Source organism: Fistularia commersonii, chromosome 13 (genome assembly GCF_037954325.1).
Source record: "Fistularia commersonii isolate RoL2024-O1a breed Wild chromosome 13, RoL_Fcom_v1.0, whole genome shotgun sequence".
NCBI lineage: Eukaryota > Metazoa > Chordata > Actinopteri > Syngnathiformes > Fistulariidae > Fistularia > Fistularia commersonii.
The window spans coordinates 6901943-6963655 of record NC_141296.1 but is presented as its reverse complement, the minus strand read 5'-3'; the positions used below and the strand labels follow the sequence as shown (position 1 = coordinate 6963655).

The 61713-nt window shown below is 39.1% G+C and overlaps 5 protein-coding genes and 1 non-coding gene across 11 annotated transcripts in view; 3 read left to right on the top strand and 3 right to left on the bottom strand.

Moving 5' to 3' along the window:
• Positions 1-2842: 2842 nt before the first annotated feature.
• Positions 2843-4835, bottom strand: sox3 (SRY-box transcription factor 3). The gene has a single exon (XM_086158677.1). The coding sequence runs from the start codon at positions 4581-4583 to the stop codon at positions 3681-3683; it is 903 nt and encodes a 300-aa protein (XP_086014803.1). The 5' UTR covers positions 4584-4835; the 3' UTR covers positions 2843-3680.
• Positions 4836-20796: 15961 nt separating this feature from the next.
• LOC147227789 (P2Y purinoceptor 4) lies at positions 20797-25890 on the bottom strand. 2 transcript variants are annotated; one of them, XM_086158667.1, is made up of 3 exons: positions 25486-25840; positions 24113-24247; positions 20797-23584 (listed from the first exon to the last, which is right to left on the bottom strand). In XM_086158667.1, exon 3 carries the CDS (start codon positions 23535-23537, stop codon positions 22503-22505), a length of 1035 nt encoding a protein of 344 aa, XP_086014793.1. In that variant the 5' UTR covers positions 23538-23584; positions 24113-24247; positions 25486-25840; the 3' UTR covers positions 20797-22502. The 2 variants fall into 2 exon arrangements, with proteins under 2 accessions (XP_086014793.1, XP_086014792.1); XM_086158666.1 differs by lacking the exon at positions 24113-24247 and having other exon boundaries at positions 25486-25890.
• A 2122-nt stretch (positions 25891-28012) lies between these two features.
• Positions 28013-28141, top strand: LOC147227788 (U11 spliceosomal RNA). The gene has a single exon (XR_015107064.1). It is a non-coding gene; the product is annotated as a U11 spliceosomal RNA (small nuclear RNA).
• A 470-nt stretch (positions 28142-28611) lies between these two features.
• Positions 28612-45510, bottom strand: inppl1b (inositol polyphosphate phosphatase-like 1b). Its single transcript, XM_086158238.1, has 28 exons — positions 45376-45510; positions 45121-45272; positions 43474-43537; positions 40964-41102; positions 40386-40506; positions 39905-40045; positions 39683-39770; positions 39067-39144; positions 38606-38743; positions 38357-38471; positions 38175-38275; positions 37986-38088; positions 37693-37889; positions 36659-36776; positions 36405-36501; positions 36190-36328; positions 35941-36040; positions 35562-35650; positions 34871-34952; positions 34342-34431; positions 34131-34244; positions 33959-34047; positions 33783-33870; positions 33112-33264; positions 32654-32735; positions 30943-31714; positions 30741-30856; positions 28612-30267 (listed from the first exon to the last, which is right to left on the bottom strand). The coding sequence occupies exons 2-28, from the start codon at positions 45255-45257 to the stop codon at positions 30174-30176; spliced, it is 3645 nt and encodes a 1214-aa protein (XP_086014364.1). The 5' UTR covers positions 45258-45272; positions 45376-45510; the 3' UTR covers positions 28612-30173.
• A 5457-nt stretch (positions 45511-50967) lies between these two features.
• Positions 50968-54943, top strand: arr3b (arrestin 3b, retinal (X-arrestin)). Its single transcript, XM_086158669.1, has 15 exons — positions 50968-51041; positions 51451-51469; positions 52413-52443; positions 52585-52645; positions 52755-52799; positions 52892-53085; positions 53206-53265; positions 53365-53441; positions 53546-53681; positions 53785-53869; positions 53974-54046; positions 54153-54290; positions 54456-54533; positions 54631-54654; positions 54743-54943. The coding sequence occupies exons 2-15, from the start codon at positions 51462-51464 to the stop codon at positions 54831-54833; spliced, it is 1101 nt and encodes a 366-aa protein (XP_086014795.1). The 5' UTR covers positions 50968-51041; positions 51451-51461; the 3' UTR covers positions 54834-54943.
• A 1265-nt stretch (positions 54944-56208) lies between these two features.
• rab41 (RAB41, member RAS oncogene family) overlaps positions 56209-61713 on the top strand; it is an 8375-nt gene continuing 2870 nt past the window's right edge. Inside the window, exons 1-7 of one of the 5 annotated variants that reach the window (XR_015107043.1) lie at positions 56209-56406; positions 57498-57556; positions 58815-58868; positions 59737-59842; positions 60168-60279; positions 61035-61128; positions 61510-61603. Coding sequence is in view for 4 of the 5 variants with exons in the window: in XM_086158675.1 (XP_086014801.1) it covers positions 56328-56406; positions 57498-57556; positions 58815-58868; positions 59147-59252; positions 60168-60279; positions 61035-61128 (504 nt within the window). In the remaining variant the exon portion in view is untranslated. Of the gene's footprint in view, positions 56407-57497; positions 57557-58814; positions 58869-59146; positions 59253-59736; positions 59843-60167; positions 60280-61034; positions 61129-61509; positions 61604-61713 lie in introns of all 5 variants that reach the window. The other 4 variants (XM_086158675.1, XM_086158674.1, XM_086158673.1 and 1 more) reach the window with 4 other exon arrangements.

The following is a 61713-nucleotide window of genomic DNA, read 5'->3' as shown; positions in this document are numbered from 1 at the left end:
TCAAGAGTGAAAAGTCTGAAGCTGCACTTAGAAATGAAGGATTGTGTAAAAATGGTCAAGTGTGATTTTCCTAGCGTCTTTCACGGGTTCTGCACTTTTCAGTGAGTGAGCGAGAGAGCGAGCGAGCGAGATGGAGAGTAAAAGAAGAGGGATTGAGAAGACGGTGCGATGGAAAGGGATGGCTCTCAGTGGGTCAGCCTAAAAGTCCTGACCCCAGGAGGATTTGATGCCTTTTTCCCACGCAGGGAGTCGACCTGAGAGGAGCTCGTTAACAACATCTGCCCCAGTTCAGGGAGATTAACCCCCCACCCCAGCACCTCCACACACACACACACACACACACACACACACACACTCTCTCCCTTCTCTGCTGTCAATCTCAGTACCTCAATCAGTCCACTCTGGACAGGCCAGCCCAAGCTGGACAGGCCACTCCAGGCCCCTCCAGGCTCAGCTCCAAGGGCCTCCCACCGCCCGGAGATCTCAGCCACAGCAAATCAATACAGTTCAACTACATTAAAAGAGAAGACTTTAACCGCACGCAGTCATCCATCCCTCACACTTCAATTACTTTGTTAGGCAATGTCTAGTCTTTTCAGCAGAGAATATTGTAGACTTAGAGGCAAGATACGCAGGTGTATGCCGAGAAGGTGTGTTCCAGTCAGCAGTCGCCGAGCCAGTTGAGCAAGGGAGTCCGTGATGTCAGAAAACTCAGCCTGTCACTCAGATTTGTTAATTGACTTTCCACTCCTCACACTGACGTAAAGCATCATAAACACCCACCTATTGCTTGTTCACATGCACTCCAAGAAGACGTGCAACTCGGAGGGCATGTTCTGACATAGTAAGAGGTGATATGGATGAAACCCCTCCACCTCCCTGACTGAAACATAGCCTGTGGCGCTGCAGTTGTTAGACTGGAGCCTTGGATGTAGTCCACACATACATAGGTGCAGATAGACACAGTGGCAAAATCCACTGGGAATCTGCTGAATCCATGTTCTACAGGGCTATAATTAGGTTAGTTTTTGGAGAGGAGGTTAAACAAACAGGGGCTGTGAGGTCATAGGCAGATGGAAGTGGGATATGCCTGCACTTGCTGAGTGGGCACGGAGCTCCACATGACAGGGGAGAGAGGCCCTTCGGGTACTCAGTGGGGGAAGAGCGAGGGGGATGGGTGCAGGGGCTGGGGTTGAGCCTAACTTGGATGGCCTCACTACCAGAACATTCAATCAATGGCTACAAACTGTAAAAGCCGCACGCCTTTCCCTAAGTACAGAATCTCACTTCTAAATCACTGCCGGCGTGAAAAGCATTGTCCAATTTCTGTCAATGATTAGGTCTCCGGGTGTAAAACGGAACAGAGAGAGGAAGAAAACCGTAGGAATGTTTTCACTTCAATTTCAAAGTTTGAGCAAAAAGTGTCTAATTAGGTCGAGGGCAACTTGGAACTTTTTCCACAAGAGTTGTTCAAATGAAAGACCTTACACTTTCTGCATGTGTGTGTTTTTCTAAACGCAATCACTTTAAGCCATTTCTCTGTCAAGGAACCCCCCCAACACCAATGACCAGGTTGAGAAAAGCTGCTTAATTACAAAAAATAATTAGTAGGATAGTATGATTAAGTAACGGGCGGCTGCTGGCGCACCGGAGTGACTTAAGACCCTGTCAGTGAATGCAGGGAGGTCTGGATAATCTTTCCCTTCACAAAGGTGGATGGGGATAATCCAGGCCGCTGTGCTGAGCCTCGGATGAAGTCCTATAGGGAGTGTGGGAAGGCCAGCAGGGACGCAACTGCTTCAGCACTCTTGGTGGTGAGAAATTGTTGATTTGGAAATGCGTTTCTTTTACTTTTAACAGCAGGTCGTTTCAGTTTTTCAAACACCAGCACTTTAATAGTGTCAGCTATGCTCCATCTGTTAAGTGCCCCATGAACATCATACAATTTCAGTAAATGTATTGGGCCGAGACAGAGGCATTTTCACTCAGTGATACATTTCTGTGTCAACTCAAACGAAAGACGGATCTCGAAATATCTTGAAATTTTAGAGGATGACAAGATTGAAACAGGAGCTCAGAATTTCTACACCTTATGATCAAATAGGAAAATGTCCTTTTTTCATGTGAAAGGTCATTATCAATCACCAATATTCCAGATTTAGTCCAGTCCCCCCCTCATTATATCATTATCAATCATTTAAATAACATTATTTTTAATTATAAATAACTTTGCCCGAATAATGGCCCTTCCACACTGACATTATAATACATTTTGAGACAAAAAAATCAAAATCTATTTTTTTTTCCTTTTTACGGGCACAAATATACTACAAATGAATCTAGATGAGTGCTTGTCCTGTATATTTATCTTTATTTTAAATCAGGGGGTGGTGACTCCTGTCTTGTAATCAAAAAGTTTCAAAGGTATCAGAAAATGCTCTTCAAGTTCAGATATCTATATCTTCAATAACTGAAATTACCTGATTGGGAAGTTGCGCGTAAAACGGACGGGTTTATGTTCTTATTTAGATCTAACACAAATATCTAGTGACGGGGCCTGTAAAACATTGATTAATTTCAAGATAGAACATAGATGCCCTGCACAGCGCAAATTGTAACAACGGATGCTGAAAGAAACATATCTTTGAAAATCTACATTTTAGGATAGACCAATGTCACATATATATTAATGGTAATAGTTTAGATGAAACAAAATAAGAAGAAATTTTGGAATGGTCATTCTGAATTTTATAGATTGTATTTATCACGACCAATATTTCGACTCATTGCGTTTTCAATTTGAGGTCACATTCTGAGCAAAACATTAAGACAGAGTCACAAATCAGATTTTGTACAAATTTATTCAGCACTTAAGAATAGAGGATGGTCTTAAAATATGTAGAAACGTCAGTTTAAATAAACTTTTTCACTCAAAAGTAATGAGTAAAACATGACAATGTCAAAAAACCATCACAGAACAGAACATTTTTACAAAACGAAAATGTGAACATTTCCACTTGACAAAACATCGGGGTCGCAAGCTAAAAAAACAAAATTAAAAAGAAAGGAAAAAAATAACTATAAATAAACATTGCGTTTGCGACCCGCACAGTCTTAACATTTCATTTGAAACTAGGTGATGGGGATGGGAGAACAAGGGGTGGGGTGGGGGAGGCTACAAATTTGGACACAGTCGAGACAACTGACATTCTACAAATTAAAATGTAAACATTTGTGAAGCAACTTTCCATCCAGCTTTCCTCAAACACACCGGCCTCCTCATGAGGCCACATGCCTTTTCATAGAGAGAAAATGTGGCACTAGTTTAAAATATAGAAGTCCAATTCTTCTCCATAGGTTGATTGCTTATTCTCGTGATAAAAAGCCTCTTTTGCAACGCACACTCACTCTGAAGGACTGAGACGCTCGTTCTCGGCCCATTTAAAACCTATTTTTTTTTTTTTGTTGTTTGTTTAGTTTTTTTTTTCTTGTTTGAAAATGGGACACACGGAACATATTGCGTTAAATTTCTTTTTTCTTTTTTTTTTCCTCGAACAAAACTGTTGGTTTTCTTTAAACCATTAAGTTCAAGTATCCAAGTACTTTGAAAAAAAAAAAAGTTGAGTCTCTTTTCTTGTAATATATATATATATATATATATATATATATATATATGGATCTCAGATGTGGGTGAGAGGTAGCGTCCCGTTGACGCCGGTCCCTGCGGTCTGATAGTGGGGGTGCACGCTGTGTAACCGGCTGCTCTGCAGGGAGGAATGCTCCGCGCTGTCCCCGCCGGGTGGCAGGTACATGCTTATCATATCCCTCAGGTCCCCCAAACATGCCCTCTGAGAGTGGGACGTGATGGCCGGCGGCGGCGAGCTGGGCTCCGTCTTGCACACAGACGCCATGGAGCTCAGGCCCATGGCGCTGGTGGTCTGCTGCGTGTAGGCGGGAGACATGCTGTACGTGGACGCCGCGTTCATGTAGGTCTGCGCGGAGGACATCATGGGGTACTGGAGCCCCGCCATCTCGTACCGGTGCATCTGCTGGATTTGGGGGCTGTTCATGCTGTGGTGCTGCGGGTAGGCCAGCTGGTCCTGCATGAGGGAGTACGCGCTGTTCGTCCAGCCGTTCATGTGCGCGTACCCATCCATCCTCTGGCCCACCGACACGGAGTTGTTGACGGCGTTGGCTCCTGGCGCCAGCAGACCCCCGGGCAAGGAATACTTGTCTTTCTTGAGTAAGGTCTTGGTCTTCCTGCGGGGACGGTATTTATAATCCGGGTGCTCCTTCATGTGCATGGCGCGCAGGCGCTTGGCCTCGTCGATGAAGGGTCTCTTCTCGGCGTCTGTCAGAAGTTTCCAGTCGGCGCCGAGCCGCTTGCTGATTTCGGAGTTGTGCATTTTGGGGTTCTCTTGAGCCATCTTCCTCCGCTGGCCCCGGGACCACACCATGAAGGCGTTCATCGGCCGCTTGACCCGCTCCTGGTCGCTGACACTGTTGTTTTTGGCGCCCGGCGCCGAGCCCGAGTTGGGCTGCGGGAGCGGGGTCTTGATTTCGGTTTCCATCATGTTATACATTCAGGCGATTTGGAGGAAAAGTTCACTCGGGTACGGAAAAAAAAAAAAAAATTTGAAAAATAAAAACTTAAAAAAAAAAAAAAAAAACGAAAGTCAGAGAGGTAGAAATTACTGACCAGTCACATAAGAAGGTTGATGGGAAAGTTGTACCCAGAGTGGCAAGTCTGTCTGCTGGTGCGTGTGTTTCCCGTCCGCTCCCCGGCAACTCTGTCAGCCGCAACTCCGAAACACAAGTCTGAGTGCAAACTTGTTCACCAGGGCTCACCGGTTAATAGGCCTGGACCATGTGATTTGAATTGACAACGTCACAATGAGGCGCCATCGACCAATCAGCGCGCCGCTTTCTGTGCCCACCTTTTGACCAATCGGATCGCGCGTCATCTTGTTTTGATTACAGGAGGAAGGAGGTAAAGTTTGTACTAGCGGCGCAGCACAACAACCTGTACGCTATACATTTACATATGACGGATTTAAAAAAATAAATAAAATCAGCTGATTAGTTTAGAGAAAATCCGTGATCTAATAATACAGATAGATTTTTGTGTACTCGGCTGTGTTATATCAAAAGTTATTTGACGCAATTAAACGTGCGGGGTATTTTCAGACGTAAGTGCTGTAACACGACGTAAAACAATGGATGCATAAATAAATCGCGGTAAACAAAATAAATGCTTCATGAGTTCCAAGACGGATTCGACAAGTGTAAAAGCGTAAATTAAAATAATCAATGTTTTTTTTAAGAAAAAGAAACTGTATTACACGTACGTCATATTTTCGCGCTCCCTAACAAACAAATCTTACTAGCCCGATAAGAAATCCCAAACATTATTTCTCTGCCTTATTATTTGCCTTTGATTTTTTTTCCCCACACGTAAACTCAAGAGGAAACTATTGATCCCACAGAAACGATTACCCGATTTTACAGGCAAATAGACAAATACAGTTGATAACTGTGTGTGTGCATGTGTGTGTATGTGCATGTGTGTGTGTGTATGCATAGGTCCAAGTATGTCTTAGTAGGTACTGCAAACTTTTAATACATCGACGACCTCTTGTGGAGGTGACGGGTTTATCTCTGGTCCCTGGGGAGGCGTACAGTTTGAATCGACGCGGGGCAAGCAAGGGGGGACCCCCATCAGCACGACCACTAAAAATAAAAATAAAAATTAAACACCATCATAATGTTTGCTGCCTTGTTCTCTTTCTCCCTGGTGTTAATGGGTATTGAAATTGACGACCACGGTGTCGCGGCACCCGTGATTTGCATGTGTGCTCTTACAAACGGGCTTAGGGGCCACTCCTTGGGTGAAACTTGCTGGGAGGACGAGGGCAAATCTCACACCTGCTAATGATCAAGAATGAATCGCCCATCGAAAACGACCATTAACACCTCAGAGTTTTACGGGAAGATCCGCGGAGGGGGGTCGTTGTCGTTTGCGCATTTTGGAGCGGTTCACCTCCCGGAGCTGCTGGCCTCCTCAGGTATTCATGTGCGAGGGAGCCGCCAGTGTGGAGCATGAACATTTTTATTTTATCATAAACACGCATTTAGGTTTAATTAATTTAATTCACGCCACGCACTTACAGTATCATTTCAGTGACACAAAATAGATAAATACATGGCAATTGAATGATTCTTGGATTTAAATGAGGAGTACAGTAATTGAACTTTTGAGTGAAACGTTCACGGACAAACTAATAAAAAAAGGGTATATACATCCGAACACGTGTTTAAACACAAACAATTTCACACAGCGTTGAGTTGAACACGATCGAGGGCTGTTCTGAGAGTTATACTCGAAGTAAATCAAACAGGAAAGAAAGAAAAAAAAAAAAGAGTCATCACTTCAAGTGTAATTTTCACGTTCAATGGGGCGTGACGCGCACGGCCGGAGCAATAAAACTACCGTCCAATTAGCAGCCGTCTAATTCCCGGGGACCCGGTTATTTGTTTATCCGCTCCGATCTCAATACAGATCCGCTTGTAATCTTCTTATGGAAATTGACCGGTGGCGTGGAGAAAACACCAGGAGTAACCCGGGGTTGGGTAATGAGGGCCTCCGTGCAGCTAATTTCCTAATTAAGGGGACGAAGGACCACCAGCGCAGCCCCTCCACCAAACACACACACACACACACACACACACACACACACACACACACTCCAAAAATAGCCCGTAGGCTTCTTGTCACGGGGGCAGAAATCCGTTCCTGAACGTTGGGAGAAATTACACGACTGTCATCGGATCGTGGTGTGATTTCACGCGTTAAAGTAAACCGCGCATTTATTAATTTACGATAATGGTGCTTTTACACGGAACGTCCCACTTTCCTTATAATTTTTCGTCGACACCTCCGCACTTTCGTTCCAGACAACAAACATCAAATTATTCCCTAAATTGAGATGTTGCTCCGGCTGTTTAATCCGGCGCATAGATTGATAAAAACGCATCCATGTCTTACTTTTCCTCTTACCTTTTTTAGTCTAAAGAATTGGGGTGCTTTCTATTCAACTAAAACAACATACGTATCTTGTTTGTCAAGAGATTTAGCTGGATTTAAAATCTATTCAGTTGGAATAAGTGACATGTACGTCTATTAATCACTTTTGTATGTTTGTGTGTGTGTGAGAGAGAGGGGGGGGGAAGAGAGAGAGAGAGAGAGTGTGTGTGTGTGTTTGTGTGAGTGTGTGTGTGTGAGTGTGTGTATGTGTGAGTGCTCAGAGATTCAAGGCTCCGCATGTCAATGGAGGTTAATGGGGGGACAATTCCAACAGACGTCGGAAATAAAAATGTATATAAAACGGGACCGAACGCACCTCATGTTCGCCTTTAGGCTGCAAACACTCCGCTGATAAAAAGCCCTGATTTATGGTCGTTTACCGCTTTTATTGCCTTCTTGGCCCTGCGTTTACCATGGCTTTCTTTTATATTTTCTTTAAATAATTTTTCCATAAAATTGCCGATTTTTAATATCTTTTATGTATCTATATATTTATGTATAATCGAAAATTGCATCCGAAATATACAATAAACTATATACTCGTTGAAAATTCCACAATCCCTGGAATCAATAACCTTTTTTTTTGTTTCAGCTCAGTGACTATACGGGCGAGGCCTTTGAGGAAAGTAATTAACAACCAATGGCTTTTCAATAAAAAACGCCACAATGGAATCTGTCTCATTAAGATTTGCATGATTTTTTTTCTTTCTTTTTTTGGACCAGGAATGCAAATGAAGATGCAATTTACGCACGGTCTGCTGTTCCCATTGTGCCGGCCTGAATAGTTGCGTCCTCCCAGTTCAACACAGGTAAAATAATATTCACGGGTCATTAAGTGGAATTAAAGTACTGCTATTATAATCGCTTTTTAATACAGGTCTTTAGTATTCCTGCTGGTATTTGGGCTTTCTATGCTTCAGAGCTGATGACTGGTAAAAGCTAATATGCCAATCATTTATGTATACATTCCTGGAGTATCTTATAAAATATGACAACATTTTTATTAGGGGAGTTTGCAAACTTGTTTGTTTATTCTTAAATAAGTTCAAGTGACAGTTTAGTATAAGTGGAGAAATGTCATATATAATAGGTATTTTGGTAACAGAAAAATACCATGTATACTCTATACTGATGATACACTTGATACACTGCACAAATGTTACTCCCTTTTTGTAGCACAAAGTAATAGAGTCATTTCTTGACATCCATAGTTCCTTAAATGATTACTAAAAACGGTTTGGTTCATAATGCACAAAATTGCATTGCTATTATTATCAACATTTTTTTGCACAGAGACCTGGATATTTAAATATCCAACTGTTTCTGGTTTCAATGTTAATTTCTGGTTTCAATGTTAATTTTCATATATGACATGTTCAGACACCCTCACACAGATATGTATAAAATACTTGTTGCTGGTATACATTTGTCCTCTGAAATATTTCCCCTCACAGTGATAAAACAGAGGAATAGCTCCATATCTGCGATTCCAACATTGTTGACTATGTCGTCTGAAATAATCTAAAGGGAAGAATCTGGCAGATTTGTAAACTCATCATATGTTTGCGTCCTCTTGTAACTGTGGGACCACGTACAAGTGAAACCCCTCACATGAACCCTTTCCGCAGAGATTGGATACAGTGATTATCCGGAAGGCTGAAATGGAGTGTTTTTAAGTCTGACAGGATGACTTGGTGCTAATGGAGAGGATGTGGCTTCAAAGCGGCACGGTAATTTCATTGGTGAGTGTCGGGGATCATGATGTTCAGCTTTATGGAGTGTAACTATCATATTGACTTCTTGTACAAAAACACGCAAAAACAATTTGTTTCCCCACTGTTGCTTTTCAAACTTTAGCCTCTATTTCTTCCCATCGTGCTAAGAATGCCTTTTCTCATTATGCTGGTGTGTGCAAGGCCAAGGCTGCTGACACAGACCCAATGTAATCTCTTTAACCCGCCACTGTCGTGAGCAGACAAGGCGTGACCACCCAACACTTCATCTCACTCTGCCGAGAGAACCGTTTTTCACTTCATCACCACACCTTCCTTTCATCGTAACTACCTATCAATTAGGGATGCACATTTTAAACACATTTGATCGAGCGCAAACACACAGTCACACACGTATTCCCACACGCGCGCACACACAGAGTAAATGATTGTTACAAGACCACTTAATATAATCGCATGCAGCAGAGTGCAGTTAAAAATGTATATACTGGCTGGGCCCGATTTCCAATAATTAATCCCAGCATTTTGGGGGTGGTTATTGACTAATGAAGCTAAAATCAAATGAAATTATATCATAGGGGAGGACATCAGTGGAAGTGATTTTAATGAAATGTACTATTAATATTATATTCTCAGGGTCATTTCATAGACAAAGACTCTACGTTTACTTAGTAGATGAGAAGAAATAATCACATTCAAACATTTGGTATATGATGCGTTAAATGGAAAAAAAAAACTAAACTACTGAATAATGAGCTGTTATTATCCACTGAAAGCAAATTTAATTTTGATTTTAATTAAGCAGAAAATTTTATAAATATGGCTTTGCTTCTGAGCCACTGGATATTGCTGGATTTAGTCATTATAAATGTGCAACATGATCACCTCTGTGTTTGCTCAGGAGCAAAGTCGGCCGGCTGCACTTCCTCGGTTTCAGCTCGGCTCAAATTTCAAAGGTTCAAACATAATCTGTCATGCATTACAGCGTAGTTTATATGCCAGTTTAAGGGTTGGAAACACACAACTTTTAAAGCAGAGAATTATGAGATTAAATCTTAAAAAAACACCAAAATGTATCTGTATTTTATTTCAGGAGGAAATCGCACATCAAATTAAGCCACCTGATGTGTTTCTTTCAATCAAGAAAGTTATGACGGTCCATCAGGAGGCAGATGTGCACTGCCTGGAATCTGCTCTGGCAATTAAATTGTCAAATGCCTCTATATGATTATCAGTTTATATGCTGTTATTGCCTGACTGGCTAATTACAGCACTCATTATTTTCCATGTATCTTCTGAATCATTGCCATGTTCAGTTTTTGAAAAAAACAAAGGAAACTTTCCTAGCTTTTTGTTTGGAAGAAAGTGCTGAATCGGTACTTTTTGCTTTGCGCCGTGCCCAAGCAACCGGCCTTCTTTTGTTTTAGCCATAATTGAGATCCCACTAATCTAGCCTCTTTAAATAAATGAAACAGCTCCTTTGTCAAACCTCCATTAGCTTAAGATAATATTGTGAAAATACACAATTAATGTGTGGCGTAACTTTAATTAATTAAATACACCCAATTTTGTAGTATGATTAATGCTACAAAGTTGTTATCTGTATTCTCCCCCCAAATGAATATGTAGCAGCAATACAACACTGGGCATTAATTGCAGAGAAATTGGAGCATTTAAAACCCTAAAACTAGGTTAGGTAATTATGAGAGGTGATTTATCAAATTTTAAAAAAGAAACAAACAAGCATAAATTGGCATATAAATCACGAGTACCATTATGTGCAATCTAGCTGTGATTTGGGATAAAATGACAAGTTTCTGTGGCACGCCTGGCACTTGATAAAGCAGATAGTGGTCATAAATTTGGCCCCAGTCAAGGTCTCATTAAAAGAGGCCTAATTTAATTAAGAGTTAGCCATCGCCCTCTAAATATATTAATTACCTTGAGCGTGTGACGAGATTAGTGTGGTGATTATTGCGTATTTCATTACAGCGAGTCTACTGGGGGAAGAGCAAACCGAGGAGGGAAGCTGGCTGTGTTGACAAGATAATTTATGGGTTGGCCTGACATGACATTGGTCACCTTGCTTTGGATTGAGCTCAGAGAGGTGAGATAGAGGACAACGCAGGTCCTCGAGAAGGTGCACCGCCGCCACGGTGTCTTTCTTTATTTTTCAATAGCTTTTTAGTATTTACATAGGGAAGGACCATATACTATTATTTAAGATAAATAAAAACCAGGCATAAATAAAACATTTGACAAATTCTCTGTTCAATGTAAAATATATTAATTCATTGTTACTCAGTTTTAAAATGTTATTTTCAAAGTGCCTCTTTTTGTCTCCTGTACTTGTTGGTGACTATTTGTCATAATAATTAGATGATTGATCGAAAGTGTGTGGTGTGTGAAAATTAAAATCGGTGTTTCACACACCGTTTTTTTCTGCAATATGTTGATCATTTTATATCTCTAAACTTTTTCTGAAAAAAAAAAAAAAAAAAAAAAAAAAAGGAATTTGTATTCCATCTAGGGACAAAGTGGTCCCCATAGGCGCTCGCAGTCACACACACATACAAACGCACTAGACATATACAGAGGTGACAGCATGCTGCCCTTTAGACTAATACATCATGAAACATAGAGGATGTTTTCAAAGCACCAAAACAGTTTCCAGCCTCACTGCTCTCGTGGCTGACAGCAGGACAAAGAAACTATGCTTGTATTATCAGGAAGCAAGCTCTCATCCCCTACTTGCACAAACATGGATGTATGTTTTGTGCAAACACACACCTCAGCATTAAACCAAAGATGAATTAATATCAGACAAGACGAACAGTCATGATGATGATGATGATGATTATGCTTTTATTTTCTTCTGTATATTATCATCCCCTATCATTATTATGATTATCGTTATTACTTATACACACATTCAGGGATATGTGCAACAAAAAACCCTGCATAATTGGTTCCAAAGTACTATCAATTCATCTATCATCTGAAACTGACACACGGATCAACAAGTGCCATGCATTGTCTGCCTGATTAAACCAGACTTGAGTAAAAATGAGCCAGAACAGAGACAGTTGGGTTCCCTTGACTGTTCTCCTCATTCTCTATTTCCTCAAGCTACAAATCTCCTCCCACCCTGGCCAGAAAATTGAAGACACTCACTGAGGTCTCACTGGTCCCTTGGCTGCTGCTTCCCATTCCCTCTGTAGGACACACCTTCAGCAGCTGGCTGTCAGCAGGCTTGGGAGATGCACCATGAGGAAGTGTGACATCCACAGTCCAGAGCCTCAGGCACGGCTGTTCAGACCACAGAACCACAACCATGGCAGCTTCCAGAACAGCAGAGATATGAAAAGCTTGAGAGTTGGGCAGTCAGTAGTGTGGCAGTGCACTCTGCAGCTGAGCTCTCCCTGCTCTGGGACCTATCTCATTCAGTCAAGATTGCTTCATACAAAAGTTGACAATGCACCAGTGAAAGCCATTGTTGATATTCAACATTTTTTAAATAGCTGAGCAGAATAGACAACATGGCAGGCTGCAAAACTTGGCAAGGGAACCTGACCTGGAGCTTCCCGATTGAAAGATTTGCCCCGCTGGGTGAGAGGAGAGCAGGCTATTATGTTAAAAAAAAAAAAAAAACAGTGTGAAAGAACTGTGAAAAAACAAAACATCTCCCCATTCTGGAAAAGCAGAGTACAATGGCTTTTCTACAGCAGGAAGAGGGCAATCGCCTTGTATGGTCTCAAGCCTGTCGATATTGACCATAAAAAACAAAAAAAAAAAAAAAAGGAAACTCAAGGCTATTTCTTAAAAGATAATACTGCGTTTTGAAACAAAAGGCGGAAGCTCCAACTATCAGTTCAATCACCCTAATTTTGCTAAAGGCAAGTGAAAAGTCAAACAGTTGAGCCATCTTTTTTTCTTCCATTGCGTGAATGTGAATGATACAGTGTGACTCTTCACCGTGTTAGTGTTGACAACTGTGCACGCTGGTGTGGGTATATAAGAGGGCTTTATCTGTCCATATGTCAAAACACTGCCATAGAAGCTATGATAAAACCTGTATGTGTGTGTGTGTGCACGCGTATGTGCACGTGCGCATGCTTATTTGCTCAGGACAGGTCTTCGTGCCTCATTCACTTCCCGGTTTCTCACATTTGGACCATGACAGGAGGGGAGATCCAGGGCCAAAGTTGTTTATGTGTATTTTACAATCATATCAAGTAAGCTGTGACGAAAAGACCCAAAGCCCATCCACCCGAAACACATGTTTCCCAACTGGAACAGTCTTGGAAGCAAGTACTTTCCTTGAATGGCCACACAATACCCTTATATTCTGATGAAAGCAAGCACTTCCTTTTGCTTTTGCTCACCTGTCTACTGCTTTATGGGGAAAATAGTTGAAAATAAGTTACAACAGATTAAACAAAGACAAGAATCAGTCATCTTATTTTTCTTAAAGTCATATAAGAGGAAGAAATAGAGAGTGTAAGATGGGAGATCATGAAGGGATATAGGATTGGTCAGGTCCTTCAACACTGGCAGGCTTGAAGTTGAAGATGAATAATTACATTGACCAAGGACAAATTACAGCTCTGAAAAAGACGGCTGGGCATACATAATCATCCAGCTTTGCCACTGCTCAGAGGGAAGACAGAGAAGTAAAAGGACAAGGACCCAGAGAAGCATGGAACCTGTGGCGTCTGTACTGGAAACTCACATCAGTACCACCCATCACACGCTATTAGTTGCCATCAAAGCTCTAATTTTACTCTAGCATTACATCCCTCTTCCTGAATCCCCCACCTTCCCCCTGCTGCTCTGGATGGTGCAGCTATCCACTGTCCGACCTATTCAAGCCAAATTGGCAAATGACAGCTCTCCAACTCTCAGATTTCAGGAAGTACAACTCACCACCACCACAACTGCCGCCATCTGCACAGGCTTCCAAATGCGCTAAGCGAGAAGAAGGACCAGGGAGTTGAAGGATTGAGGCAGAGACGCAGACTGAGGCAGGTTAACAACCTCCCTTCTCCTCTTCAACAGTGACCATGCTGGACACGGAACACAGAGGAAAGAGAGGAGAATGCCTATCAGAAGATGAAAAGAACTTCGCTCAGACCAAAGGTAAAAGTTGACCTCAATCACTTAAAACGCACTTTCCACTCTAGGTTGAACTCTATGGGCAGATGACAGTATATCTTTTGTCCTCATGGAGGTCAAAAACCATGACAAGGACACTCAAACAATTCGAACTAAAGAGAGATCCGGTATTTTTCCTTCAAACCACGAGGGGATATATCACCAGATGCATTCAGCTTTTTTTTTTTTCTCAGTGCCAAACTGAATCATAATAACAGCAAATCATCAAGGGTAAGCTTTTCAGCTGCACGTGAAGAGAGCAATGGCATAAAAAATGTGAAAATGTATATGGATAGAGGAAAGCATAAACATGGTCTCCGCTCTGCAGGGAAAAGACACAAAACATATTGTATAGTACATGAATTAGCCGCCCCGCTGAATAGTACTCTCACTGCTAATAAAGGACTAATGGCAGTTCTCCCTGCAGAGAATACTAATTAATGTTCCACTCCTCTGTGAACTGAGCGCATACTCCACTGTGGCCTAATGAGGGGAGGCAGGTATGTCTTCTCTCAGAATGGGCTAATAAGCACAACACAGTGGGGTTTGAGTGAGTGGGCCATAGTGCGGGGCGAGGGGGCTCTGGGAGGGGCTTCCTGTTCCCTTATCTTACCAGACTCCCTTTAGCACATTTACAATGGGCTGGAAAGCAATGGAAAGATTTTTCCCATACACCTGGAAAATAGGCGAGCTAATGTCGATACCACCTTGGAGGTAGAAGACAAATATAAACAGTTGAATATTTCAAAGGGAAGTATTCTCTTCTATACCACGCGCATTGTAATTGTGGACAGAGATGCTGAGGTATAAAAATGCCTGGGAAAATAGTTAAAACATTATTGAAAGTGTTTCATATCGTTAATGTTTACTTTTCTGTGTGTCTTTCTACGGAGTTGCAACCCGAAAAGTGCTGATGTTGCTGGGAAAAATGAAAAAAAAAAAAAAAAGGCTATTTTTTTATATTTTCCCGCTCCCTGAGAATATGCTCAGCTCAAAAGTAAATAAATACATTACAGGATTCAGAAAGCCCGGGAATCAGATTCCGAGTGCTGAAGAATGAATGGATGTGCGAGTATGCGGTTGTGTGCATGAGCGTAAACATAGATTGAGGATTGTATTGGATTTACCTGGGTGAGATAATGGTGGTGCATTAGATTAACTTTCAGTCCTTAAATGCAACACATTTAGGCAATCTTGTCCCCCCAAAACATGTCAATGTCTGAAAGGCCTCCCTCTCGCTATCAGGAGCCTCTGGTCCCCCACACTGATGCAGCTGGCAAGGCGCTACTGTTGACTGTCAAAACGCAGCGCCAGATCTAGTTATAAAATAATTGAATTTTCATATCAGAGAGGACCAGAGTCCCAGCAGACAATGGGACTGCTGAGTCCTCTCTGATATTGGCTCAGGCCCTTTGCCATGCGCATGGAATCAGTATGTTAATGTTCCAGGGTTTTCTTTTTTTAAGGGCACTTGTGCTCCCGCAATGTACCACCGATGCAGTTTCAAAAAAATTGCAACTGTTGATAAGTAGGCGGCCCACAACCCCCTCGACCCCCTCCTCCCACCCAGCATGCCCACCCACGCCTCCCCCAACCCACCAAGGCTCTGGATGTTCTCGCACCCCCATCCTCCCCCATTATTAAAATTGTAATTTATTTTTCTAAATCAGAATGACAGCTTGCTTTCTTTTCTCTGCAGCAGGCAGTGAATCACCAAGCTTTAATTACTTTCGTAACTTCGCTGACCCTGTAAGCGTGCTGCTCTGTAAGAAAAAATGGGACCTCCAACAAAGGCCCTCCACAACCACATCCGCCTCTGGTTCATTCAAAATGTGAAAATTTATCAAACTGTGGATTTTTATAAGATTTTGTTAACATTTCACCGCCTATCTTTTTCACAGTCCCCCTCCCTCCACTTGCAACAGTTCAGCACTTCCAATCTCCAAGGTTAACACCCTTATTTCAACTTTTTCACCTTCCATCTTTGTATTTGTTCATGCATGCATGCGTGTGTGTGTGTGTGTGTGTGTGTGTGTGTGTGTGTGTGTGTGACTTCAGGTCAAAAAACCCAGAGGTCATTCTATTATCAATAACCTCCTCGTATCCAGGCCGTGGCCTTTGCAGCAGGAAAAGAGTCACCAAGGGCTGTGAGGTTAAAAGCACAACTAAGCGGGGATAAATGCTGCGTTTGATCACATCATTCACTGATCAATGGTCTGCAACATGGGGTCAGTCTTCTGCCACCGGTGCAGTCAGAGCCTGCAGATTACTATTTGTAGCCCTTTTTTATATCACTGATCCATTAGCAAAAACTAGCAACTCCCGTGTAAAAATATAGAAAACTCACAGACAGCATGTGACGGACCACAGCCATGTGTGATTGTTAAGACGAAGGGAAAGGTTTAAGATGCTGCCCCCCGCTGATTTGTCGCTACAAAGTTCAGGCATGTTTCTTATTTCCCAACAAATCCCTATTTACTTCATAATATTCCTAGTGCCTGATTTATTAAAGGAGCTAATATGTTGTAATCCCTGCTATCACTCTCACCTTCTCACTTGCAGACCAGTTTTGGGCCGTGCCACTGAGTGAACCAGGGGTGTGCAGGCAGGGTTGGTCTTTTGCTGACTACCTGATAATTGAATGAGCGATTATCCCTCCCATTAATAGACAATGATACAGAAACCACTGCCATATGTACGGAATATTAATGAGTGGCTGCAGCAGCCTAGATAAGAAAAGCTCCATGCATTTGCTGTAATAGGGGTTAAAACAATTTGCCCCCCACCACCCTATCCCTCCTTGCGTGCACACATGCACACACAACAGGACCCATGCTTTCCACAATGCTAATCCTTAGTCTTCTCAGATACTAAGCAGGCTGCCACCAACCAACCCAAGGCCCAGACTCGTGCACTGGGCCTGACCTTGGTAACACCAAGGCTTACCCGCCATTGTTTAAGAGTGCAAGTGAGGTCACTTGACATGCAAATGATGGAAAAATAATTCCGGATACCCCTCTTTTTTGTTCTTCTCTAGTATAATCTCACTGCTATCCCTTATTTACTGCCACAACTGAAGTCTTTCCATGGACTGAACGGAAGTTATAGCAGTTGCAGCTGCCAACAGTGTCGCACAGGCCTATCCAACATTACTTCTACCAAATTTCATTAAAGGTTGTACAGAGTCAGGTGGGTGAAACCGTTAGGGCCCACTTCTATATGAATTACCATCCTAATCAATATTTAACATCTGTTATCAATGGAAAGCAATATTTTTCCCTTTTACCTTGCAATAATTGTGCTTAATGCTGTGAAGTATCTTATCATAGGTCTGAAAGCAAAAGAAAGGACAGTTACCATGGTGACTGTGAAAGCCATTGGTTTCCTTTTCAACGGAATAATGAACTTCTCTCCTCTGTGTGTCACTCTTCCACTCCACTCTCAGCCTCTTCGATTAAAATGAAGTCCCCTCGTCCTTGAAATCCCTCATTTCTTCCTTATAATTTGCCATGAAAGAGAAAAAAACAGAAAACTGTTCAAGGTTCAACAAATGCATCGCTTTAGGTCAGGGTGGAGGTATCTTACAAGTGTTGTACACTGTATTTTTTTCGCTTATTGGATAGAAGATATTAGAAACAGATAAAACATATAACCTTAGTGTTGATAATTCTCAAAAAAAAAAAAAAATTACAGAGAAAGAACTGCACATTGAGGCTTTGATAACGATGTTTACTGACTGTAGAAGTCAAAGATAAATTCAATAAGTCATGCCTAAAAAAAAAATTCATATATTCCCAAGATCACATTTTTTAATAGAATTTTCGAGAGCGTTAAAACGCACAATTATATCTTGTCAGCTCAGTCCAAATATAGTTAGATGAGTATAATTCATGGGATAATTAATTTATGGGAATTGGAATTTTCTTTATTTAAGTAAAAAAGGTTATGATGATTCGTAACATGCACGGTCACTAATGAATGCTTCATTTTTCCCAACTGCCCGCGTTGCCATGCATATGTAGGTCAAATCACGTTGAACAACAGCTGAGTTTACCGAAGGTCTTGGAAATGGAAATGTTACAATTGTATTGATTTCAGAGGAAACACATATGATGAGAGTTTTGAGAAAGGACCGTACCAATTAATTAAGCCTCTGAAACCAAAGGCAGACGTTGAATATGGTGAGAACTGGTGGGAAGCTTGTAAAGAGTTGGATTTTAATCAGTTTTTAAGATGGAGTAGCTTGTCTTCAGTTTTTCTGTCTCTGTTTATATAGCTCCTTGTGGATGTATTTCAAAGTGCCCTATGAGAAGAAATGGATTGAATGGTGTGTAAAATAAGAAAAGTATAATTTCTTATTTTATAAAACTAAGAATGTAAATTAATGGGATAGAAAGGGGGCAGCAAATATCACAAGGAGGGATAAACTCCCAGAGAGCAGGATATAAAATAACAAATTATATTAGTAAGTAAATGAAATAGAAGAGGGGCTCTCTACATTTAAAATTTAGGCCTGTTCCAAATGTTGAGAACCAAGCAAACTAATGAAAATCTAATGTAAAATCAATTATGAAAGTCAAGTGCAGTAAATACAATTGTACATGGAATTCAACTTTTGTATTTACATATCTATATATGGGAGTGTATTTATATTTCTATATCTATATAGTGTACATGATATGTGTATGTATATTTATGTGTAAATATCATAACACATAAACATGTACGTATAAAGCAACAGACGATCGTGACTTGCGAGCGGTCTTGATGCATATCAGATTGAGTGAGAATTGTTTTATTTGTTTGTTTGTTTGTTTGTCTCACCCGCAATTTTTCACCTGGTTTCGGACCCAAGAGAGATTTCAAATTGCTTGATATCAGCACAGTTTTTATTTTGGTATTATTGCATGTACTGACGTCTGCAGACATGTAACCTCAAACACCCTTCAAATCGGTCAACTTGAAGCAGTTTTTACTGAGAACAAGTAATTCAACCAAAAGGAAAAAAATATTTTGGAGTGAATACCATAGGATGCTGCAAGGCTACTTTTTTAGATTTACTGATGAATATGTTGAGCTGAATAGACATCTTTAAGCACTTTAACATGTGACCCTAAGCCAATTTATTTCTATAAGAATCAAAAATATCCTTCTCTCCTCTAAATGTTGTGAATCCAATGACTGATTGCACTCAGAATCCCGCGTGTCCTTGAGCGCAGATGTCCTCACTGCCCAAGAACATCGAGTGCCTCATTCTGTCATCTTGTATGCTGAATAAAATAAAATGTAAGTAAAAACCTATGATGAGATGTACGAGGATTCAATAAAATATGCATGGCAAAGATAAATAAATGTGATAAAGGAATGCATCTTTAAAATATATCTCTTTTTATTAATGACTGTAGCCTCTTATTAGTTTCACTACAAATACCCTCTCGATATTAACGTCGTTTAGCATTTGGACTTATTTACAAAATTACCAATGAAGTAGAGTTTGAAAATATGTGATATTATCAATTTTGTTTTGAATATCAAATTCAAAAATGCAAGACTGCAATATTTATAGTGTCTGAACATTCTCCTTTGGTCGATTGATTGCAGTTTTTGTGAGTACATGGATATACTTTGCATATAATATTATGTATAGTACAACTATTTGTATTTAGAAAATGTGATTGAGAAATCAAGTAATATTTCAAAATGTTGTGATATTCTTCTCTCTTAGAGGGGGAATAGCTTTGCCTCATTAAAATCATATTTATACAATTATATACTAATATGATGAGGATATTTTCCTCTGATTTCATGTTGTTTTTACTCATTGTTTTTACTCATTCACATCACTATTTCCTGGCACTTTGGCATTATTTTATGGATTATTCAGCTTTACTGAGTGACGCGGGAAATGTCTGAGTCATTTCCTGACATTTTAGGAGCCTGTGTTATATTCTACAAAGTTATTCAAATATCACTGCTTCGGGATACATGGGTGGTTAGGTTTGGTAAAAAATATAAAATTTGAAAGAAAGAAAAAAGAACCCCAACAAACAAGTTATTAATTTTCTGAGATGTATGCTCATTCTATAAAAGTAATACTAATTGTTGCAGTTTTTGAATAGAATCAATTATTCATGTAACATTCATGAAACATAATTCATGTAATAATTTGCCAGACAGGTTTTTTTTTTCCTCATATATATAAATGTTTATTCCTGCAGAAAATCTCACGTTGGACACCCACACTGCAAACAGAGGCACAAAACCCGATGTTAATTTGTACTAGAGAGGCCCTTTGTGTTTATGTCAGGGTGTTCGCCATCAGCTCAGCTAAAGCTTCAAACTAGACATTTGTCAGTGTTGCATTAATATTCGTGCAGGCTTGATGAAAAAAAATTACGTGGCTCCGACGCCTCTCCCAGATGCTCACGCAAGGATGTCCATATTTGTCAGTTCATTCAGAGGGTGTTTTGTTTGTTGAACGGTAAACAGCTCACAGCCCATCCACCTTTCTATTTAATACTGCGATCTGGATATTCTTCTTCCAGACAAAACATAAGTAATCAAAGGCTGTCCTCTCAGCTTTCCGGCTGCTCAGTGACACATGGGGTGCTGGGTTATTAAAACTTAAATAGCACTTTTCATTAAAAAATGTAATAGAAATTAAGAATTGAAACAGATACTTTCATTTAAACAGAAATGAAGGATTTTTTTTTGAAGTCTGTAAAGATATAACAGCTGCTGGGTGAAGTTTAGTCTCAAGCCAAGTTTTGTTCAAGTTTTAATTATCATCATAAATGTATTTAAACACCAAAATAATCAACTCAATATTATAAAATGGAGGTGTTTTTTTTTTAAATGTAAACAAAATACATTATTGTAGTTGAGATTATTTTCATAATACATATGAACAATCAGCAAAGAATCTGTTCGGTAGATGAACAATATATCAGATAAATGGGATTCTCACTTGTTATCTCTTTTTATGTACAAAATCGATTTGCATCCCGTTCATTCACTCCTTGAGATTGCATGGTGACAAAACGGGTGCCACGAAGCAGACTAACATCAGGCAGTAACAGGGACACTCAGAATATAATTATAAATAATTCACTGAGGCCATATTAGCAGTGCAGTATCTTTGCACACAGGTTCTTTTGTGTGATCCTTGAGGACATGATTATGCCAGAAAACAGTTTTTAAAATGAACATGAATGTATCTATCAAATAAAAATCCACAGGAATGAGGTGAAGTGCAAATCAACAACCGACAAGCTTCCTGACAAAATCAAACCACAAGGAGGTGCTAGACATTCAAAGAAGAGCTCCATCACAACCATGATGACCTTACTGTTCATTGACACAAAGTTGCTCTGTCCCCTTAAGGAAATTGTTTTAATCTTCATTAGATACATTTTAAGAAAGAAAATTTTGAATATTCATTATTATTTATGATTGTACTTTATTTGGCTGGTCTGAGTTTTAGATATTCATGCTTATCATTGTCAATTTTCTCATGACAATTTGTCGCGGCTGCATGGAAACAATATCGCAACAACACAAAAATTCACAAAACTGATGGAGCTATTTTCAACTTGTTCAAAAAGATATGTCAGTTCCAGGTCAATTCCTAAGTGTGTTCACGCATAAGGCAAAAACAGATGTGAAAACTGAAGGACAAAAACAGCTGGACAAGGGAGCAGTACTGGCAACAACTGCAAGTTCCTGTGAAACATGAATACACTGTTGATAAAACAGGAGGTTTTGTCCGACGACTGCCCTAAAGTTGCCAAAAAAATGGTAACTCCTCGTCTTTTATGAAGTTCGATGTTTAGAGCTGGTATGGCTCAGTCTGTTTACTTGTGATTCTTTCTCACAAAACGATAATTCCAAGTGCTAATTTTTGTCAGTGCTGTTTGTGGAGTTATGTAGGTGTATCCCTAAAGTATTGCATGTGCCTATTCCACCAGAATGAGCACTTGAATTACAGCTGATTCAGTAAACAGGAAATTAATTCAAGAAAACACTGGTTAATTTTACATATGGTGTTAGAATATTGTCTTCTAACCCATTACTAAACAAAACACATTGTGAGTAAAGTAACAAAATTAATAAAACTGAAACTATGTATGAATCCACGTTCACAAGACATGTCATTAGCTGCTTCTAGATAAGTCTGACAAAGGCTTATACAGCCCCACAAAAAGAGCTCCCATCAGAACCACAAAAACAGATACCCTGACAATTTGAGATGTTACCACATTACCGATAAATTTAGTTTCAAATGAATTTCTAGGCTCCAGCACTGCATCGGAGCAACATCCTATCTTTACAAATATCAATGTTTGGCAGAAGTTTGAATACCATGTGTACCATTAAGTATTTGGAAGTGCAAAAAAATGGTGCCTGGGAATCTGTGAATGCTGATAGATGCTAGAAGATCTCAATCAGAAGCTGGTACCTGTGATTTCTGTAAAGATTATGAAAGGTCATCCCTCTTTCTTCCTTTTGTCTCTCCTCCTGACTTTAAATAGTTACTTGTAGATAAGAGCAATGTTATTTTCAGGCTTTTTATGATCTGGTGTCTGACTGGTTGTCAATCTTTTCCCCCTTATTGTAGAGATGAGTTTCGAGCGGTAGTGGTCTCCCGCTAAAAAATACAAAATTGGATCGATGCAACTGTTGACGCTTGCCAGCGGCCTGGTTATTTTATACATAAAGTTGACCACGTTGAGACTCTCACAGTTAAGATTCAACACACGAGCAGTATAGTATAGGGTCCGTGTGATGTGAAATGGGACGAAGCTCACCGCGAACACCACTATCACCACTATGATGAGCTTTATGGACTTTTTCCGAGCAGACAATCCGGCAGACAATCCATGCATAGGCCGGAACAAGGTTCGCGCCATTAGGCAGTAACAAACCATGATGATCAAGAAAGGTATGCCGAAAAGCAGTATCATGACAATAGAACTGTATGTCACGTACTCCTTAAATGAATCCTGGCTGGTTGTGTCATGGCACAGGGTGTCATTGCCCCTCTTGGAGATCGTGACAAAGAGGAGGTTCGGTACCAGACACGCGGTCACCGTAGCCCACACCAGGCCGCACACCAGGTGGGCATGATGTGACTTCACCAGGGTCAGCAACTTGATCGGGTGGCAGATGCCAAGGTATCGATGCACGCTGATGCACGTAAGGAAGAGTATACTGCAGTAGAGGTTAGCGTAAAAAAGGAAGCGCACTATTTTGCAAGCGGTCACGCCGAACGGCCAGTCGCTACGATTGGCATAGTAATAAATGAGCGTGGGTAGGGAGAGGACATACAGGAGGTCAGACAGGGAAAGGTGAAACATGTACACCGTGCTGGCTTTCCACGGCCGCATCCTGAGGAACATCAACACAGCAGTGGAATTCAATACAAAGCCGACCACAAACACGAGACTGTAGGACGCGGGCAGGAGGATGTATTTAAACTCCTCATCGAAGCGACAGCTGGAGTTAAAGATGGACATGAAGGCTGTTGACTTGTTGAGTGTGTCTGGAGAGTTGACATCCCCTTCCATGATCGCTCCCTTCGCTGGAGCGCTTCTACGCCAGGAGATGACACAACCTTGATAGCAAGTGAAAGAAAAAAAGAGAATCGCAGATTACCAGTAGCACGCCAATTCATTTGTAAGGCTTTACAACTGGATTAGCAGTCCTCTGCTTGTCTTTTTTTGAATTATATTGGTTATCATCACTCATCAATGAAAAAGTAGAGTGACTTCCAGAGGAGCAAGTTCATCAAATTGGATTTGAATAATTCCAAATTGATCCAATCATTTTTTTTTTCCACAGGTTGTATTTACATACAGAGGGTGATCAGAGGGTCATTGATGCAAATCCTATTTTCTAGCAGAGTGCATCACAACAAAACTATGCAAGGAGATTCATGTTTAAGTATCTGATAGGAGGTTACCATATTGATATGATGCTCGTGAAGTGCTTGTTAAAATGTGCCTGCTGGATGTGCACATGACTGTCATGGCATGGCAACTGTTCATAAAAGGTTTTAAAACCAGCATTAATCTTCTTGATGTGTCAAATCCAATGTTCATTCGCCCTGCCTACTTATTATAATGATTGTATCCCATTTTACCTCATAATAATGAACAGGTCTTATTTTCTTTTTACACCATCTTGGCCAGTCTAGGATGGTTCAGAAGACATTTCTCTACATATGGTGCTGTCATTTTGTATGTGGCCAAGACAGAATCTTGAATCTTGAAAAAAGCTGAAAAAAAACACGCAATACACATCAGACCGAGGTCATGCTTTTAGCACAATTTATGTTTTTGAAGTCATACTTCTAAAATGTAATATTCCAGTCTGGTTCCATGACAAACTTGAAGCCTTCAGTTATATCACAATGAATTTTACAATGAAGCAAGAGACATATTGCGTCATTAAACTAGCAGAATAAAATTTTAACACGGGATAATTGTGATAATATTGTACCTTGGACAATTTCAATGGCTAACTATTTGCATGCGTGTGTTATAAAATAACACTGTGGATGAATTAGGTGAATTTTGAACCTGAAATCCCAGGCCCTCGGCGGTTATTAAATTTACACACGTGCACAATGGCACGCATGCACGCTTTTCAATGCGCATTTAAAAATAACAGGTTAATTTCATCCATCATTTTAAGTATGACGCACGTGGACTAAGATAATTATTTTATTTTCAGTTTATAGTTTTGTGATGACTCTATTACCTGTCAGTCACGTGTCTACCTTTTTTCAAGGTGGGCGTCATATCACTGCCAGTAACATTTGCTATCAGATAGGTAACTCTTACAGACATATAAATGTAATTTTCTGAATTGTAATAAAAGGAATGCAACCGCAGTCTTCTGATGTTTGCTGAGGACACTGACAAATATCAAGTGATTGTTTTTTTATTTCTTTTTTCTGGATCTTTTTTCAGCCACACCTCACATACATATGGACGATATCTGACCATGTGATAAAAGTTGTATGTATTTTTTATTGTTAGTCAATTTTAATTCCAAGAATATTCTACTACTCCTTTCGGTCATACTGACGTGAGTGACAGTGGGTCACTAACACAGTCGTATTTGGATATCGACAATTAAAAGTAATTCAAGTGCTATTGTACATTCAAGAACGCAAGAAAAGTTTCTTAGAATGAAATTATTTCCTGTTTGGAGACTTAAAGGTTTTAATCGTACCCGATCAAACGTCCAAAACGGTCCGTTACCATTTGGTAAAAGAAATCCCCGCGAAGTGAGGGACCCTTCAGGTGGCACATCTAACAGTGCTCTGAGGAGGCATGGTGTATTTTTGAGATAAACACAAGACCTTTCCACGACTTTTACTTTTCCCAACATATTAATCCTCCATGTGTTTTCAGTTATTTACAAAAAATGAACCGTTTTCCGGGGCGCTCTGGCACCGTTCCCCCACGGAAGCCCACATGGAGCACAACTTCAGTCACGTTTACTCACCCAGTTGGGATCCTTTACAAAAGAGAAAAAAAAAGAAAAAGAAAAAGAAAAGTCAGGCTGATCCAAATCCCGCTGCAATAAGAAAAAAAAACAATAAAAACAGCGGAGGGAAGTGGGGATTAAACTGCCATTTCGATCCTGCAACTGTCGCCCGTCCTAGTCCGTCCCTGTACTTCTCCGTGGCGCACCGGCGTGTTTTGTTTGTTGTTCTTTTTTTTTTTGGCTGAAAGCGGTATGGGACTCCTCGGTAATCTTTTTTTTTTTCTGGATACTCATGTGAAGGGCCGCCCGTCGGACTCGGGCTTCAACCGGGACGTGAAAGAACAGAGAAAAGAAACAACATTCAGCCTCAAACCGCTTTCAAGCCAACCGCCGGCAACCACGTGAAAGCGCTGGAGAAAATCCAAGCCAACTTTGGCGTGAGTGCGGTAGAAACGCAGAGACTGCCAAAGGTGCCAAAGAGTACACCAGATATCTTTAGTAACTCATCAAATATTGATACCAATGCACTTAAACCCCGTTATTACTACGTCCTTATACATATCTATCTATCTATCTATCTATCTATCTATCTATCTATCTATCTATCTTTACATACACACACATATACACATGTGTGTGTATATATATATATATATATATATATATATATGTGTGTGTGTGTGTGTTTGTGTGTGTTTATACACATATATGTGTGTGTGTGTGTGTGTGTGTTTATACATATATATATATATATATGTGTGTGTGTGTGTGTATATATATATATACATATATATGTGCGTGTGTGTATATATATATGTGTGTGTGTGTATTTGTGTGTGTATCAATAGATAGATAGATAGATAGATAGATAGATAGATAGATAGATAGATAGATAGATAGATAGATAGATAGATAGATAGAAGAGACAGGAGGCAGAGCTGGAGGTCACAGAGATGAAGATGTTGAGGTTCTCTTTTGGAGTGACCAGGATGGATAGGATCAGGAATGAGTCCATCAGAGGGATAACACATGTTAGATGTTTTGGAGAGAAGGTCAGAGAAGCCAGACTGAGATGGTTGGGTCATGTACAGAGGAGGGATAGTGAATATATTGGTAGATGGACAGAAGCTGCCAAGCAGGAAGTCTAGTGGAAGAACAAAGAGAAGGTTTATGGATATAGTGAAAGAGGATATGAAGTTAGTTGGTGTGGAAGAGGATTTAGAGAATAGGTTTAAATGGAGGAGGTTGAGTCGCTGTGGTGACACCTGAAGGGAAACCCTGAAAGGAAAAGATGATATATATATACACATACACACACACACACACACACTCACATGCATATATATATCAGTGTTGCCCACAAATGAGACCCCAGAATACTTGGTTTCAGGTCTTCACTGCCTACCCAGACTTGGGCTTGATGCTTATATACAGTTGTTCTCCACAAAATACACATCTAATTATTATCTAGACAGTGCATTTCCCCGAGGTCAAATAGTCTGAGCCAAAATCAACAGAACCGGTCACACATGTGGTCACAGACATGTCCAAAGTACCAAAACTTCAGACATGAATTTAATGTCCATGTCTATAACTGCTGTTTTTTAAGCCTTTATCTATTTTACTGTCATCGGCACAAGCTCAACTTTCCTCAGAAAGTAGAAAGTACTCATCTTACTTCATAATCATCGAATATCCCGCAAACTAGACAGAATAATTGATAGATTCATTTCTCCCATTGGTTCTTTGTAAAGTCTCAATCAATGTATTATAGTTTGAAAATTTTAAAACAGGGTTCTGGTAACTATCAAACATTAGTTTGAGTTTGGGCTTGAAAAGCCGATAAGAGCACACTTACTGTACAGTACATTGAAATGTCATGTCCTTTGCTTCAGTAAATATGTATTTGGTCAATATTTCATCTTGTGTCATGGAAATGATCATTCCCATAGAAACGCCTTAATGGTGTTCAATGGTCACATGTAATAGAAGTTAATATTTGCACAGCTCTATAGTGGCTATTGGCCTGCACCTGTTATAACATAGTGTACATCATTTTCCATCTGAAGCTACTTAACAGACTGTACATTTTTGTACAATTCCCATCATGTGGTCAGAACGAAAATTTGCATTCCCACAGAAATAAGAGTTGAAAAAAATGAGTAACACTGACAAATGAAAGTGAAATAGGCAGTAAGAATCGTTTTCCAAACAAGCTATTAAAAACACGCATAAAATCAGGATCACATGACACAATGCAAGATAAATGCTTAGGACTAAAAGAGAGTTTTAACTTTGTGATGGAAGGTAAGTAGGCCCACACAAAAACAAATGAATATCTAAATAAACAGGTACCATTTGAATGCCTTCATTTTATTGTACTTCATACTTTCACTGCATTTATCTTACAACAATGACCATTTTCAATGATGATCTTACAGAAATGAAACAGGACGCTACTTTTTCACAACACAATATTGACATACTATTGCACCCTTAAAGACAGTCAACAAATACCAGAATATTTTCAGTGACATGATTTATTAAAAAGGGCTTCTGCCACGATGGCATCGAAGGGGACGAGCTCTCCTCCAGCGGAATCAACATCAAGAGATTTCGGAAGCAAAATTTTTACACCCGGGACCTGAGGACAGCTGCCCATTCCGGCGTCCCCGGAGAAATAAAATGTAGTTTTTAAAATTTTTTTTTTATATTGTGTTTTTTTTCTCTTCAATAAATTATCTGAGCGTTAACCCCCTGCCCTCCCCCACCCCCCGTCTAAAAAAAAGCAACTAAAATAATATCCCTATATTTACTCTCCTTTTCACATATGAAAAATGCCTGACCTTGTAGCCACTTTTTGAAGGTTGTACGCAAGCAGGTCAGCTCTGTGATAGAAGTTAATATTGAAGTTGTGTGTGTGTTTGCCTGTGGTTTAAATGCCTGGAGTGCGAGTGGCCACTGACATGGCATGCTCTTCACCAGAAAGCCAGTCAGAGTAAATGATGGTATTTAGTATTTATAGTATTTATAGTATTTATGCTTCCTGGCAGATGTCGAGTTACATAAAAGATGCATTCACCAGATTATTCCTCCATTTGCTGACTGTTAATTAAGCTTCCATGTTCCATCCCTGAAATCATCTTTTCTTTCTTTAGAGAAATCATTTGATCTGAACTTTGAAAAGGTTTTTAAAAAATGTATATCATATTTCACATATGAAACCACAGTGATTTAACAATTGAAATTCCACAGAAGCAGGTTTTTTAATGCTTTCTTTTTAAAACTCAAAGTCTCAACAGGTGATGACATCATCGGTTGATTCGAGGTCACTTAAACATATGTATTAACAGGAGGAGAGGAATTTGTTTGGTCTTCCTTTAATAAGTAACTACAGCGGCTGAATACTTTGGGAAAATGTAGACACTGACTCATAGTGAACATTTTTAATTTAAGGAACTGATTTAGGGAACCCAGTTGCCTCATCTTTTTGTCTGTCAGGTAGACGATCATGAATACTTTTTGCATTTTTCATAGTGTCCCCTCAAAGGTAAGTGAACAATGATAGTCAAACCATCTAGATTAAAGAAAAATGCTGCAGGTTTTTTCAAAGAACTTCATGTGGGAAGCAATAGAATGGCTGTTCAATTTATATTTATAAAACATTAAGATGAATTTGCAGTTGTGGAAGACTTTTTGTAAGTTTGACATGGCCGATTATTTTATATTAACAGTAGAAAACAAGTTAGATGGAGAAAGTTGATTCGCTGTGGCGACCCCTGAAGGGAAAAGCCGAAAGAAGAAGAAGTTAAGATAAATATTGTGGTATTCCTTATCATCTAGTGCAGACATCATTATGTGAGTGGAATATTTATTTAAAAAAGAAAGGGCACGGACTTCTATTTAGTCTGTTTTATACATTTTCAGCTAATATAGCAACTTCTGTTGTCTAGTCAATAAAATTAAGCCGAGCGCATCCAACACACATTTGAAAGGGCTCGGTGTAACACAATAAATGCACATGTTGTGATGGGTTCATGAAACTGGAGCAGATATAAAGAGCTGTTTCGTCCGCTTCAAGATTAACAGAATAAAATTACACTTGTGATTTCTCAATGGCCTTCAAGAGCTTTTGCGAGCTCTTTGCTTTCCAAATGTCTTGTAGACATGCTCAGCAGACATAGGCGATCATTATATGGCTTGATAGCAACATGGACACTAATGGAAGTGAGATATGGCGTGCACGTCCATGCTATCATTTCAGAAGATGTTCCAGCAAATGTGAACACCGATCGATTTGTGCTCAATAAGTTTAATTGCTTGTTTAATTGGCTGAAAAGCACACAGTAGAAGAGATGAAGGTGAATGGTAAACACTGACCTTGAGGAAACATTACAAAAGAATGTTTTAAATGTAATTAAAACATAATGAAAAAGACCTTGCAATTAAAATCAATATTTGTAAAAAAAAAAAAAAAAGGAGACAAAAGTCCTTGCTTTCTATTGACATATCTTACATTCTATCCCTATTTTTTCAGAGAGGTAAAGAAAATAATTTGTGCAAGTGCTTCGTGGCTTGTGTTCGCTTTACTGAATTGACGTGCACTGTTGTTGCAGTACTGATGAAGGGAAAATTTGTCAGACTATTATAGTCCAGTTAAAAGGGTCTAATAGCAGTATTTAGATGCAAAGGACATTCTCCAACTGTCAATTCCAGTTCCTTGGCAGGTTTTCCAAGATCCTGCGCCTATGTGAGGGGTTTGTGACTCCAGCAGAGCATAGATCCTCCTCTGTGATGCCACTGTGAATTAAAACGAAGGCGCTTAAGGTTTTACAAAAACACTCTTTCACTATATATGTAATTATATAGTTTTTTCATCTGGTCTGTAATGCACGGCTTGATTTCAAAGTCTTAGACCAATCAATGACATGTACATGATATACCTTTAAAATTAGAAATTTTATTTGCAGAATTCCCAGGTTTTTAACTTGTCGTCTCAGCATGGCCTCACAAGTTTTCATTCTGGGTTCATAATGTGAGTTCCCAACAGATTAATACCAAAACTAGACTATGGAGGCAGACAAATAAAATTTGCTTTTAATTGTGGTCATTTAAACCTTTTTTTTTTTACAACCAAAAAATTCCCCCAAGGTATGATTTGAATTTCCCATGCTACTGAAGCCTTAAGCAAGGTGTTATCTGTTATCAATTTGAAATCTTCCACAGTAATATGTAGCCATGCAGTTATGTTTTGCTTGTAGTCTGTAACTTACCTAAAGTAATCCAGATCATCCCAGCCATTGAGACTGAGGCCGAGAGTATATTTCTGCAGACCCAGATGACTAAGAAGCTCACGGACAGTCTCCGGTGCACCTTGAAGGACCGAATGCTGCACGGAGACAAAGCATAAAGATGTTTTTAGTCACATTTTTAAAAGATAGTGCCTTTTTAAAACTCTGAGAAGCGGTGCCTTACGTCTTTCTCCCAGCTGTAGATCCTCTCTCCTGACACAGCAGGACCATTCCTAAAGCTTAGCCTCTGTTTTGGTATAAATGGACTGCTCTGCTTTGTAGGGAAAAAGTCAACTTCACTAAGGGACTTGGCAATTTGTAGTGCAGTGAGGGAGTTGTCACCTATTGGCCCATGGGGTTGCTGCTCCACCGTCCAGGGAACAGAGATCTGAGTTTGGGTGTAGGGAAAAACTTTGGCTTTTCCAATCGGACTGTTGGTCTCTGGCAGAAGATGGTGTGGTTCCCGTCGGCTTTTTTCCTTGATGATTGCGGAGTGATTCATGTACAAGTTCCTCAGGTTCTTATCGGGTAGTATAGAGTCTTGTATAAAGCTCTTGCCGTGGGCTTTCTCTCTGGGCTGTGACGTCCGTTCGTGGTATTGTGACAGGGCTCTGTTCGAAGGTGGAATTATGGGAGATGGGGTTTTGGCAGGGAAAAGCTGGTAGGAGGAATTTACTTGAGATGAATGAGATTCATTGGTCGTTGTGTACTGGGTAAGGATGGCCGGAATTTCAATTTCTGTAAAATCGGATCTTCGGCAAGGTTTCCTGTTTAATCCAAGCCGACCTGAGATTTTTGGGAGCTGCAACACCTCATTTCCAGCCCAGATCACCTGAGGGTCTCTTCGCTTGGGAAGAGCCTCCTCCACTTTGGGTACCACTGAGACGCCTTCAAAGATGAAGTAGGCAGGATTGGTGTAGCTACTGGGAGTCGGTTTCGGTGAAGCTGCCAAAGACCTGTAACAAGCACATCACACAGTTTGCAGTTATAAAAAGGTTTACATGAAGGGGGTGGTCACGCTGTCTGGCACCAAAGGTTTATTTATATGTATTTCAAACCACCTGTCTTCTAATGTACTTCTAATGTACTAATGTACTCCTGTCACTTTGAACTAGGGATGATGGCTTTTGTCAGAACACATACTGATCTTTGGATAATTTCTTTTTTGGATTTCAGGGATTTAACCCAGTATTTGACAATAAATTAGTCCTGAGGAATTTCTTAAATATGTTATGATGTTTTGAGCAGATTCTCACTGGTCTGGGTTTACAGAAGGGGGACCTTTGCACCGTGCACGAGCCTCCTGACATTTTCCTGGATCTGTATGGAACTAATTCAAATTGTTGGAGCAAGAAGCCAAAGTTCAAGATGTGTCTCAATGCTCTATCAATTCGTCATGCAATATAAATCTAGTAGTTAGCATCACCACGGCAACCTATAAGTGTTGTTAAGGCTCCCAGCAGATTACTTACATCATGCATGATTTTGATAAGGTTCCTGAATCCCACCCATTATGTTAATCTCAAAATGGGTATTATTGATAAAGCCATTGTTTGTCTCACTTAGTACACTTGCAAAAGGGCTTAATAATCAAGCAGTGTGTCAGTATTTGTTTTCAAACAGATATTATACAACACAATATCTGACACATTAATTATGTTAAAAGTATATATATATATATATAGACTTACAGTTGGTAGAAAACAATTTTTAAAGCAGATTGATTGATATATGTGTGTGTTTCTAAAATGAAAAGAAACATATCAAATGAACTGCTCATGTCTATTCATCTGGGACATATCAATCAAAATAATAGTGTACAAAAGAAAGTAAGTTTAACTGATAAAGAATCTATCATTTGTCAGACTAAATGACTAGACTAAAAAGGTCCTCACCTGTTTATTTGGACCTTTGTAGATGAAGGAGACATGCGTTCCCTTCCAGGACCTTTATCGTCTTTTTCGATACAGAACCACTCTGAAAAAAATGCAAATGCAGTGAAATGGGTATCTCATTCATCATCTTCGTCAATGTGTGTCTGCATATGTCAGACAATGTCTATCCCAGTTGCACAGTGGGTCCTGATTTGGTGGCATCATACTCATCTGTCCTGTTTCAGTGTGTCAAGATGCATCTGGTCAGGGACAGTCAGTCAGGATCCAAAAGAGGAAGCAGTCGATAGCAAGTGTAAAGCCAAGCCAGGAATCATTGAGAAACCAAATAGAGGAACCAATGTGAAACTCATATGAGAGTCAAGAAATGCAGTGACAATGAAGAAGAAAGCTGAGTGGGAAGTGTCTGTTAAAGTGGAGCAGAGGGGAAAGTATTATGCAACCATTTTCAGCTGACCCACCATGGATCTTCTCACGTGTTCCTCGCCTGTCCTTGGGAGTTGGAATCCGGATCCATCCTCGAATGGAGCCCATTTCCTCGCCACGGTGACTGAGAAATGTCTCAAACTGTTCTGACCCACCAGTGATTGAGTGCAGAGCCACACAGCATTCACCTAAAAAAGACATTTAGAAAATTGAGGGATTTTATCCTGGAAGAAAAATTCAAATAGACAGTTTGGATGAAATCACACTGATACTAAATTAACATAGTTTTCTTTGATATGGTTTTGAAAAGTTGGTAATAATTAATTTGGAGCACATGAATCCAGTGAGAACAATTAAAAGATTTGAAGATTGTGTTTGAAATCCGAAACATATCAATTTGCGTAAATAAGGATATTTATCTTCCTTTCGTGCAGTGGAAAAAGTTACAAACCAATGTAAAGAAGTAAACTGATTTTCCAAATGGTTTGGGTTTAGTATTTAAATGTGAATTTTTCATACTTTACATCAACACTCGTGTACTGTGCTACAATTTAAAGTGACTTTGTTGAGCTCCAAATACAATCCACATGGTGCATTGTTAACCAAAGCACTTCAAAGATGGCTTGGTAAGTGTTACCTACTTACAGGGAATTTATTCATTATATCATCATAATATATTAGGAAAGACTATTTTGATTTGACCCACCATATGATTCAAATCCATCACATGACTTGACAGACAGCAGCAAATGCTGGTCCTGTAGATAGTCCAATTCCGACTTGATAGGAAGAAGCTGAGAAAGACATATACACGCAATATAACACACAGACTAAGTTAAAGGTCTATTTCTTTAACAACATCATAGTGAATGAGCCACCAACCTTTGGCAGTTGTTTAAATGACCAAGCTAGTTTTAGAAATCCAGGGACGTCACAACTTTGGGAGTCGTTCTCACTTGAGCGACGAGTCTCTGAAGAAAAATAGCTACTTGTGACAGCTACTTTTTCTCACATTATGCTTGCATTAAAACATACTACTGATGCCATACCATACCTTCCAAGCAAGACGAATAAAACTCGATGAAGAATTTCTCTTTGCTGGCTGTCTTCACAATTGCCTCGATTCCCTCGAGCTCTATCCAGGCCCTCTCGGCACCCACACCTGTATCTGCTTGGCATAAAAGTCAAAACTTAATATACACTCAATGGAGTCTTGGTGAATTTTGTCAATTTGTGGGTGCAAAAGGACAGAAAAAAAAATGAACCCGATTTGGAGCTGAAACGTGATGTCACGCCCACTTGGAAGGTGGCAAAAACAGGAGAGTGATCACTTGTGAAGATGTCGTCCGTACAACCTGGTTGAGACAAATCCATCTGTTCAAACAATTTTCATGACTCTTTGTTTGTGAGGCAGATCTGCTGTCAGCAATATGTGAAAGGAGATGACCGAAGTTGATCGGATGAAGAAAAAATGCTGGCATTATTTCATTTTTTTTCATGCCATGATAATGTTCTGATTGGGGTTTGTAGCTGAAGTTGCAAAAGAGGAAGCGTGTGTTTCTTCTTTGGACCACAAACCAGGATGTTTGGGCTGACTGTTCATTTTTTACTTCTATTTGACCAAAGTTAAATAAAAAGAGAATGACCACAGATGTGTAGTTCAAGCATAAAGCCATCTGGCTGGTGCTTGTGCGCTGTGTTTTTGGCAATGTTTTCAAAAATGTTATAATTATTTTTTGGGTGTTACAGTTTAAATGCATCGTTTTTTTGAGTAATAAATATTCCATAGCTTACCATATGATTTGCACAGGATATGTGTGTCTGGGTAGGACTTCCACAAAATCCTATCACACCACGAAGGAACATTGACTCGAACCTAAAGAAAAATAGTAACATTAAAATCAAGAATATATTGTGCAGATGTTTGTAATCACCAGCCAAGAAACATCATTGGCTGAACTAATCTTGCGTGTATCTTGGCTAAACAGAAAAAGGTGCCTTCATTCCTGGTATGTCAGTCATTCCAGTTCAGACGCTGAGTTAACTCCCGAGGCCTTATTTTTAGCAGTCATGGCAGCTGCTATTTAAGTCATACCTCCTAAATAGGATTTAGCTACGCCAAAAGTAATTAAAGTACTGTGTCAGGTATGTACTAGACTATAGTAGTGCACATCTATAGTCTTATCTTTGTGCATTTGATATGAAGATGTGTAAAAATCCTGTTCTAAATATGATACAGATGATAGTTTGACATTATAAACATTCATACAATAGCTAATGCAGCCTTGTGGGGCTCCAAAAATATAGCATATGAAATTGAATATTCCCTATGTTTTATTTCTTTATACAGATATTAGCCATGTTCTTGATGTGGCAAAAGCTCCAAATCCTTCACTTGAAAAAATCCTGGATTAAAATATCCACATCATTCCACACCATTTCCCGAGCTGTGTCCGTGCAAACAAGCATCAGAGAAATTACTCACCCCCGAAGTCTTGTACTTTTGCCACAGGTAGCAGTCTCTTGAGCCACGTTCATAGCGATAAGTAGGTGGAAATGTAATCTTCTCTTCCTCTAAAAAATAAGAAGAATAAAAAAGATTAAAGTGAGGTGGCAAAATCTTATTTAATGAAATCACAAACAGAGAATCAATGTATTAACACTGAAAATATAAATTATTATTACAAATTATAAATTATAATGTAACTATACATAATAATTATTTAAAAGAATAGTAATTTTGAATTATAAAATATTCTTATTTCAAAATGTAATTAACTTTCATGGCCAAAATTGAAAAAAATAAATCATAAAACATGAGCATGATCATGTGTGCATTGTTTAAGTATAAAAATCATCTTTACTAAAATTCAGGAAGGCCTTTCTCTTGTGTCTTTCTCGGGTCAGTTGGTCAGCATACATCAGCTCCTCAAACTCCCTTTTGGATACATGCTTCAGGATGGCCTGGAAAAAGCGGGGACAAACCAGAATTAGATAAATTAAAGTTGGGCAAAGACCTAAGTTTTATATTGTAAGTGTATCCACGTCATTTTCAGGGACTGTAAATAAGATTTCTTAGTTCAGAGGCTGCTGTCGATGACAGTCAGTCGGACCTGCACGTCCAAATCCAGCCTGTAGTTGAGGTCCCCGCACCAGAACAGGTGAGCAAATCGCAGGCTGATATCGAAGGCACCCAGCTGTTTGTCACCCAGTGAAAGCAGCCTGATGATGTCAACAAAGTTTTGGTTCCTCCTTAAAATGAAAAATGTGCCATTTTAATTTTTTTCTATTCCTTAAACAGGAACATGCACATGTATACACTGTATACCTCTGCACTTTCTCACTTCCCGATGTCAGGTGGCAGTTAACGAAACCAAAAGATGTCCCGTTGAATAGGAAAGACACTCCTACGGCTCCCTTGTTTCCTGAAACAACAGGAATGCTTTATCTCACAGCTCATAAAAGCTCATCAGGCTGCTCCTATACAAGAATTTGTAGGTTTAGCAGAGGGCTGTGACCGTTTAACCTTTCTCTATTTTTTTGATTGTGTGTATGATGTTGAGAAGATGCAAGGAAAATTACCTAAGGTATTTCCCAGGCCAGTCTTGACACTGGCAGTATTAACATGGCTGATGCGATTTTCATGCTCCGGCCTCACGAACACGGCCAGTCTCATGTTCCAGAGGGACTGCACTGCCACCTACAGGACATATTGCAGTATTACAGGTGATGAGTTAAAAAATAAAATAAAAAAAATTAAAAATAAAAAAATCTCACTCGGACAAAACGTCGCAATTGGATTTAGAGTAAATCATTTGTGTATTTTTGACTTGCTCAAAAATGTAAAAAAATGTTGAATGCTCTTGTGCACTCCTTATCTTTCACTTGGTACGTAAGACCTTACGACACTTTACAGTCTTCACTTGTTACTTAAGACACTTAATTTTTTTCTTTATTTTTATTTTTTTCACTGTTTATACAATTTTCTGCTATTATTTATTATTGCTATGTTTTTCTTGTAACTCTGGCACAACACTTTTCTTCGGGATAAATAAAGTTGTTCTTATTCTTATTCTTATTCTAAAGATTTTAAATAGAATAAAGCCTACCAGGGTAATTCATATATCTTCAAAAGATCCCTTAAGCGAAATTATTGTATACGATTCCAAAATGTTGGAACATTTTGGAATTTTATCTTTGGAGAAATCTTCTGAAATGCACTTTTTTTCAGTTCTAACTGAAAGCAGATGCCATTTTTAGAGGTTTTTATTTTGGAAAAAGGCACAGGATAGTAATGTGAATGGCCTCTGGTAGAAAGGAAAACAATAGGTTGTTAAAACAAAGTAGACTCTTGGAAAGTCACCTCTGGTCAAACACAAAATGTCAGATGCCCTGACAACATCTGCTTTTAACGGGAAACTAAAGCTGACTTTACGTATACAAATAATGATCGAAATTTTGTCTGTTCAATGTGTTCAATGTATGTTTGAATTAAGAAATAGATGATTAAGCTTATTTTTGACTTATTTTTCAATCTCCAAAAAGGCGAGAGACAGTAAACCCATACACCAGAAAACAAGTAAACAAGCTAAAAAAAAAACAGTAAATTAAAATACTTGTTTGAATTCGATATGAGTAGAGCTCCGAAGGGTTTGCTTGATTTGTTCCGTCCACTCTCGCTCCACTTGAGGATTTTCTTGAGTCCCAAAAGCATAGATGTCGTGAGGCAACAAAGCAACCGACTCATCGGGAGTGTTTCCCAAACCACAGCAGGTTACCCATGACTGCAGACTGCGTGGAGGAGGGGAACCACCTGGACACACACACACAGACAGAAAAAAAACAATAAATCATCACCACTGCGGAAGTCTTCTATCACCTCTCAACTAAATAGCACATTTATACATACCCATATTCCACGTGCCGACAAAGACAGAAACTATATCAGGCTCGTTCAGCTGCGAATGCCTGGTTTTCATCAATTGAAGAAGTTGGCAGAAGGCATCACATTTCTGAAAGTTGAGACATTTATCAAGTGAATTATATGACAGGAGATGCTTGAATCCAGTTCCTAATAAGACATGTAATAATGTGTTACCCGTGTACTCTCAAAAGCCATCTCTCGTGGCGTGCTGTGTTGGCTATCAATCAACATGCGAACCTTGGCTGGACTACTATGGTACTTGACAATCTGGAGGACTAACAAACAATGTCATTAGGTAACAATTATAGAACATATCTCTGAGAAAGTGAATTGTGCGAGCCCAACATTATTCTTACTTCTGTCATGGGTGATCCTTTCCAAACCAAAGGAGTTTGCCTTCCTGTCGAACAGTACTACTCCTGCATCCACATCCACTGAAACGGTCTGTCTGCCGTAACGTGTCAGCTTCACCTTGACAAAAAGAAATATATGATACATTTACATCATCAGCTGTGACCTTTGGCATTTTTCATATTTATGTTTTTAAGTATAATGTGACTGAGACAATCATATGTTGGTTGTTACAAAAAAATAAATAATTTCACCTGAAAAGAGTGTACTGGGAGCTGGCGTGTTTGTTTTTTGACAGAATTTGAACTAGTGGTTGGTGGGTCAGGAGATGGTAGATTAGGTTGTGCAGCCAGATTGTGACTGGTTACTGCATCTTGAAGAGCCTTGAGTACCTTCATATGTGGAACATTTGAAGTGTTAGATTGTCATGTTTAAATATTAAAAGATACACATGTTTAACAAAATAGATAGAATTAACCTTACACACACAGAAACCTTCATATGAAAAGAACAATGTCAATGGAAAATCTGACTGACGTTGTTCAAACCACAGTATGTTATACTGAATGACATTATTAATAGCTTAACATAAAATTATGGATAATAATATCCAGAGCTTATGTGTAGAGGCTTGCGTGTCTTCACACCTCGAAGGTCTGTTCAAATTAATACAGTCATTACTTTACAAAAATTGACTTGTGATTCAAAACTCTACCTTTTTCTCCAGTGAAGAAAGGAGGCTAACCAACGCTGAAATCTTACACAACAAGATGTCCATCTCCATCTCTGAGCCCTTGTTAAAAAAAGACATTTTAAATTAGGCCGAAGCGCGCAATGTGCAGATGCTGATGCCCAAAGGTTTATGATTTCATCTGCATATGACCATTTTTTGGGATGGGTTGAATATTACATGAATGTGAACCATGCGTGGGTGTGGAAATGACAAAGTGAATTTGGATAATAAATGAATATTGTATGACTCCAAAATGAATAGGGTGAAATTTTAGTACCAACTCAAATTTGCAAAAGCTTACTATTCTTATATATGTGTCGCTACAGAATCGATATAGGTTTTGAACCTCCCGCGCTATTTTAACATGGTATAATCAAGATGTTCCAGAGAAAAATTAATTTAAGACCACCAAAAGAGAAAATCTAACCGGTTTTGCATTTAGAAGGTGGAACATTGATATCTTAATCCTCAGTAACTTAAACTTGAATTAGGAAGCCCAACATCTCAAGTAAAACAATTTACTCTTCAAGCCCACATATTTTGATTCAATAATCCATGATTGTGTGTGTTGAATATGACCTTCCTATCACAGTTGTACCTGTGCCTTAGTTGTTGACAAAGAGCAGCTCGGATGATCAAACACCTTTGCCAGGGTTTCCAGACTTGAGAGGGTCAGGTCGATCTCACTGAGGATAACATGAGAAAAGAGCATTTGTTTAACAACCATAATCAAAGCCTTATTAGAAATAAAGCAAATACATAGATCAAACACTGCACATGTAGTTTGTATTTTTTTTAAGAAAACAGAAATGTTGCCTACCTGTTTAAACCCTTGCATGCAATTCCTAGAGTTCGTTTGAGGTGGCAGAGTGTTGTGGCCCCTTTATGAACGTTTGCAATGTCAAGGGGGAGCTCACTAAAGAGATAGTCATTGAGTAGACCGATGATCTCACCTGCAGTGCTATAAACAAAATAAGATAGGACAACTGCACAAACCAAAAATGACTTTTCCACAAACGACATAGATAATATTCCAAACCTTTCACAAAGCAGAAACAAGAACACATGAAACAATAAGAAACCTATAAAATATACTTCAGTGACTCCAGGTAAACATGTAAATCGAAAAAATATCGATGAGTTGTGAATTTATACATCTATGACTTCCTTTCCACAAAAGCTCATTGAATGTCAGGTGAAAGACTATTGCGTTTAGAGGAGTGACTCATGCAGCATGATTACCGCTAAGAAAGAAAGATTATTTAAAAGAAATCCACGGCAGTATAAGTGGATAATGGTACCTAGATGTGTTCATTTCCTGTAACTTTTCCAAAAATACACCATGGGGGTCTGGTTTTAAAGGAGGTGTTGTTAAAGGCACCATGTTGACGGAGGCGACAACTTGAGGTGGCCTCTCATCATCTGTTGAAAGATAAAATGGTCTATTGTCACTTACATATTAATGACCGAAAACTGAAGCAACTGAGCTCATCTGAATTTATGAAGCATTATGATGTTTTTTTTAGTCCGAGGTTTGACAATTGAAAATAAACAAAACAGAAAAATGGAAGTTTTCACCATTTAAATATAGCCAAATCTCAATTTGGGTATTAGGTTCGGTATTCGTTATGGCTAAGCCTTCAGCATGGACAACCACTACACAAAATACTAATCTATCAAAAACTATCTATATAAATGGTACAGTTCAAGTGATGTTTGGGCAATTTTTCACTTCAGTACAGATGATACTGAATTAGAATTGAAATGCAAAAATGCAGAAAACAAAATACAATCGTGAGTCTGACAAAATTACAATCATGCATTTTTAAAGAATATATTTTTCACTAAGATTGTGTGTTTCGCAATGCAGCCATCCCACCTGAGCTGTCATCCCCTGTGTCAGTGTCACGTGGTACAGGGTACAGCAAAGGAGTGACCAGACCTTTGTGAGGATGCTGATACCCCAAAACCAAGTCTTCTAATGTCCAGAAACAGTTTACTTGCACTCCCTGTGTTGTCTGTTATACACACACACACACACACACACACACACACACACACACACACACACACACACACACACACACACACACACACACAGAAAGAGAGAGAGAGAGAGTAATACAATGACACATAAACATCATCAGGTTGATCACATTCTTACTGACAACAACAAGTAAACATTTGTTTATCCCTCTTTGGATCCACCAAGCAGGAAGCTAAACTTAAGCTCTTTTACCATCATTCACACTATAACTTCAACCAAGTTGGGATTCAAGGATGAAAGCACATTTCAGCATAAGCTGTGTTAGAAAATAAAAACTCTGAAACCAACCAGGTTTTTACTGCAAAGTCCATATTCTCACCAATCAAGCCCCAGTAATGCTATCTCTGAATCTCTGGAATCATATCAGTTGTGCTTGTTAATTTTTATCATGTGATTGGAGGGAAAACATCCACCGCTGAAGGAATGCTACATATACAAGAGACTCCAAAAAGTGCAAAGATGTTTTCAACAACCAAAAGATAGAAATTAGCCTCAGCTATATCTGATATCTAGTCCCCAGATAGGAGATTCATGTTTTTGTATATGGCCCCTGACAAATAAACTGAATTATAATAACAACAACAATAATACTAGTAATGATGACGGTGATGATAATAATAATAATGATGGTGATGAATAAGACACCAAGAAATAATACAACTGGAGAAATAACAAGCTTTGGAAATTTTACAGTTGCTGTAAACAGCGCAGTGCACAGTTTGGCTCATGTCATGCCCTCTTACTAATAGCATTTTAACAGTCCTTATTATGATAAAAAGATAATTTTTCAAAGCCCTTTGTAACAATGTTCCAGAACATTGAATGCTTCCAATTTGCATGTTGTTCATTGGGTCTTGATATAAATGATCTAGATCATACTGTTGGAGTTACTTTTTACAGTTTACACTACTGAAAGTAAAAAAACATTGTGGACATTGTTTAACAATAAGCCATCATTGTCAGGGCATTTTCCAGCTTTTTTCCAGCTGCAGATTCTGAATTTCTGTGGCTGGAAAGAAGGACACTCCAGAAAAGTGGGTTAAAAGTAAAATGACACTGCATATCTGAGTGACAAAATACTTTTCAAAGACAAACAGTGATTCCCACAGCAACAATCAGTTGAATCCTACTATCAACTATTTCATATAAACCTACACTGATATACTTTTAGGCATTTAACTTCACAGGTAAGATCTAATTTTAAGTTAACTCCAACATGCGTACATGTTTTGTATTAACAGAACTAACAGTCACATGCAATGAATCAACGTTTTACCACAGCATTGGACAACTTTTTTCCCAGTTTCTCATTTTAGTTACTTTCTATATTCGGTCAAAGAAACTGTCTTTTGGCTGGATGAATATGTATGTTTCGCCAGGAATGCTTCAAAAAGTATTTTAAAGTATTTTTTTAATACCACAAGAAGCTCTTGAAAAACGATTAAAATGAAATAAATAGTAATAAGAGACAGTAAGGGACAAAATGGAACCCAAAATATCTCAATGACCCTCTTGGAAAAACAAAAAGGAAAGCGAGTGAGTTGTAAGTTAGTGGAGCAAATCCAGTGGGGGAAAATGCGTACTGGAGGTTTATACCAGTGGCAGTGGAAAAAACAACAGAAATAGCAGGAAAGTTCAAGGTCTTTATTTGACAGTAGAGAATTTTTCCAGATCAGAAAATTGAAAACAAATGCTCCACATTCCCTATTTACCACATTATCAAATTCTACTATCAGACATTAGACAGTTAAAAATAGAGTAAAAATGATATGGTTTACTGCCACAAAGTTTTTGTTTTGTTTTTTATTTTGAACGCTCACTCTCGAAGTTTGTTTACTGTCATTCAATAATGAAATAGTAGTAAGTAAATAATGATAACCCCGGCCCCCGACTCAAAGCGTCAAAAACATACACGTACCGCACACCCTCACTGGCTTATCGTCCAACAGCCGCATTATGTATAATACAAACAGGCTTGTATGTATACACACAAAAAATACGGTCCCCATTCGGACGGATGATCTACTGTCGAGTGTGGGAAGAGCAAAAATCTGATGAAAACAATTCTTCTCTGTGCATCTGAGCTCATGCTTCAAGCATCTGGCCAGAGATGCCATTGGAACAACAAAGCTACTGGAGACGTAACAGCATTGGCAAAGAAATAAAACACAAACATGCTCCTGTTACTCTCACAACAGGCGATGGTAAACCAGCACTGGATCTTTCTAACTCTTTTACCCCTGCTATAATTTCTCTGTGCGAGCGGCGTTTGCCTCAGACATCTACTGTATATCTCCCAAGTCAGATTTTGACATCACTGTTGTGTGGTGAGGAACACTCACCTGGACCGCCAGAAGTCCATCTGCATCAGGAAGAATACGATAGGTGTGGACGTGACGTTGGAATCTTTGGGAGAAACAAACACACTTGTGACCTTTAAAAGCACTGAACTGAGGATGTGACGTCTCATAGCTGTCAATGAAAGTATCTTTTGACCTACATATTTACATATTGCCTACAATGGCTTACTTTATTTCTTGTGTGACAGTTAGTTGCATTGTATCCATAACGAACTTCAAAGAAAGCTTGATTTGCACAATGGATAAGGGCTTTTTTGGACGTAGAAGAAAAATCATGTTGTGACTGAATTAATAAAAAATGAGCAATAATTTATTAAATTTAATAGAGAAAGAGATATTCAGAAACGAAGGAGAAAAGGGAGAGAAGGCACAGTGTGAGCGAACCGGCTCAGCTTTCAGGAATGTATCTGGCTTAGGTTGAAGAGAAGTCAGCATAGTGTGGTTGCTCACGCTCCCGCCCTTTTCCAGGGGCCCCAGGGAAGAAATCGGGTCCTGGGCCAGGTTTAACCCGATGAGATGAGTGTTTGAATTGAACAGGCCGTTAAGTCTAGAAAAAGTGTGTGTGTGTGTGTGTTTATATGTGTGTGTGTGTGTGTGTGTGTGGTGTGTCTGTGTGTGTGTGTGTAGTTAGCCCAGTCTGCATTTTGACATTACCTCCTTAAAAAGGAGGTAATCCACTGCTGCACACTGGCAAATGATCATAAGGCTGATGGATATGACAGGGGGAGTAAGCTGCTGATTCAGTTTGCAGATGCAGGCACTGGGCAGAAATGTTGAGTTTATGAATAGTTTCCAATTGCTAAACCAAAACAGAAATGTTTCTCAAGATGGCTTAATTATCTGTAGTTGTACATTGAGTAGAAATGTTTTTTGTATCTGAATATCGCACTTACTAAGCATGACTCATTGATTTGTACAATTATATTTTATCTCCAAGACTAGTAATATATAGAAAAGTAGTAACTATCACTCATTATGAAAAACTCATTCTAATCATGAGAGAGAGTTAAAGAAGACTATTTAATATTATCCCAACTATGTTGCACTTTCTGTAGTTTTCTGTAGTATATTTTCTAAAATGTACCCAACAATGTTTGCACTCAGGGAAAATAGCGATGATAGAGTAACATTTGATTTGGTTGCTTTCCAGTGTGGCGTCATGTTTTCTGTGGGGGCCTCTGTTTTTACAGAGCGCTATTTATTCCCTCACACAGTGCATTGTATTCATTAATTACAAGGCATCTTATAATACAGTAATCCAGTATATTATAATAAATGTCATATGACAGCCACTACAGAATACATCCTATTCTTTACTGTTTCAATAACATAGCAACCATTATCATGCTCATAACATCAATGAATATAAATCCTTTGACCATATTAACATCCCTGTGAAACTCTAAAGATGTTAAGATTTTAACATTAATACACATAGCTAATTAAAAAAAAAAAGAGTAACACTTGTGAGAATTATGAAGAAGACTTCTATGAAGAGACTTGGAAAAACGAAGGTGTTAAGGCAAGAGAGGACGTAGTGTGATGACATTTAAACTAATACTGTGTGTTTTGGGGGGGTCCAAGTGTGTTTTTGTGTGTCTGTTCATCTGTGTGTGTTGCTATACTTACAGTAGACACAGGGCATAGGCTCCAGGCACAGATTCACTGTCTCTAACCAGGTAACTTCCATCCCTTCCGGCACGTGCCAGTAAGTCCTCTGCATGCACACGGCTGATGTCACGATGATACCATGTGGCCATTGCCATGGTTATCTGATTTTTCTAATAAAGAAAATCAACATGAGCCGAGATACAAAATGTAACACGAACCAAAGTCTCATTGTGACAGGCTGCCACTGAAGGTCATTCAGATTTTCTGCCCCACCTTTTGCTGATTGGTCTATTTGGGAGTTGAAAAGTTTTCCATGATCTTCTTCTTCATAATCGAACCTCTTTGTGGGGACTAACCAACACCTTGTTGACGTCAGCTGGTACTTCCTGGGTTCCCGTTTGTTTCCTCTGGCTCATACATCCTGTTTCATTTTAGAAACGGAAAAAAAAGAAGGAAAACAAAAACTCCAGCCAGCTGTGATGCTTTTCCTCTTTTGCTGAAGATTCAGTCCTACCATCTGGTAAAATCCTTGTGTAGTGAGACCCTTCAGTTTTAAGCTGCAACTTGCAACTAGGTGGGTATGCTCCTCCAACAAACACAGACCATCCCAGAAGTACGTAGGAACGAAAGGAAAAAAAAATCCAAGAGGTACTGCGGAGTCTGAATGGAGCAGCCAACCCTGAGGCAGTTGACAGTGCCTCTGGCTTAACCGCAAACAGAAGTCCTCCTCTTGCCCCACAACAAAAACCCAACATACAAAAAACAGGAAAAGAACGGCAAAAGAAACAAATCAGACTGCACACTCACACGCACACAGCAGAGAAGGAAACATACCAGATGCAACCCAGTCAGCACTATAACCAGACAGGCATGCAGCAAAATCCAGACTAATTCAAATGATTTCCCAGCTCGGTTGCCATATAAGGAAATGGGAACATCCTCCAAAAGGTTCAGCTGATGACTGTACTTGTCTTCTGCTCTTCCAGGACCAGATTCCAGATTGTGCTTGAGAAGATGTGGGCTATTCCGGGGGTCTCACGTTCATTCTGGTTGTATGTGTGCTGGTTTGTACATATGGTCTGAAACATCCTGTCCGCGTCGGTGTGGTCTCCAACGTTTCTTCAGCATGTTGTCAGAGCCGAGGTAGGGAGTAGACAGGCGGAGAACTCCCCCCCCCAAAGAGAGCACAGGGTAGACAGAGGAGGTGACTCGACATTCCAGATGGCGGACATAGCCAAGAGAGAATTCTTTCAAGGGGCTCTACTTCACAGCCCGTGTGTGAAACAGCGGATTACTTCCTCTTTCTCTCTCACACTCCCCTCTTTTTTCTTCTTCCTCCCTTAGGCCCTGCCCAGTCTCTTTCCTTTTACTCAAAAATGAGCTCCCCTCTCGTAGATGAGCCCCTGATCACTGTTTTCATACCCTACTTTTTATCATCTTTTTCTGAAGTTGTCTTACCGGGCTTATATGTCTTTTTTTTCACCCTCTCTATCCCTTCTTTCTATGTCTCTCTTCTCAAACTTGCTCTCCTCACTTACTCACTCTTTCCCTTTTCCCCGAACAAAACAGCCTCCATATGGTAATGATCAACCCTCACTTTCTTATTTTGCTCTCAAAGGACATCGCCCATATAGCCCTCCTACTTCCCTCCCTCTCAGTTTGCTGGGGTGTATAACTGTGGGAAGCTGTTTGGTTCCATATTTGCTGTGCTGCCCCTAACTACTCAGCAGAATAGAGCCAACCACTAACCGCGTCCCCCCCATAAAACAAATAGACGCAAGTCCATCCCCATCTATAGTCCACGGTTTGTAATCAGTTATTTTCTACTGTATGTTGCCATTAGTGCATTCCAGAACACATAATTGAATGGTATTTAAATACATGACTAGATGCATGTATGATTGATTTCAGGCAGTGTGTGTGTGTGCGTGTGTGTGTGTGTGTGTGTGTGTTTGTGTTTGTGTTTGTGTTTGTGTTTGTGTTTGTGTTTGTGTTTGTGTTTGTATGTGTGTATCTGTGTGTATGTGCATTGAAATACAGTATGTGTTCATTGAAAACAGTGGCTGTTACGCTGTTTGTTTTAATCCAAATGGAATGTGGTTGTTTAGATGCGAAGATTTACACTGAAGTTCATTTAAAAAGTATTTGTTCGTAATTGAAGTTTGTTTTGTTTTTTTTACACCAAGATTTCTTTCAATGAATTCCATATCAATTGTACCAAAGCCTTCGCTCACAAAGGCAGTAAGATAGTTTCATAAAATACAGCTTCACTTAATTCTCCTATTTTAAATAACAGCTTTCCTGTCAAAAATTCATTCATGAATTCATTCATCAACTGTACCGCTCATCCTGCACTTTGGGTCACAGTGATCCCAGCTCTCAGTGGAATAGAGAAGAGGAAGAGACTGGGAGCAAGTTAATCACAAGGGCACATATAGAGACATGCATTTACTCTTCTGTTTACATGGGCAATGAAGTGTTTTCCATTTATTAATCAAATGTCACATGATTTTATATATGCTCTTCGTCATGCAGTTAAACACTGCTTAAAACTGAAAAAAAAGGGGTTAAAAAAAAGGACAGGTGCAGAAATCAGAATCAGAACAAGTATTGATCCCCAAGAGTAAATTGCTTTTTGTTACAACAGCAGTTCTGACTCAAAGGGTACAAAAAAAGAAAAATGAGACTGCAGCAGACTGCAAGCACAGTGACCAAAATATAATCTATTTTATCTCACTGCAAATACAGCAAGCGATTGATAACTGATTCAAATAAGCAAAACCAGCCCTATAACTGATAAGATATCATGTCAACCAATTTACACGCTTAACAAATTGCAAGTACACTACTCAAAAAAATAAAGGGAACACTTAAAAATGCATCCTCGATCTAAATGAATGAAATATTCTTATGAAATACTTTGCTCTTTACACAGTTGAATGTGCTGACAACAAAATCACACAAAAATGATCAATGGAAATCAAATGTATTAACCAATGGAGGTCTGGATTAGGAATCGCACTCAAAATTAAAATGTAAAAACACACTCCAGGTTGATCCAACTTTGATGAAATGTCCTTAAAACAAGTCAAAATGAATCTGTGTTACTTCCTGAGTGGACACTATGATTTCACAGAAGTGTGATTGACTTGGAGTTACATTGTGTTGTTCAAGTGTTCCCTTTATTTTTTTGAGCAGTATAGAAAGAAAGAACAAGCAGGTACAGATCAGCTGCGGGGGGTCTTATTTGCTATTATCATTTGAAGCCATCTTAATTGGGCATTACTTAACTTTTGAATTAATGGGAGGTTTTCCATTTCAAGAGTAAATTGCAATAACTAGTGGTTAGCGCTTCGGACCCTGGTTCGATTCCAACAAGGGGACCTTTTTGTGTGGAGTTTGCATGCTATCTGCATGGGTGCCTTCCGGGTTCTCCAGTTTCCTCCCACACAGTCCAAAAACATGAAGCAAATATTAGAAAAATTGCCCCAAATGAGTGAGTGAATACCTATGTGTCTGTATATGAGGCCCTGCAATGGACAGTCCAGGGTGTGCCCTGCCTCTCGCTCGATGACAGCTGGGATAGGCTCCTGCGACCCTATATGCAGGATAAGCGGCAGACACTGGATGAATGGATGGATATGAAAGGTTATTTTTTTTCCTGATTTTATGACGCCCCCTAGAGGCCCTTAATATTTGCCTATATTGCCCAACGGGCCGACCGCCTCTGCAAATATGGTAGCTAAAGTCATTAAATTTCTATCTGCAACTAAAACTATTCAAATTCAAAGTAAAACTCAGAGTTACCAAAATATAAATCAATCTGTCAAAGCAATATTTTTGGAGTTTTCATGCAACTTTCAAAAGAATGGTGATGATTGTCACTATCCGCTTTATTAAGTCATTGTTGAATGTCTGCTTGAAGGAAGCAGCGCCTTAAATTGTTTGCCACGAGGCATAACGAACCCCTTATTGGTTCCCTATTTGAATTGTATTTCCATTAAAGTCAAATAAAACTATGCTAGTATTAAATGTGCTTAAGACTGTTGTTCACAAATGCTTACACGATGGTGTTGTAACACAAATCTCAGGAATCCTTTTGAGGAACAAACCCGACTGTCTATATAAAGTTCCTGCTTAAAATGGCACCAGCTTAACAATAAGGGGCTTATGTCACTCTATGTAACCTTGCACGGCTAAAACTGGAGAAAGCAAATTCAGACGAGACAGTTTCTTGTGAAGAGAATACAAGATTAACTTAGGTCTTTTTTGCTTTCATTTTTAGTGTTTTAATTCTGTCTGATATTCCAAGGTCACAGAAATTTACACAAGGCTGTAGAGATCCTCATGGTGATTGTGTGTATGTTTCATAATATAAAACATACGCACAATCATGCTAAGCTAAATCAGACTAAAACACTATATGTCTGGGTTATGATATACATTTTATATCATAAGATTTAGCTTGTGAAGCTGTAACATAAGTGTAGATGACTGTATAGGACACAAATTATGATTTTATTTGTTGATTATTACTAAAATATAGAATATTTTGAAATATTTGAAGGTAGAGGTGTTTGAATGATTTGAAGAGTGGATTAAAGAAGAGCGATGTGTGCGCAGAATTCCAACACTTTATAGAAATGTATCCCCTTCCCATGAAGACTAAATGTCTAAATGAAAATGTAAAAATTATCACATCACATTTTTAATGTATTAAATGTCTATTTACCAACTCCCAGTCGCTGATGAACATCCTACACGTTCCTGTCTGGCCGGCTCGAAAGATTATCTAAAACCATGACCCTGGATGACGGTTGAATGGAGGCCAAAATCATTACCCCTGGCTGCCAGGGTGTCACAATCTTCAAAAAATCCAATCACTGACTTGTCATTATTTAGTCAATTAAAGCAGGCCACAAAGGGTGAGAAGATTGTTTACCATTCGAGCAAACAGATTTGCCTCGATACCTCTCTGTGCCAAGGTAGTGAAGTGATTGTAAAAAGATTTGGCAAGCAAAAGGAGGCCGTGACCTGGAGGCCTGGGCGATACATTCCTGCAGCCCTGATCAAGTCATGTACATAACTATTTTCAATTATATGACCAGAGAAACTCTAAATTACTTTTTACCAAACATCCCAATGTGTAACACTAATAAGAATTAGATTTTTTTAATCAAAGTGATACTCTGGCTCACACCGCAGTAAGTCAGCAGGTCACCTCCGTAAAACCTGACAGATTGTAAAGCTTGTCTGGGAGCCATCTGCCATCCCAGCTACCATACCAAGCAAATCCAACTAAAACCACTTTACTATCGTCTTAGCAATGGACAAGTCTCTGACCAGTTACACACATTAGCGCGAGGCAATCAGAATCCATATTTTTAGCAAGGTTTTCAATCATAATTGTTGGACATCCAGGGAAAACCTTATCTCCATTGGTTCTCCAATATGAATGGAAAATTCCCATTTGGCACAATGGTATTAACAAATTGGCATTAGTGAGGCATTTCCTTTCAGCACTATAGGTATGATCATGTCATTTGGTTTTAGGAAAGATTAAACACATGACATCCATTCATTAGAGATTTCCATTCATGATTATGTCACATTTTTATCCCCCAGCCATCTAACCATTGTGCACCACCCCAAGCACTCAACTTCCCAACATCCCAGAGCTTACAATTTAAAAGTCACACACTCAAATTATTTTTACACACTCTAGGGGCCTAAACTGTAGTGGTCTAATGAATTAATCTGATCTTCTCGAAAACCACCTGCTTTGAGAGGCTATGTAAGCTGGAAGGAGGGTTGCAAGGTTGGGAGGTCATACTATAAAGACCATCAGGAGGCAAGAGTTTGCCACTCACACACAACACGCTGTCAACAGTGACGGATTAAAGATAACACAGGAGACTCGTGGTAGTGGTGAGGGCACGGTAAGTGAGATGTTTCTCTTCCCTAACCACAGCACTTTAGAAATACATGAGGAGGTAACTGTAAATTCCACATCTTAAATATGTGGTTACTCAACGGAAGAAAATCAAAGTTTACTGAATGCCTTGATACAGGTGCTACTTTAGAATTTAAAATTCGAGTTTAGAATCCGCTACATTCATTATTGAAGGGTCTCAGAAGGAAACTCAGGTGATAGTTTCTTTTAATTATTATATTTACAAATGAACATTAGACAATTGAAGCTACCACTAATCTAATATATGAAATAGTTATCTATTGATTGATTCAATACACCTTATTTTCAAGTTGCATTACTTGAAAATATCCTGACACTGAATTGCCAGCATAACTCTTTAATTTTTTTCTTTTCATTTTTTAACTGCACATCAGATCTGATCAACATGTCAAAGTGAGTATGACCATTCTTGCTACTTTGTGCTTTCTAAATTAATGATAATAATAATATTAAATCATTTTATTTGATGTTGCCCTTCTTGACACTAGAGGACACCATACAGGCATATGCAAAATAGTCAGTTAACTGGTTTAAATAACAATGTACCTCTATAATTGAATTTACTGATGCATTAAAATGCCACAAGAGAACATATTGTTATAACCACCTCTGAATGAAAATGAGCACAACAGATGCTGTGATCATTTTTAAACTTTTACTGAATGATCTTAGCTGCCAGAGGTCAACAGTCCCTAAATTTAAATGGTGATCTAATGTACATTTGTTCTTGACCCATATGATGGAAGTTATAGGTGAGCGATAAGGAGGTAAAAATGACAGATTTATAGAGGTTTAGACAGGAATTTGTGATAAAGGTATTCAATCTCTGCAACTCCTAAAACATCTCAGTTTATGGGCGATAAATCCTGATTAAGATGGATTGTGCAGATTTGAGTACAGATTTGATCTCGACACATTGGAACACATTGGAAATTTCAAGTGGATTACTCAGCATTCAGCTGGAAAGCACCGAGGATTATTCATTTGTTTGGGCCAGGACACTGAAGAGAAGGGTTTCCCTTAAATGGTTATGTGATTCTACCGTCGGAAGGGAAGAATAATTTGGGATAATTGATGAGTAATTTACCGAAACCTTACATTTGTCAGAATTTCAGATCTACTTTATTTATGAAACTGGATGATTTTAATGGTGGTTGTGATGGTGGTTTAAAAAAGTTTGAGACCACTTCATGAAGAAACTTCAAATGAGGAATACATATCACATAATCAACAAGACACCAAGTTACATTTTAACTTGATCCTGAAATCTAGGGTCCTATATGTGTAGTTAATGCAAAACTTTTAGAGATGTAATTTGCATTCTTCTATATTTCAGAGTTTTTAAGAAGACCAGCGGCAACGGACATGTAAGTAGTCCCTGTAATGTAGTTGTTATTGTGTTTCCCTTGGGGCTGGGAAGAGAGCAGTACTTTCCAAATTACTTGAATATGTCCTACAAACCTGTGAATTTGTAACATTTTCTCTCGGGGTCTCTGTCTTTCCCTCAGATTGCCTTGTACTTGGGGAAGAGAGACTTTGTGGATAATGTGGACTCAGTGGAGATAGTTGGTATGTGGCAACGTCTGTTTATGTGCTGTCACATTTGCACATGTCATCATGTACAGTAAATGCATGTCGCTGTGAAGTCTAATGCCTGTGGACCTGTTCTCAACCGCAGATGGGGTTGTTAAAGTGGACCCCTCTGGCCTCAACGGCAGAAAAGGTACTTTTAATCTGCAGATGCAATTGTAAACTTTACATGTGACCACCATAAACACAAACTAATAGCAAAGAAAAAATCTTTTTCTTTTGCAGTTTATGTTTACCTTGCTTGTGCCTTCCGCTATGGAAGCGACGATTTGGACGTCATCGGGCTATCCTTCAGAAGAGACATTTGGATCCAGCGTGTGCAGGTGTACCCACCCACAGATGGAAACTCAACAAAGTCCCCAATGCAGGAATCCCTCATGAAGAAAGTTGGAGAGCAAGGCTGTCCCTTCTCCTTCCAGGTGAGGGTGCATCTCACACTGTATCCTTTGGTGCAAAGTCTTTTTCATTGGCTTCACTTCAGCCCTTTCCTCTCACTGTCTACATTATGGAACAGCATTGATTGTTTCTTCTTATTTCAGATGCCAACAAACCTGCCATGCTCAGTCGCCTTGCAGCCTGCACCAAATGATTCCGGCAAGGTACCGCTACACTACTTTTTTATTTCTTCTTCCTCGTCACTCATTTAGGTGATTTCTTTGAATGGATATATCTATATTTGTCATCCGGTTACCCTTTAGGCTTGTGGAGTGGACTTTGAGGTCAAAGCATACATTGCAAATGCAGTCAACAATGTAGATGAAGTTATTGAAAAGAAGTAAGTATGTTCATGGTATTAGTAATATTCCATAGTTGTGGTGACAATATATGCTAAGGAAAAACATATAATCTCATGTGTGTTCACTTTGTCATATATTTTAGGGACACCTGTCGTCTGATGATTAAGAAAATACAGTTTGCACCTGCAAACAACCGACCCGGACCCACGGCTAATGTTTCCAAGCAATTTATGATGACCGATAAACCGGTTCACCTCGAAGCCTCCCTTGAAAAAGAGGTGCACTGTCCATCACTTCTTCCATAATTTGGCTTGTTTTAGGAATGTATGTGTAATTATGGATGCATTTAGAGAGAGATAAATAAAGATATTTCTTTTCTAGATTTATTACCACGGGGATCCAATAATGGTCAAAGTCAAAATTAACAATGAAACCGCCAAGGTTGTGAAGAAAATCAAAATCTGTGGTAAGAATAATGACAGGAGTAAACCTTGAATGATATTAAACTCTAATGTGTGTGTAGAGCAGAGCCAAAGAAAGCAATTAACAAATGCTTTAATTTTCTTATAGTTGAGCAGCTAACAAATGTGGTGCTGTACTCATCTGACACTTATACCAAGGCTGTCTGCAGTGAAGAATTTGGGTAAAGCCTTCATTCAAAACACTTCTTTTTGTAAAAATGGCCAAACATCCTACAATACAATTTATGATTTGAAAAAGCAATGTAGTACTATCTCTATATGTCACAGGGAGACAATAAATGCCAACTCCTCATTTGAGAAGTCCTTTCAAGTAACCCCCCTGCTGGCCAATAACAAGGAGAAGCGAGGTCTTGCAGTTGATGGGCGGCTAAAGGATGAGGACACCCACCTTGCATCTACTACCTTGTAAGCCATTCTGTAGCTTTCAGAAAGAGCTTACACTGAGCCAGGAACAGATTTCATCCTCTTATTGAGTTGTGGTGATACAACTCAACATTGTGTCATCCACTTACCGTGTTTTAGACTAAATCCTCAGGCTCTGGAAGCTAAACTATTCCTGTCCTCTTGTAGGAGTCAAGGTGATAAGGAAATGCAGGGAATCCTTATCTCCTACAAAGTCAAGGTCAATCTGATGGTTGCTGGAGGAGGGTAAGCATTTTAACTGCATTGGAAATATTAAATATTTCGTTTTTTTTGTGTTTTGTATCAAGCTGACAACTAAGGGTTTCTTTTATCATTAACACAGCCTGCTGGGCGGCCTAACAGCAAGGTAAGGGTTTATTTTTTTCTCTCTCAGGTGATCTGGTTTGTTTTACATGTATTACATTGTTTTATAATTGTTGTTAATATTTTTTTAGTGACGTGACTGTGGAGCTTCCACTGACTCTGATGTCCCCTAAACCTGCAGGTGGAGTTTCTTTCATAAGTTTGATTGAAAACAAAATGTAATTTATATGTATACAAAGTATACTCACATATATGAATATAATTTCTATACTATATATAATCTCTGCAAATAATCCCATTATCAATAAGAGTAATGTAATGCAACCAACTTTTTTCTCTATTAAATGCATTTCATTGCTGGATTCTGCAGAAGTGTAAGTACAAACAATCTCTAAATAGAGCTCTTTTTCTATATATATATACAATGTATGGCCCTGTGACTGCGGCTTCTGACATGGTGTTGATGCTTTTCTTGTGTGTGTTTTGTTTTAATTTGTTGTTTTTTTTACAAACCACAGTCAATTGGATTAAAGGCCTCTTTAGTTCAGGTGAGGTTTACACTGATTCAGATGCATATTTTCAATGCAGGTTCTCTGTTTGAAATGCATGCCTGATATCAAAAATACAATGTTCAATCTTAACCTTGATACTATATACAATCATAATGGAGAAATATTGTAAATGTATAAGAAAGAATACATTTGCAAGGCAAATGAATTAAACTGGCAAATGGATTTTGAATGAATATACTAGTGTACCAAAGTTCTGCCCCTTGTATGTGTGATATGAAAAATTTACACCATCCCCAAACTCTCTTTTTCAACATATTTCCTCCCTTCTCTTGGTACACAAAGTCACATTAAATCATACTCAAGGCTATGATCTTAGCTATAATGTCATGGTGGGCATATAAAAACTATCATATGGTCATGTCTTGATCTCAGGATGGACATCAGCATTGAGTCCATGGAAGGATGAGATGTTCACCAAGGGAAAACCCTCCCTCTACCTGAAAAAAATGCAACCAAGGAATTCAACAGCATTGAAGAAAAGTGTCTGTGCTTTCAAAATTCTTGTTTCTTTGTAAATATATATATTTTACTGGGCATTACTGTGACAGCTCTATTAATCAATGAGTCTTAATTGTGACGACTCCTGAATGCCAATATAGCTTTAAGTAGACGTAAACATATATGATCCTTTTGTTTTGACAAAGAAATTGTCTCTTAATATAAAGTCTAGGCTTTTCTTCCTGTTTGTTGTGACCAGTAAAAATGCATAACAGCTTCCAACTGTAATGTGAATTGTATTAGAAATGTAAAGATTCTGTACACAAACGTGTGATGAGGATTCTCAAAAATTCTCCTGACTCTTCACAAGAAGGAGGAATAAACGCTGTTTCACCGATATTATGCTGATCGTCCGTTTATTTGGAAATATATATATATAAAATCAATTAAATATCCAGCTAGCTTCGTGATGCTCTGTCTGTTTAAAAGCCACTGATTTCTGTGGTCGGCATCAAAAAGGCGTTGCCGGTGCTCCGTCAGGTTCTGCATGTTCTCTATCGGCGCCTCGTGGCGGCGCTATTTCGCCTCTGCGTTTAAAAACAATAGCATTGGTGCGGGATACGCTTACGTTACTTGCTTTAAGTCTAGACACCTCTCCACTGGCAGCGTCAGCTAGTTAGCTGTTTATTTTTTTTATTTTAACAAAATGTCAACCACGACCGGCGGCGGGGAATTTGGAAACCCCCTTCGGAAATTCAAACTTGTCTTTCTGGGCGAACAGAGTGGTAAGCTGGAAATGGTATAACTTATGGTGAGAAAATTGTTTGAAGTGGCTGTTGGTCTGCTAACTAGCTCTTTGAGCTAGCCTTATTGCTGGCTAACGGAGTAGTTACCGACCGGAAACCTACGGTTAGTGGTGATACATTCGAAGACATTAGAATGTTGGTTTCAAAATGAACATAAATGTATTAAAGATGAGAGAAAGGGCGACAAAAAGCCCCTGGGAATGTTCATACTTGTGAATCGTGATGATGTCATTGCACAGCATGCTAACTCGTCAACAACTGGCTTCGTCTTCATGACAAAATCCGAAACCTGCCGTTTCTGCGCCGGTATCGCTCAACTTGTTTACTACAAGTTTAAATTGGTTAGCTTTTTTTAATCTTCTTTGTCTAATCAGTGGCATTCGTTGTCACAATGTAATGCATTTAACAGTACAATTCGCCATTTATTACTGGTTAGCCATTTTAAGCTAACAAGGTGCTGCGGTTAACATAGGTCTAATTACAAAAAAAATGCAATAATAATATTTAAATGAAATAAGCATCAGAATCAATTTCTAGTGAGAGGACTCTACCAAACTGAATTCGCAATATAAGTTGTTACAAGTGACTGCTGCCTAAAATAAGACTCTTTGTATACATGACAAGCTGCTATCCTGGTACGGCAGCACCTCTCTCAGCCACGTCGACCGGTAGGCCAGTCGGCCTTCTCTGCGACTTCTCATTGCCTAATATCTGGGAGGAAACGGACGTTGTCCGTCCAAGATCGTAATCTTACTTTGCCTGTCGTACTTGACTGTTGCGGTGTCTCCGATTGACGCAACAAATATGAGAGGCAAAGCTATGTTCATTTTCTAAAATGTGTGGCTCCACCCATATTGCCAGCTCAGCGTGTGGGTTAAGCATTGCACATTGCATCAGTAATGAGAGATAAAAATCTGTCCAAGCCATTGAGTGAATCGCCCAGTTTGCATTCTTTTCAAGTGTGGAAGAAATTCACTAATTTCAAACGTATAGTTTGGGGTTTGTAGGATATGGTAATTGTTTGCCAGTACTCCAGTGTAATACTTTGTATGCCACTGTTTTCCCTGCAGTTGGGAAGACCTCACTCATTACCAGGTTCATGTATGACAGTTTCGACAACACCTACCAGGTAACGATACATTCATAAAATGGTGCATGTCATTTAATTCAAAATGATATATATGCTAAGTCAGGTATAATTAAGAGGCATTAATTGTGTAGTCACACAACAGGACCTTCTTTAAGAGGCGTAAAAATGCTCAAACAAGCAATCCCTTCTTTGCTATGAATAGTTACATTGAGAAATCTGGCGTATAATGGTGCCCATTCACTTTTTCTTTGGGTGTTTTCACAGCTCATTGTTTTAATTAGATTGAACTTATGTAGCGTCAATTTTTTTGTTCTCCCCTTTGGTTTACATTCACATTTGAGTTAGAAAGCCCAAAACAGACAAACCTTACCAGTGAGGGATGTCGATATGTCCAACTTCTAGGGTTACGCCTGGTCTGTAAACCAATATGTGTACATATGTAGGCTGTATGAAACCGTTCCTTAATCAATTCATGTAAATAATTATGTATTCAAAATCTATGAGAAGTAAGAAGAGGAATTGTCTCACACAATTATGGAGAATCTCTGTAGGTTAGGAAAAATACTCATACTCGATGATTAAGAGAGGTAGGTGATTTAAAAAAGATGATCTATGACATGATGGACTATAACTCTGTTTACCAAACATGGATTTGTTTAAAATTCAGTGCATTACAAATTCTGTCGTAGTTTGGTTCAACTATAGATAGTACTATAAAAGATACTGTGTTGTGGCTATAGAGCATATTTGATACTGCCAATCCATTTTATCTGAAAAATACCCACAATCATATACTGTGAATGAAACTGAGACACCAGCCATGCTTTCAGTTGCATGAGCTCTAAGGCAAAGAAGCTCCAGATTCATTCAGTTAAATTTTAAGATTCATTGGTCAAGTTTTCTTACAATATACCAATATATCTCACTCACACAGTTTGCCTCATTTCTTACCAAAATGAGGCAAACTGTATGAGTGATACATGCTTGTCAATGACTTTTTAAAGTAAAAATAAGGTATTTGCAAAGTTGATTTGCTACCAGGACATTAATTAGATTTGCAATTAGTGCTGTATCTCTGAAAATTGTACAGACAATTTTTTTGTTCAACAGTACAAAGCATGCTGTAGGTGATGTGTAATAACAAAAGTGAAATTGTAACCAGCCTACTTGTGGATATGTGGGAAGGGAAAAAATGTTCTACTTAATTCTAACAGAAAGAATTTTTGCTGGACTTGTGTTCATTATCATTTGAGGTGAGTTCGTCAATCATTATTTTGATGCAGTGATTCTTTTACAGGCAACGATTGGAATTGACTTTTTGTCAAAAACCATGTACTTAGAAGATCGTACGGTAAGCCTTCTCATTGTGAATTTATTAATTTTCACAGCCCATAGAAATTAAACTGCTTATAGCACGCTTCAGCTTTTTATGAAGTCCCCACCATTTATTTTCCTTTCACCATTTTACATTGTGTTTTTACCCTATCTTAGCACTGGACATTACATTTATCATACATGTTATCCTTTTTTTAGTTTCCATTTTTATTTAAGTTTTTTGTTTCCCTTCCATTCACTTTCGGGGTCATCAAATCCCACCTGTATCTACATTCGTTTCATGACTGGCCACAGATCCGGCTGCAGCTTTGGGATACAGCCGGACAGGAGCGTTTCCGCAGCCTCATCCCCAGTTACATCCGTGACTCAGCTGCTGCTGTTGTGGTTTATGACATAGCCAGTAGGTATCATGGCCTTACCTCCTTGTCCGTTGGTTAGTACGTGCAAGAGCATAAACCAGCAGTCACTAGTCTGGCTACTCCACTGGACAACACAAAAAGGGCAAATTCCAAGCTGTTTGCTGTCAAAGCTATAATAAATCATTTCACCAGCAGTGTCCACAGGGGTCAGTGTTTTCAAAATCCGGTTATGTATGAGGCTGATGGAATAAGTAATTGAAAATGTCTTCAGATATCGACTTGTGGCCAAAGACCTTTTGAAATGGGATATGGCTATTCAACAGGGCCCCCTTTTTACACATCTATTTGCATAAAGCTGTTCATCTCTGCCCCTGCTGCACTTGAATGATTCTCCCCTCCTTGCATTAAAATCATCTTTAGTGCTTGGCTCACTGTTCCTTCATGCTTTTTCTTCTTCTTTGTTCTGCACCCCCCTGTTTATCTCCAAATCTTTGTATTTTTCTTCCCCTCCGTTTCAACCCCCAGGTGCGACTCCAACTGTGGGACACTGCTGGACAAGAGCGTTTTCGTAGCTTAATTCCCAGCTACATCCGTGACTCTACCATTGCTGTGGTTGTTTATGACATCACCAGTGAGTCAGGGCTGTACTCTTAAGTTCTGTAGGGTCTACAGTAATTGTATAGAAACCACCATAGTGTAGATGCACATGTTGCCGGTAAAAAAAAATCTGCAAATTTCTATAACTTCTTTCCTTCATTATTTTCTAAATACTTTAGTTCACTAACAACAAGCTATTCTGATGAGAGATTTTCTACCTCCTCTCTTTTTACACATTGATAACTGCTTCTACTTACTTTTAACTGTAGCTAATAACCCCAGTAAGGGATACTCTTGTCTTTTGTGACTGCTTTTTCAAAGTTTATAAAATAATTTTCTTTTGTTTGTTTAACTCCCAGATCTTAATTCGTTCCAACAAACCTCGAAGTGGATTGATGACGTTAGAACAGAGCGAGGAAGTGATGTCATCATTATGCTTGTTGGAAACAAGACAGATTTGGCAGATAAGAGGTACATGTGATGTATTTGAATCAAATTTTGGGATTTTTAGTTATTTCCAAGGTTTAAGAATATTTTAATGTAAGGCTAGAAAATAAAGAAAATCAATGTTGTGACAATCAAAGCCAATTTTTTCAGATTTTATATACATAAAAGTATTTCCAGCTGATTTCTTTCATGTTTTTGTTTTTTCCCCAAGTTTCTGGTTGGCTTTTCTTTCTTTTCATATTCAGGCTTTTAGTTGTTCTTTTTTGTTAACTGCTAAACATAAGGCTAAATGTGAAAATATTTCATTTTTGTCTCACAATGATCTGTGTTGAAAGTAGATTGTATAATTTTGTACCAGTTTTATTAGATAAGAACTCTGAACAATACAGTTACTGTTGTCGCCCAAGTATGGTGCCCAGCACTAATTGAACATGCTAGTACTCTTGAGAAACTCTGCCCAAACCTGGATACCCACATTTTTCCCTTTAGTGTACCCCATCCCATTTGACTATTATATTTTGGTTTTGTGTTTTTTTAATGACTGATTTCAGTGCTTCCTGCATTTTTAGTTCTTATCATTTGAACATTCTGTTCTGCCTGTTTTCCTTTGCTGTACTTATTTGTGTTGGCTTTCCTGGTCCAATTTGTTAATGTCATTATGATTTTATTTTGTTTTTTTAATTTATTATGTTTGTGTGCGTGTGTGTGTGTGTGTTTTGGCTGTATCACCCTGCCACCATACCTTCACCCCCACCTCCCTTTTCCTGGGACTGTGGCAGGCAAGTTTCTGTAGAGGCGGCAGAGAGGAAAGCTCGTGAGCTCAATGTGATGTACATAGAGACCAGTGCCAAGGCTGGCTATAACGTCAAACAGGTTGGTGTCTAGCAATAGCATTAGCCTATAGAGAAAATGGGCCTAACTGTTAATAGCAGAGGTCATGTTATCAGGGAGTTCTTGTCATGTGCAGTGCACAACTCCTCCATGTAGTCATCATATGGATTAAAGATTGATAGTTAAATGAGTCATTTTCCTGCTGCTCAGTCTTTACTCGGCACAGCAGCTCCCATCCCTTTGTCTTTCCCTGTCTGTATATAACTTAACTAACATTTCTCCTTCAGCCAATGAAATTCCATGTTGAGCTTTTTCTGTTTCTCTCTCCATCCTTTCCTTGTCTTTTTGGGCTATCCTCTTTGCGATTTTCTTTCCATATCTATCTGTTCGTCCATCTCCCCCCCTCTGCTTTTACCTGAGCAGACAGATCACCACGGAGGAGGGCGAGCAGAGAGCTAAGGAACTGAATGTCATGTTCATTGAAACCAGCGCAAAGACTGGCTACAATGTCAAACAGGTAGAGATCCTGCTCTCTCAGGGTAGTTAAGCCAATTCTGCCCTCACCTTCTACATTTCACTACTTTTTACCGCCTCTTCTCTTGTGACTCATGACATGCCTCAGCATTT

Bases quoted from the DNA above. Each gene is read 5' to 3' on its own strand.
- sox3 (XM_086158677.1), bottom strand. From the start codon at position 4,583: ATGTATAACATGATGGAAACCGAAATCAAGACCCCGCTCCCGCAGCCC.
- LOC147227789 (XM_086158666.1), bottom strand. From the start codon at position 23,537: ATGGAAGGGGATGTCAACTCTCCAGACACACTCAACAAGTCAACAGCC.
- inppl1b (XM_086158238.1), bottom strand. From the start codon at position 45,257: ATGGCAATGGCCACATGGTATCATCGTGACATCAGCCGTGTGCATGCA. The intron at 34,432-34,870 runs GTAAGCTATGGA...TGTCTCAACCAG, and splicing joins TATCCTGTGCAAATCATATG to GTTGTACGGACGACATCTTC. The intron at 34,245-34,341 runs GTTCATTTTTTT...TATGCCAAGCAG, and splicing joins ACGTTTCAGCTCCAAATCGG to ATACAGGTGTGGGTGCCGAG.
- arr3b (XM_086158669.1), top strand. The intron at 52,646-52,754 runs GTATGTGGCAAC...TCTCAACCGCAG, and splicing joins GGACTCAGTGGAGATAGTTG to ATGGGGTTGTTAAAGTGGAC. The intron at 53,442-53,545 runs GTAAGTATGTTC...CATATATTTTAG, and splicing joins GATGAAGTTATTGAAAAGAA to GGACACCTGTCGTCTGATGA.